Genomic DNA, 64,935 nt, shown 5'->3' with positions numbered 1-64,935 from the left:
AGGTCGTATCAAAGGACAGCGTGCATGGTGCTGTGGACTGAGGGACAGCCCCCGTGCCCTCTGCTAGTTGGAACAGTGGCTGGGAGGCCAGCGGTGTGTTAACACACGGTGTCACACTACTCTCTGTAGCTCAGTGTCACCCTGTCATCTCTCTAGCCACCAGAGCAGAACACACGCACACACGCACCGGACACACACACACACACACACACACACACACACACACACACACACACACACACACACACACACACACACATGCACGCACGTGAACACACACACATACACACACACACACACACCCATACATGCACACTTTCACATATTGATGCATACACACACACACACACACACACAGACACACACACACACACACACACACACACACACACACACACACACTTGAGGAGAGCGAAAAAGCCCATAGAACCTCCAAGATAACCCAAGATGTGTCACCACAGCAGGGACAGAACAAAAATTGTGGAATCAGTTGGACATCTTTGACTTTCAACATTTGATCCATGCACTTTCTGTATTATGTCGTTTCCGATCAGTTCGGACACAGCAAGCATTAGGCTCCTGCGACAGCCGAGCAGCATGTGACTCAACGCGTCCTAGAGGCCTGTATCAAATCCTTCCTCGTCTGCAACACCTCCCTGTCACTCAACCAGCGTGTTGTCAATCAAACGTAGCTGGAACAGCACAGCGGGAAGGGACGCTTCTCTATTGTGTTGTTTGTGTAGTGCTGTGTGTCTACAGAGGGAGTGTGCAGAGGCAAACCCTAGAATCAAACGTATTCACTGCTTATTATTGGTTACATAATGTTACTTGATTTACAGCGAAATCAGACATTTAACTTAACCTGGCATTTATCTTAATGTCATTTATCTTTTCTCAAAACTCACCTGTTCAGAGTTCACCTCGACTCTGCATAGCTACCATGCCCCTTCCGGCCACCATTGTCTGTTCCTACGTCCTGGCACATAATATACACACTTATTGTACACACTTATTCATAGTACTTAATTGTGTAGCATATTCCGTAGCTGCTATCACTGCTGTACACGGGGAATGGGTTAGCCTAGCGAGTGTTAGTACTTGCACTTGGTTCTATGAACATCTTTACTGTACTGACAGCGATATATTGTTTCCCTTCTTATGACAAATGTACTTATTGTAAGTTGCTTTGGATAAAAGCGTCTGCTAAATGCCCTAAATGTAAATGTAATGCGTTGCTATAACCATCAAATTGATTCATGATAGCTTCGCAAATGGCAGTTATGTTGTTCAGGATACACCAAAACTAATAATCTCCTACTATACCCTTTCCGTGCCTTTAAGGATAGCACATTCAAAATTGTACACAGTCCTCATTAGTGTTGGGATGCACTCCAGCTTTTACCAACACATTTCATAAAGATGCAGCAGTCAACATACCGAGCAACAGTAGGGGGCCCGACACTTCGATTGGCAAGTCGCCTTGGGAGAGAACAGCATTTTGGCGGAAAGTTATACGGTTGAAAGTGTTCCCTTTGGACTCACATTATTTAAAATACAGAGAGAGGTTTTGATCTCTTGAAATGGTGGCGACATTTCCATTGTCGTGCCTGAGTTACCACACTTTCACGACAAAGATGAAATCAATAATTCCCTCCACTCTACACTCACGCTCACGCTCACACTCAGACTCAACAGGGAATGAATGCCATGATTCATCAGAATAAATCACTGCCGAAAGCCTGAGTGAGAGCATTGGTTTGTCAAATGCGCCGATTGTTCGAGTGTCCTCCCAGTTCGTTGTTAACCCCCTTGACAACCAGTCATCACGACGTGACGTGACACTAGCTCGGCATTTATGTCAAGCTGAACCGCAGCGCTTTGACTGACTCCTTGGCTGTTGGCATTTGGCCTTTTGAAAAAACCCTTAGGAGAAGGGGGCATCTATCTGTCATCTATGTCATTCTTTATGTTGCCATTTTATCTAAAAGATATTGTAATATATGCTTTTTTCAATCAAAGGTGCTGTACTTAAGATATAAGAGCTATCATTTGAGTGTAGTGTGTGGAATTTGCATCACGATCTCCAATCTGCCATTAGCAGTGAGTGAAATGTGCTGTGAAAAATATCTGTCTCTAGTTCCCTGCCCCTGTCTACAAGAACATTTAGATTTGATACCATTCCTGTCTCATTTCCGACCAATCAGGGCATCGCTTCCCTGATTGATTTGCGCCGGGGAATCCAGCTTTACAACTCTGGAGTCCTTCATAGTATTAATAATATATGTGATCTAAATGTAAAGCATCTGAATGGATTTTTAGTTTGAAAGGCGCTATAGGATTTGGTTAGAGGGGCTAGGAGGCTGTAATCACAGCCTCAAACGTCCTCAACTGTCCACTGTAGCCATTATTGTGCGAGTGCCCTATACCTACTGCTTGACCTGTATCTGTCAGTCACTGTGTGTCGGTTTCAACTTGGAAAAAAACGGTCTCAATAACTAAATAGTAAATATAAATGAGCTTTTCTTATTATGATCATGACTATCATTATGATGATGATGATGATGAGGATGATGATGATGATGATGATGATGATGATGATGATGATGATGATGATGATGATGATGATGATGCTGCTTCTGCTGCTGCTGATGATTATTATCATCAATATTATTATTATCTTGGGCTGCAGATCAGACAGAAGGCCAGTGGTCATGCAGTGGCCGTGTGTGTGTGTGTGTGTGTGTGTGTGTGTGTGTGTGTGTGTGTGTGTGTGTGTGTGTGTGTGTGTGTGTGTGTGTGTGTGTGTGTGTGTGTGTGTGTGTGTGTGTGTGTGTGGGTGGGTGGGTGGGTGTGTGTGTGTTGGGTGTGTGTGTGTGTGTGTGTGTGTGTGTGTGGTGTGTGTTGGTGTGTGTGTGTGTGTGTGTGTGTGTGTGTGTGTGTGTGTGTGTGTGTGTGTGTGTGTGTGTGTCAGAGCCAGGGGGTGTAAAGCGGTGGATAATTCTCTGTAAGCATCCCCTGGCACCGGCCTCTCTGCGGGACCGGCCCAAACTAATCCCTTTGGCATGGGCACGGGTCACACATGCTGATGTCACCGTATGTGTGTGTGTGTGTGTGTGTGTGTGTGTGTGTGTGTGTGGATGTGTGTTTGTGTGTGTGTGTGTGTGTGTGTGTGTGAGGGGCTGAGTGTGTGTGTGAGGGACGCAGTGTGTGTACGTGTGTGCAGGATGTGTGAATAGGTCCTTAACACAGAGACGACGCTTCCAGAACCCAAGCAGAGATGAGATGAAGGTCTGGATTTAGAACCGTCCACCCAACACACACTCACACAGGCACACACACACAGACACATGGACACACACAAATGTAAACTGGCAAACACACACACACACACATACATAGAGGCACACGCAAACACACACATAGACACACACAGTGTCGCACGCAAACATACACACACACATAAACGCACCCACAGGCACGCACAGGCGTGCATGCAAACACGCACAAACATACACACGCAAACACACACACGCAAACATACACAAACGAGACACACACAGACACCACCCCCCTGACTTATCACACAAGGCCTTTCTGTGACGCTGCGCTGACAGGTCCCCGTCAGGTCAGATGCTTCCGGTGGGTTGATGGAACGCAGCCTCTCTCCGCTCCCACTGAGACTCACAGCCCGTCTCATGGGGCTGTGCTTCGCTTTGCTCTCTTCCTCACTCGCAGGAGACGGTGGTCAGACTGCGACGGACTGACGTTCCGACGACCGTGCTGACATGATGACGACTACATCTTGCTGTGCGGTTGTGGTTTTCCGGTGTTTGTGGGGGTTTTGTCTCCTCTCCCCCTGCTTGGTGTAAGCGGTGGAGCCCAGAGTCCTGGTGTTGGGAGAGCTTTCTGTATGCCGGGGTCACCCTGCTGCCTTGCATTGGGGCGTGGCTGATGTAGATGATACTGCCCGGCTGCCCTCCCTTATCCTGAAGGTTGAGGTGAGCGTTCTGGTGGGGGGGGACCAACGTATCCCCTCAGTATTTAGTGTCCCTGTGCCGCTTTCAGAGCCTATAGCGTATAGGTCAAACACACAGGGCTGTTTGCCACACGGGTCAGCCCTCATTATGTTCCTGCGCCCTTTGTTTTTCATGCCATCAGCACATATCGCTAATGCTCATCCAATGTGTTCTGGCTAAATCGATGGAAATGAGATTTGCTCTTTTCATAACCAAGCGTGCAGTGTTGAGCATATACCGTCAAAAGGTTATTTTAAATGATATGTGGGCTAGAACACGTACAAAAATAAACAGTGCTAAAAATGTACTGCTTTGTGACATCATATGAAATACAAAGTTATGATACTTGCATGTTCTTCACCTAAATTTACTGTTTTAACATATTAATGACACAGGTAGAAAAGTATGTTTAAGTTATTAGTGTCAAATTATTTGGATACCTCAGTTGTCATCTTCAGATGTCAGTTATTCAGCAAAGTTCCCATCGGTTAGATGAAGAGCGTGGACAATTGGTTAGCATAAGAAAGTGACAAATGATATACATAATTTCAATTCACTGTGTCATTTGATCTTTCCCATCACCAAGCAAACAGAAGACTCACACATTTCACCTATAGGAGTTATTGACTTATTTTCATTTTGCCTCACCAGATATCCATGAAGTTTTGTCCACCTTAATTTGAACGCAATGTACAGCAATTTTGTTGGGGATCAAAAGTAATTTTCTCCAAAGGTGTTGGATCAAGGAGTGATGGCCTAGCCAATAATGGCTCAGAGAATTCATGGTCAGAAGATAGTGGTTTTGGTGCCTGAGAGCTGCCAGCTCTCGACGTTTGACCTAAATTATTCACAGTTATAAAGATTGAGGTTAACAGGTGAATGAAAGATCTGGAGAAATATTGTTATCTGCTTTCATAACATATGAGTGGTAGGCTATTGGGTGTTATTGTTGGTCTGGCTGAAGTGCATATAGGTGCAACACATGGCTTCTGTTCTTCTTTGCACAAACCAAGCCTATCGACTGTCATTTCAAGCCTTCGCAAGTCATGAGAACGATTGATTAAAGACGACAGCTTAGATTTAGATGGCAGCATTCGTTAGGTGTTATTATTAGTATCGCTCTGGCTGTGCCTGCTTACTTAAAAAAAAAAAAAAAAGGAATCATCCAGCGCGAAAATGCGACAATCTGGATTGACAAAAGGAAAAGTTGTAGCAGAAGGTAGTAGGTATGCCTACCCAGCGATGCGTTTAATCGTATGAAGTGCACGCTGCAGGACAGCAGCTGGACCGAGCGAGCGAGAGAGAAAGAGAGCAAGAGAGAGAGAGAGTGTGTGTGTGTGTGTGTGTGTGTGTGTGTGTGTGTGTGTGTGTGTGTGTGTGTGTGTGTGTGTGTGTGTGTGTGTGTGTGTGTGTGTGTGTGTGTGTGTGTGTGTGTGTGTGTGTGTGTGTGTGTGTGTGCGTACGTGCGTGCGTGCGTGTGTGTTGAGGGTCCTCTCGTGAGCACGCAGCATCTCCGCGAGGAATTCGGTTCAGGGGGGGAGGCGCCAACCACGGCGCGTGGCATGACTTTGTCTGAATTGAACAATTAACCTTGATGAGCAGCGAGCGTTCCGGCCCTAATAGGCTCCTGAGTGGTGGCGCAGGTGCTTGGCATGTGTGGCGACCGTGTCCCAATCCAACCCATTAGTGTTCAGTACTGAAGTCAACGCGTCGTAAGCCGTATCGAATTCAAGTCAAACCTAGGATAGGAGAAGACGCATTTTTTTCCCCTCGCTTCATGTGTTTGGAGCATTTATTTTATATTTCGTCCTCGCATAACGACACGAGTAGGCTACAGCAGTCCGTTCATGGGTAACGGACATATCGTGGGAATCAGAGCAAAGCTGCATTGATTGGAGACCATTTTTTTTGCCCGCCCTGTGAATTGCCAGTGGTGGCACGGAGTCGTCCACGCGCTCTGCTCCTCTGTCGGACCAGCAGCAGCTGAAGCAGCGGTGTAGTCAATCTGGGCGCCCGGTGAAGACCCTGCCGTCCGCTCCACGCCTCACCTCCTCCGGCAGCACCAACGATACCACCACCACAACACCACCAGCCAGCCCGGACACTTGAGATGAGGACCGCGTCCCGAGCCTGTTCCGCGTGAAGAGGCTGAACAAGGAGGAGGAGGGGGGTGGGGGCAGTTTTCTTCGGCGTCTTGCGGTCCCGCATTGAGGAGGCTAAGGACGAGGAGGGGTGGGGGGGACGGAGACGGAAAGTAGCCGCTGGTGCCGAGGAGCTGCGATCATGGAGCAGGAGCAGGACCAGGACCCGGGAGAGCGGGAGAACATGAACGCCTCGAAGAAGAAGACAGTGTTTGCCAAGATGTTCAAAGTTCGCAAGAGGAGGGAGATGCTTTTTGTGCAAGTGTCGTTCGTGTGCAGCATCCTGTTCGTGGCGTGGAGCATGTCCACTCTGCTGACAAAGACAGGTGAGTGGGCTGGCAGAGGAGGGAGAGACGCTGAGGTGCGCGGGGCATGAAGGACGGCAGAAGATTCTGCAGTGTAATAATCCTTCAGCCTCGCAATGAGGATGACAACTGCTCATTCAAATGTCGGACACAAAGTAGGCTCTCACACCGCTGTTGGGCATTCATTATGGGGGGTGGGGAGGAGGATGTTCGGCAGTGTCGTTTGCAGTGTGCAGACCATGTGTATTGGGCATTGGATGTGGGCCCGTTTGGACAGTGCGGGTCTGTTACTATCCAACATGCGTATGCCGGATGTCTTCAGGGTGCGAAGGGTCTGCAAGTGCATGGGTCTGCGGTGTTGTATACTGATCTCATGCAGGCATGCGTCCATCCCACTTTGACTTTCAAAAGTGAGATGTAGCGGTGATATTGCATGCCTGTATCGGCGATATAGGTCACAGGATGGTTTCTCTGTTTCCCCGCATGTCGGGGTCTGCGCCTGTTGGTCCGTCTGCCGCAGTGTGCGCGCTGCTGTCAGACGGCACGTTTTTAAACTGCAAAGCGAGACCGCGGTGTCCCGTTATCGCGGCTGTTATGCACCCCATCAGACCGCACAAACAGAACCGATGTCGGGATTTATTAAATGTTTTTACGGCGTGACGTGTCATTCTGTCAAACCTTCTTGTTCGTGCCAGACGCGGCAGAACGGGCAGGCGCGCGGCGCATAGTGCTCGTCGCTAACGTTGGCGTCGCCGCGTTTCGACCGCGGCGCCGCGTTACACACACACACACACACACACACACACACACACACACACACACACACACACACACACACACACACACACACACACACACACACACACACACACACACACACACACCGGCATCACACGCTCCGGCGCCACATGCGTTAAGGCGCCACATGCGGCTCGGGAGGGATGCGATTACGCAGAGGCCACGCATAAACATTTGAGGGGAAATAAGCATGGGGTGGGGGGCTCCAGCTGAACGTTGGCCCAATGCGTTATTCACCGAACCGAGCGATACACCGTGTAATAAACCTTCCGCGGTTCAGATGGCTGATAATCACGCATGATTGTGTGCAGCGTTTTGTGCATTAAGCGTTTCCCGCTATAAGCGCACCGCGATCGCGTTGGCAAGCGCGCGCACAACACTCGCCATCCGTGGTGGTGGTGGTGGAGGTGCGGTTGGATCCACTCGAACCGCATGCACGTGCTAAACGCTCTCTCGCCGTGGGGGGACGGCGTCCCGCGCATGTTGTTATGTAATCAACGGAGGCAATTAACCTTGACGTGTCGCCGCCTTGGGGAGAGCGATCTGACCGCTCATCGAGAGCCGACACCTCTCTCCAGCCTCGTCTCCCCGCCGAATAGTGTGGTGGTCCGGAACTTAAACATGTATGCGATATTACAGATGTTATGGCTTTAGTTTCAGTTCATTTGGCCAGGGGAGATGTTTAACCACCGCGTGACAAGTGCGCTGGTCGTGCAGGGATGCACGAGTGCTCCCTCACTCTATCCATTCCGCCCTCAAAGTGCTTTTTAACCCCTGACCCCACAACTCCCGGACCCCGATGGATGGACAGCCCGGTCCATCTGCGACCGCTGTTGCTGCTGCTGCTGCTCAGTCGAGGCTCGGACGCACGCGAAAACGATACGAAGCCCACAATGGCGGATTTGTGTAGGCCTGTATCAGACTTGGTTGTAACCGAGATGTTTCTATTAATTACATTAAGTCCAACAAGAGGCTTAACAGATTATTCCGTGATGATATCCTGAATAACAGGCCACACACTAACAAATCTCTCATCTCCTAACTGCTCACTATGGGAGCCAAAAAAAGCCAACACCCCCCCCCCCACACACACACACCCCTACCCTGGGACAGCCGATGGGGTGGAAACCTGCCTCTTCTGGACCCACACATGTCTGTGCCCTTCTACACAGTGACGGCACTCCCTTGGCTTTCTGACAAATTTTTTACATAAATGTTAGTGACATCTGAACTCATTGTATGTCCTGTCCTAACCCCCTTCCCCCAGCCTCCTCCTGATTGAGTGCTGTCATGGTCTGAGACATGGGTTGGGGTTAGGGTTTTGAGACATTAGAGCAGGACATCCAGCGTGTCTGTCGAGAGGCCGGCGTGCTGTCTGACACCTATCTGATGGTGGTGTGCGTGTGCGCAGCCAGCAGACTGGCCAGATGGATGGACTCTTGACGCGTGGCTCTCGCCCGACCACGGCCGTCGTAAAGGGGCCGGGCTGGGACACTTTGTGTCACACTGACTTCAGGGTGGTTAGAGATGTCTGCGCAACGGCCGGCCGGAAACGGCGGTACTTGGAGCAGGCAAGGGCAATATATATCTCTGCAGTGGCATGCACTGCACTTGGAAGTGACAGGAAGTGATTGTCGCCCTTGCTTCCTTCGCCGCCTGACCCGGTCGGAGGGTGACATTACCGAAGCCTTCTTCCTGTCTCCCGCCGTAGATCCCGCTCCAATCTCTCACCTCCCTGCGGTTGATTTGTTTTCCCATTTTTTTTTTTTTTTGTCAGTCTTCTTCCGTCTCCGAAGCGGTCAAATCGCTTTTTAGTCTTCCTCTGGTCGATGCTCAGTCACCCGCCGAAGCATTGTGGTTGTAATGAGTTCCCCCCCCCCCCTGCAGATCTCTTCTGCTCCCAACCGCATCTGTATGCAGCCGCAGAGCGGTCTGACTCCAATGTGTTGACCATGAACACTCTGTCACTATGGCCGCGCTGTGGACAACAGTTCACAATTACTGCTCAATTGCACCATTTATTCTCTGATTAATGTTGATGTTTCTTGAGAAGGGTTGATTTGCTTTACACTGATTAACCGTGGAGATGTATAGCATATTTTCTTTGTTTTAGTTGGATCATTGGTTTCTTTATAACGGCCTCCATGCCACTTCACTCTCAGATTGTATCTCGTTTCTGATGGGCTGCTGAGATCTGCCCACTACTGCAGCCCGGAAGAGGGCAAACGCATTCAAAATAAAAAGTGAGATGGACCAAGTGTTACTTCAGTGCTGGGACATTAATGGCCAGTTTTAACTGCTTTTTATTCGGGCGATCATTTCCCCAACACTAAACATGATGGGAATACCCAAAGCTTGGGCCCCAACACCCGCGTTTAGAATGCTGGCCAACACCGATTCAGCATGTTGGCCAAAAAGAAACCTGATCCCACAACAGCCAACAACCACCACTGGGTATGGGTCACTGGCCCCATGTTGGTGTTTTGTTGGCACCTTATTTTGATACGCATTTTGTATTACTAAGCTATCAAAATGTAGATTCTTTTTTTGGTAGATGCGTATTTATTTGGTGTGCGCTACATTGGACAGTGCATGGCTGCATTGAGGTAAATTTCTAAACTGTTGTTTGAAATGAAAACTACAACTTTTAACATTACTATGAACTTAAACTGCAACATTAAAGACTACTGTTGCAGTGCAGGCCAGCTGATTACTAGCAGAGAGGCAGAGGAACTACAAATGGTAGTGGATCCCCAGAGGGAGTCCTTCTCTGAATCATTGCGTCTTGAAGTAGGCCCAAGTCCAAATGGTAATGTTGGCCCCATGGACGTTGTGCTAGGAGAATAGAAGCTCCCCTTGGAGTCATGATTGAAGTGTGAGTGAGGGCCACATACAGTATATATCAACATGATTGGGCTTTAGAAGTTGTAGTCTTGCTATTCCAGAGCCTAGAATGGTCAAGTTGCATGGTGTAACATGTCATTTGATTTCATTCATGCGCCATCATGCAGAGGAAAACTCATTGACATTGTGGATGTTCTTTGGACACAAGTGGTGTAACATGAAACTTTACCTAACTTTACAGAAACCACAAGAACCAACTTGATCATTAATACCACTGGATTCACACAAGCTTTTCTCTTTTCCATTATTTTTCTCAAAAGGGATGAACAATGATGGATTGGTCAGTGCGACCGCTGGCAGATATGAGTGATGGTGCATTTCTGTAAGGTTTGTGTGAGGTGAACTCCTCTGTGTAGTGTAACGTGACTCTCGTAGGCCTGCTTCTGTTTTTTAACTGAATTTGGCAGTTGGAGCGGTTTGTTTGAGGGCAGTAGTGAGTGAGTGAATGAAGCAAGCGCCGTGTTCTCAAAATCAGTCATCAGAGAATGGATCGTTCAAGTTTGGACAGTGCTTGAATATGGGGGAACGGTGTCTTTTTTATTTTACTTTTTTAGTTTAAGTTTCAGTGTAGAAGGTGCCGTGCGCAGAATTAAGCAGTGGAACGGACTTGGCAGAATTGGAATGTAATATTCATGAATTTTTTAATTGGTGTATAATCCCATGAAGTATGAATCATTGTGTTTTCTTTGTTACCTTTTTGAATAAGCCTTTTATATCTACATAGCGAGCTGTTCCTCTACCCCGGAGCCCACCATGTTTCAGCGTAGCACAGTCTCCCAGAACGGAGAGAGGCCACGCTTTTAATTAACAGACGTCGCTATCTTACTTCTAGTTGTACAGACTAAATAACGAGCATACAATTTACATACATGCATACATATCCATCAAGGAATTTCATCACTTTACGCTTTGACTTTGCTGCTCGATGTGGTCGTAGACGAGTCATTTTGGAAGTGCCTACTGGGCTTTTACAGGACGGTAGAGCCCGCAGCATGTTCTCCTACATTGTGAGCAAGGGAGGGCTCCACATTTGGTTAAAATCTACAACCTCGCCACTAGAGGCCGCTAAATCCTACACGATTCACCTTTAACTTTTGCCAGATACCCCCAAAAAGGCAAAATTATAAAGAAGCAATATAAGCTTCTCTTTCAATCTAACATTCTGTTCTAGATGTAGTTGAAAAATCATGTATCTTTTATTTTTTGGGATGGGATGGAAACACTCGCTCACAAATGACAAAACAACTTGTATATATTCATGATGAAGGCTTGCAGATGTTGACTCATGGACTCTCTCCCTCTCTCTCTCTCCCTCACACCCCCTCCTTCCCCTACAGGTCATGGCATGCAGGTGCATGGCCACGCGGACCACGAGCACTGGGGCCGGCGCCTCATGTCCTCGCCTACCGACGGCAACCAGACTGAGTCCAAGAACTGCACGGAACCCTGTAAGCATATCGCCAGAGACCACTCCCCCCTCTTCCTCCTCCTCTTGCACGCCTTCTCAGGCATCTGAGCCAACCAAGGAAACATTGTTTCATCAAAGTGTGATCCCGACGGTAACCAGGAGCGTTTCCATGATTGCACACTACAACTTCAGATCTGTACGTAGTAACGAGGTACTTCAAGGGGAAAACGCAGCCCGCGCGCCATGTCGAGACACGACAACAAAGGGAATTAAACATTCCTTAAAATGAGCTGAGGAGGAGTGGGAAGCGGCGTGTTGCAGAGCTACGTTTAGCGTGGGAGAGCTAATGTAGACCTGGAGCGAGGCTGTTAAAGTTTAGAGTAGTTTTTATTTATATATATTTATATATTTTTACTTTTTGTTTGCAATATCGGATTAGTTTTTTCTTGTTTTGAAAAGGAGATTGCTATTTTCGTTAATGTAGTGTTTTCTGAAAAAGCTTGGGTTTAGTTTCAATGTAGTTTGATCCTTGGTGCTAACATGGGAAATTTCACAGGGCGCGATTCAAAAATGCATTTATTATGCTTGGATCAAACCTGCCACAGCTAAAAAATGCAAGATGGATGGGGAAAACGTGATTTGATTTAAGAGAAAATGGAGCGAATAAGTATTTACAAATTATTCTCCACAGCCAGTTTTCGATCACGATTTTAACCGTGAACTTTTAAGTCTTTAAATCATGTGAATGATGATAAGCACTGGCAGGTCATACAATGGCATTGATTATTTCACTGCATTCTGGCTGCACTTAAAGGAGGCAAAGAGGCAAAATCAAGGATGTTGTCTCTGTCCCTGGCTACAATAATGAGTATTAGTTTGTCGCCTTTTTACTTACAGGCATGTGATTTAATTTGTTAGTGTGGACTCTGTTGGTCATCGTCTTGTTCTCTCCAGTCTTGTCCTTCGTGTCATGCTAACAGCAGTCGGCACCGTGCACATAGACGCCACCTGCAGTTCTAAGATCGTTACGGAGAAAGCCTCCATCCCCTATGTTATTCTTGCACCGATTATAATTATCCAATGTTTGTATCCCCTAATGGGATCTTCTCCTTCTGTGCTTGCAGAAATGAAGATGGCGAGACTGCTGGAGCTGCAAAGATTGATAATTTGTGTCTTGTATTTATTCAAATATTTCTCACTTATTTTATTCATTCATTTCCTCAGTAGTCTCGTTGCAAATTTTCCTCCCAATACAAGAGGCATCAATCAGCACACACAGCAGCCGTATCTGGCAGTGATCTGATTTGAATACGCACACTGCGTGAGCCCGACTCAAAGGAACGCTGCTCAGCCACCCGCTGGCCTCTGTAGTGGAGATAAGCCCCGCTGTAGGCTTTCTAAGAATTGATTATGCTTATTTCTATGGCATTGTGGGGTTTGCATGTGGTTGGAGAGCCTCGTATGATGCAAATCCCCTTCGATGAGGCTAGAATGCACTTCATGCGATGGAAATACATGAGACGGCAAGATGCCATGCAGGCCCTAGCCCTGTGCTCTTAGTACACATACAAACACGCAAATTCAGTCTGCACACACACACACAAACACGCACAACTGAAGTCTGCACTTCGACTTATAAATGCTGGTCAAGATGTTTGGGCTGTATCATTATATCACTATAGTTCATGCTCAGAGATGGTTTCGTCTTGGAGTGCTGGCGGTGTGTTCAGCACTCATCCAAAGGTTTCGATTAAGGCCAACGTGCTGATCGATCAGCCCCCCTGCCGGCACTGTCATTAGTCAGTTTCTAATGGATGGAAACGTGCAAATGAATGGTTTCACCAAGCAATCCCTTCAACGCGCGTGGTTTTCAATTTTAACATTGAAGTTCAGCGTGAAGGAGCAAATGGGTCGTCTTTTTTTCTCTTTAAAACGAGATGAGTTTGCTGCATCAAGATTCGATGTTCCGTTTTATTTTCCTTTTCAGCGTCGGCGGGGCTTTCCGTAGATTTCACTTTTAGCTCCGGAAGGAGCCTGGAAAATAACAACCCTGCATAATAACAAATCTTTTGATCACATGAAAGTCCTCCGGCCCAGGCTATGACAAATGACGACGCATTTAGATTTCTGCTGTCGTGACGCTAGCGGTCACCCTGTGAACTATGGCTCTGAAATTCCTTAATCGTGTGAGAAAGGGATTAGGGCCTATTGCCCTTTTTTTTTTTTTTTTTTTCAATTTTAATGGGTCGGCCAGATTATGTTGTTGCAAAAACCGCAAGTGCTTGTAATTTATTTTGCCTTTAATCTACATTAAAGTCATACAGACTGAGAAAGTGCACAGTGAGCCGGACCGAACACGCACTCTGACTCTACCACGTAACAGGGGGGGATGCAAGGTGTTGTTGCTCTGCATTAGGAAGGTTGCACTGAAATACAACATAGTCAGCGCATTCGCGCGCGCCGGGGAACCCACTGGGTGACGACGAGGGGAACAAATTGTTTGGAAGGCAATCTCATGTGCTATATTTAGGTGTTTTTTTGTGGCCAAGCGGGGAAGAGCTAGCCTTCTTTCATTACTGCTCACAGCAGGGCGAGATCCCCTCGTGTTAATATATATTTTTCTTTTATACGCCCAGTTGAAAGAGATGCCATGGTCTGAACAATCAAACGCAGATGGACTATTATTATTATTTTTCCGTGTTAACTTAATGAGCAGGATTCAAGTTTATTTCGCCCCCCCTTTGCCAGCACCATCATTAGTTTAATGTCTTGCTGTGATCCGGTCATGTGATCGCCCCGCTATTGGACTGTTCTTCTGAACGTCTTGCAAAGTACGGACATGCATGTGCTTCCTCCACCTCCCCAGTGTTTTGCTTGCTGGAGATGGTGATTTATGTGATCTACTACTGTCATCTAAAAAGTGTAGATGAGTCGTAGGAATGTATGAATCTGCAAAAATGTTGACTGCTAATCCCCACCGAGTTTTACTTGGGTAAAAAATGTATTTTAGATGGCTTTTCCCTCAGCGGTGCAGCGTCACCTTCTTTAACCTCTATCCAGTTCCCAGCCACATTAGTTTTCCCATTCAGTTTTATAGTCTGCTTCTAACCTAGCTTTGGCACTGGGGACATGTTTGACTGGAGGTCTATGTATATTTGGACTGCAGTGGTTTCTTTGAACTGTGGCGAAGCCCAAAGAACATCAAAAAGGTTTTAAAATATACAGAAAATGGGTCATGTGTAGGTGGTGTACATGCATGTATTTGCATTTGCCTGGAATTGTAAAAGGTAGACCAAACGTGACGACGGATGACGAGAACCATGTAACGACTCTCGCTTTCAACACAGACGCCCTCAATCATGTCATAATATTGCAAGTATATCGCATGTGTGCAACCCCATTGTTGCATCGGTGAGTTGCCCATGCAAGGTTGAAAACAACCTGCAGTGGAGTTCACCACTCTCCCCGTAAATGAACTGCAGTGCTCAGACATCTGGAGCTGCAGGGACCCTGAAGAGCTCGAGGACTTGTGTTTATTGCGTATTTGGTCATTCTGACATTTTGTTTCTTAAAAAGGGGACAAGAAGAAACATGAGCGAGGACTCGGCCGTGGCGTCCTTATTAGTATTTTCAAAGCTATGATTCACACTTTCCATGCCTTCAGGTGCCAGCCCCCCCCCCCCCCCCCCCCCCCCCCCCACTCCCTAAAGATTGAGGAAGCAAGGGCCGAGCGGAACTGCTGTAGTACCACTAATGGAATGTCGCCTCTTGCCTTCTGTGCGGTCAAAGCATGGACTTGTGAGGCTTCTGGAGGTGGCAACTGGGAGTGGAGCTTCAGAAATGAACTCTTTCTGACCCTGCACTTTTCTTCCTTCTGAGGAATTGAGTTGGGAGTGCAGCTTTCCCTCTCCATCTCCCCCTCAGCACTGCCTCTACCTAGGGACATCTTGTAATTTGTGGTAATTGGCCATTTGTGAGTGATTTTTAGTCCTATGCAAATCTGCCCCGTCTGTAATTTGTCAAGTGAGTATTCCCTCACACAGGGGTGCTGTGCTAAATCTCGGGTAATTCCGATCTGTCATTTAATCCCCCCCCCCCCCCCCCCCCCTCACGCAAGGCCTTCATTTATAACTGCATTATTTATTAACCGTAGAGTCCTAGGTCGTCGTACAGACGTGATCATTAATCACAGAAAAGCATCTGTGCGATACACATTCATTATTTGCGCTCACATTAACAACCTTACGCATACATCATGTCAAAGCTTTGATCGGGGTTCTTCTCCGTGGCTCTGAGGAGGCAGATTGCGTCCTCCCTCGCGTGCCCGCGCCGCCGCGCCCACGGCCGTGTTCCAACATGACCGCAGGACCATACGGCGGAGGTGCCCCCACGGGAGGAGGGGCTCGGCTATTAATAGGAAACGACGTGGCGCATCAGCCCCACGCCGCGACGGATGTGTTCCTGTTCCTGCCCGCACCCTCTGGAGTTCCCCCCCCGCTGATTGTGTAACGTTTCTTCCTTGTCGTCGTCGTTGTCGTCGGTCGGGTCCCCCCCACTCTGGCATTGGCGTTGGGCCCGCATGTTGGGGGCGAAGCCGTAGCTCGCCGTCACAAGCTGGTGTTATAAGTGTTTTCTTTTTACATTTTTGGTTTGTGCTGAGTACTGCATCTAAGGCGGTGCTTAATCAGGCCGCAGTCCTGTGGGATGCATAGATTAATCTGAGCTCACTCCCTTTTTAAAATCAGTCGTTTTTTTAATTTTTTATTCCCTCCTTATCCTCGTCTCATTTGCTTGATCCCAGCGAGGGAGTGTTCTGTTTTATCTCTGGTGGTGCTACGGCTAATGTTGTTTGTGCCCGCCTTGAGATTCACTAGAGAGCGATTAGGCTTTTTTTTTTTTTTTGCTTTATATAATATTTGTCTTCTTTCGGGCTCTTTGTCAAAAGAGATGTGGCGCAGTGTCCAAGAAGGCCGTATGCGCACTGCTGCTTCATTACCGGGACTTGTTCAGTAAATGTGTGGGGATCATGTTGTGTGGTTCTACAGTAAGCTAATGCTGGTGCTGCATGGCTGTTAAAGGAGAAAAGTCTGCCGCCAACCCCCTGTGACTTTAAACGTCATTGATAGAATGCACATGGGACTGGTGTATCACTTTAGATGTCAGATTATTTCCCCACCTCCCCACATTAGCGGATGCCACTTCCTTCTTCAGTGAACCACATTAAGCCAATTGCCCCCTTTTTTTCTTTTCTTTTTTTTTGTAGCGACAAGCTTTTGAGTCATCAAGGAGGCTCAGAAGCGACGGTTCCCCGCTGCGTCGTGCCAGCGTCTTTAACAGTTACCGGCACCGCTCGGAGGAGGAGCAGTCCCGACTTGGAGCCAAAAACTGATTAGTTTACAGGGGGACACAGAATATTAAACGATGCACACTTCAGTGTTATTCCGGCGCCACAATTGTTCTCCTGCTCTTGGGTTGGTGTGACGAAGTCAACCGTGCGTGTGCATGCGTGTGTATTTGTGTCCCCCGCCTAAACCCCAGGCAAGCGAGCTAATATGGCGTGGGGCAGTGGGGGCTGGCTTCCTGGCGGGCAATCTGAGAAGAACAGGACAGTGGAACTGAACAACAAGGCAAAGGGGGGTTTATAGTGTGGCTGGGTTTGTACTATGGTATAATCCGTTTGGATTTGATTATCGTGGTTTCAGATACGCTATCAAACTAATCTGCTCATGGGGCAGAGGGGCGTGCAGGTTTAAAAAAAGAAAAGAAAAAAAAAGAGCAATGATATATTTGTTTTAGCATTGTAAGCACAAATGGTGTGAAAGGTAGGTGTGGTTGGGGTGTGTGTGTGTGTGTGTGTGTGTGTGTGTGTGTGTGTGTGTGTGTGTGTGTGTGTGTGTGTGTGTGTGTGTTGATCCGTGGCCAGAAGCTGCTGTTAACGCTGTGCCAGGTATGACCGGTATGATCTTGAAGTTTGTTTACGATGTTCTTTCCGACGGCAGTGCCAAAATATGTTATCTTTAGTCCCTTCATCGCCGGTGGTTTCATAGTTTCAGAATGGACATATCCGTGTTCTGGTCACGTTCGAGGAAATTGCTGCATCTGCAGCACCATCCGATTCATGAGATGAATTTCTTACCCCCCAACCCCCATATCACAGACTTGATGACTTGCGTATTATTAATGCCCAGTGTAAACTCTCCCCGGGGCCACGGTATGGTGACCTTACTGTCACTACATGTCACTTTTGATGGCACAGGGTGATAGTGGTCCAGCAAGGACTGCTGTGCGTTCTGGAAGTGGACGTTATATTTTATCTTATTTTTCTACTTGATATGTGACTCGATTTGTCCCCAGCCTGGCTTGAACCTTCAATCTTGGTGGTGCAGCCCCACTACATCAAAATATATATCGGGGGGGGCCTTCCGTAAAGTCTGTCGGCTGTTCTACACCGTACTGCTGTGGACTGATTTTTGGGAGCATACTTTCCTCTTTGAATATGGTCTGTTGACCCAAGTGATCTGCAAGACCGCTTAACTAGAAGGGGTCCCTAACTGAATACATCGGACACCCACATACTCCTCTGTGGGTACCTGACCATAGTCACTGAGTTCTGTAGTCACATTTGTTAGTCATTTTATTTGAATTCTTCAATTATAATTTTTTACTAAACTTGAATGGGGAGTTATGGAGTCGTGCAGCAAGTAAAGGACGCCTACTGCAGACCCTCGGGGACTTGTGACCTCCCTTACATGGTGCAACAAGGAGGTTTACGCATAACGGCACATTTAGAAACAGAAAAACCATGCGTTTATGGCAAATTTTGAAGGTCTTTCAAAGGATAATTGAACTTTATCTCCATGGAGGCTTGGATGCGGTGTGAAATGGGCTCAGTCTACACGGGCAAGGGTGCTATATATCGTGTGATTGTTCAGGCCACCACCCCCAGGGACTAATGGTGACCAGCTCCACCCTCGCCTCTGCAGGCCGGTCACTTCATCAAGCCCTCGCTTCTTACCAGGTCTGCGATGGATCATAATGTACACCCCAATTTTAACTACAGAGTTCAACGTTGCTAAGCAGCGCACGCCGTCCATTTTTGAATAACCTGTCTCTTTACGCTCTCACATCCCGTTCACTGGCTGTTGCCAAAACACGACCATCCAGTCAGTGTCACTCCTGTTCCTCTAGCATGGCAAGCTGTAAATGGCGCCTGTCGGTTGCGACCCGGCGCTCATTGTTGTGGGGCCCCACGCGCGCTAACCGTGGCTAAATGTTCACACTCGTCGCTCCTCTCCATCACAGCCGACCGCATGCGCGCTCTGCAGCAGTGTCCCCTTTAGGTTACTCAGCCAGCAGCCTGCTGGTCCAGCGAGCAAGTCTGCCTCGTTCAGCATTTCTCTCTGCCCGCTGATGCCGTGCGTGCGTACGTGCGTGCGTGTTTGTCTTTTTGCGGTGGCGTTTTTTTTTTTCTTCGTTATGTTCACCTGAACTAAGCGGTGGTTATGCTCGGGGGCGACCCGCTTGTCAACCGGTCCCGCATGGCCAGACGGGTGGACAGTGACGCCCCGTCCCTCTGTCCTTGCTTTGTTACGTGAGGGTGCTGGAGCACATCCTGCTCCTTCCCTCGGTGGTAGCTGGTCCTGCCAGAGGCTCCCTCCTGAGCTAATTGGCTACTTATAGCCAGGTAGCGAAGATCTGCCTTCCAACAATACACTTGTGTCATGGGTCGACTGGGTGCAGCGCTGGGAAGCTGAGGCTCAATTTGTTGCGCATCATGACGGTATCGTGGTTATCCATCATGCGTCAACCGTACATGCCCTCTGGGGAAACGACAACTTCAGTAAACAAAGACTTGGCTCAACCTGGGTTTGCTGGGGCAGGCCGGATGTAGAGGATTATCATATATAATATTCAATATGTAAATGTTTTCTTAGACCCTGTAACTTTTTGGCTGCATCCATCATTTTGACTCAACTTTTCTTCAAGCGAAGAAATGTATTCACTTTCTTCACTTGATTGAGTTGTGGGTGGATGGCTTTTATTATTCTGTATAAATAATAAACAAAAGTGATGACTGCGGGGGAAAAAAGTTAAGAGTGAAGGTTCATAGAAGTTAATATACTGATGTTTTTGCTAGGTTTTGATTCGCTCGGATTCCTCCTCAAGCCAAAACCTTTCCTGCTCTTTGAGAACTGGTAGGCTCCACTTTCCTAAACTGACGAACACATGTGCTCTCTAGCTTTGGCCGTATACTCCTCACTGCACATCATTGGAGAAATAATGGCCTACTTTATCAATTTGGCAACAACATCAGAGGTAGTCAGGCTTCTGCCTGTACTCTGGCCATTACCAGGCTCATCCACACATACCCCCTTTCCACCAACGCAACTCCGGTGCTGGTGCTTGTGCTTGTTCAGTGTTTGTTCTACACGCCAACTCCCAAAGAACCAGCTTGATTTTCCACAGACTATAGGGCTAGAGTAGAGCCACGTCAATGTGTCAGAGCAATGTGTCGTAGAAACGCTTCAGGACGTTTAAATAAACGAAAAAAATGAACCGTTAAAAATACGCTAACCCAGTACTAGTAGTCCTTGGTTCTTGTTTCTGGACCGGCGTAGGGTTGGTGCTGAGTTGGAATCTGTTTGTCTGGCCCAAACCAACACTGGAACTGCGTTGGTGGAAAAGGGGTAATAGACCAGTGATCCTCACCCGGTGTGGTGCGACCCACTGGGCATTGTGAGTGGCTGGCAGAGCATATGCCAAACCTTAATCTATACAAAGAAGTCCAGGGATTGACTAATGTTAATGTTTCTATTACATTGAGTTTTGCCCCAATTGTTACAGATTTTTGCCCACAAAATGTTTGATATTACATGCAGGAATTGTTGCTAACTGCGATAATTGTCAATTTCCTAAACTTTTTGGTGTGGCGGGCGGGGTTGTGACTTGAAGACTAATGGCACATGTGGGTGCTGAGGCTAGACCAGTTTTGAACCACTGCCAAATACAGTCCTGTTGCGCAACAGCTGATGACGCTGATGCATCTTAAAGAGGAACAGATTAAGAATTAATGGTGTGAACTGACCAAATGGCTTGCCTTGATGGCATTTGATTCACCGTAGTCCAAACACATTTGGCTTTAGGTTTCAAAAGTGATCGACAACAGAATTCCGTCATTAACTTATGTTGAGGGTTATCAATGTGTGCATGAAGCCAATTATGTTAAATAAATTCCACTGCAAACTTGAGGGTTCTCAGTCAATCGATTCCTTACTATTCTTTGAGGCCCATTTGATTGGAGTCTATTTTCCCTCCTGCCATTGACCAATTAACATGCATTCACATTGCCAAGGAGGTGACCGAACACATACAACCACAGTGCAGTGTCCATTGGATACGTCCCTCTGTGATCCTAGTTGCTTTACGATTTTAGATCCTGTTCAACACTTTAACTATCCTTTTTTTAATCTGAACCGATGCCTACTGGCTGAGCGAATCCCTGACAACATGGTCATACCCCCTCCAGCCCCACAATACGTTTTCTTTCTCTCCTTTTTTTTTTTTTAAAGAAAAATAATACAGCAGGGATTTCAATCCCGGCTCCATTACTACAATCTGATCACTTGGCTATACATAGTGGCGTCTTTACTGAACTTCAACCGTCGAGCTCAATACATCCCAACCCACAGCGATTTACCTTCAGCGATCTCTGCGTGTGTCTCTCGCACACACAAGCTTTTTTTTATTTTTTTTGTTCTCCCTCTCTCAGATGAGGCTATTCTTGGTGCCTGCTTTGGACTCATCATTTATTCAGAGGCTACTTGATGTTTCTGCTGTTCGCCGGTCTGTATTCACCGAGCGCCGTCCGCGCCATGCAGATACCGGCCGTCGAAGCTGGGTCATATCCGGACCGACCTCTGGGGGAGCTCAGTCCAGAGCGAGGGGGAGGGAGACACGCTTCACTCCACCCGTCAGTCATCCAACACCCTGCGAGCAGCCTGTGTGATGGCCATTTTGAACGGCTGTGGTCATCCGCCGTGGTGGCGGCGGCGGCGGTAGCATTCAATTATTGATTTGGCGCCACCGACTTCCCACGCGGGCGACCTTGAGCACAGAGCTCAGCCCTGAGGTGAACGGTTGTCTCGGCGTCACAGTGGGCAGGCATGCGGGGTATATGCCGCCCAGTGGGGTCCTTCACTCCCCGTCAAGACCACCGCCTGCGCAAAACGTTTCGCCTGTATTCATGTCCATAAGAAACGTTCTATTGTAGCAGTTGGTCTTAACCCACCCCCCTCACTTCATCCCACCCACCTTCCCTCACACACAGCAGAACCTGCCTTGATCACACGCTTGCACACAGACAGACAGCACCTTCCATGAGCCTGTCAATATCTGATCACAGCAGCAGCAACCGATCAGTTGAGGGGGGCTCTGACTTAACCCTGGAAGGTTTTGCACCTGTGGCAATGCCTCACTTGCAGGGGGCATTGATTTTGCAGATGATATCTGTTGTTCAATTATTGCCACATACCGCTGTCGGCATTGAGCTAAATCAAGGGTGTGCGTGTGTTTTATTCAGCAAAATGGCGCAAACTTTTTTGCATCATGGGCCTATTTTCCTTAACTTTCAATAATTTCAGACATCAACTGCAAGATTGACAGTTTAGACGGGCTAATCAATCCTCAAGTGACCTTGTGACCGTCAATGAGATATAAACATATGGCCATGTTTATATCGTATTTTTCTTCCATAGCTTGATATTTAACTTTTTAAAGTCTGAGGGAATGTGAAAGTGACACATCGCAGCAGAGGGAGAGCAGTCAGAACACATCAAATGGCTTCAGAATGGCAAATGCCGGAGGCGGCTTTGAAACCCTTTTGGATCCAAATCAAGGCCACGGTGTGAAATATCCATTCCATAGCCCTGGCCACTGGCCTGTTTTTCATTTTTTTGCATAATGGACATTTCTTCCACAGCTGCAATGCCATAATGCTAGAAACTCATGTGTGTGTGCGTGTGTGTCTGCTTTTCGACCGGTTGGGTCCAGGGCCCGAGCCTGGGTAATGGGTATTCGAAATCGGCGTGCCTGTGTGTGCAAAGGTGTGCCAAATCAGTCATGCACGCATCCCCCGCCACTAGGGCTGAGCTTGGGACAGGTGCAATCACCAGTCTCAGGTGAGAGCTGTTCCAATTCCCCCCCCACATCCATATGGGCCCAGGTGTGTGTGTGTGTGTGTGTGTGTGTGTGTGTGTGTGTTCATTGTCACGGGTTGTTTTTTTTCTTTATACATTATAAATGTTTTACCCTTCAAAGTAGGGCGGTGTGCGTGCGAGAGCGCTCTCATTTGAATACCGCTCCCCGCCTGGCCCTCAGACTTGCGGAGCGCGGCGGCGCTCGTTAATCAGCGGCGTGACGTGGCTCCGCGGTGGCGTCTGCCCGCGGCCGTGCGCACGGTGATCCGTTAGCGCCGTGGCGTGCCGTCACCGTGACCTTGGCCATGTGTTTTCCCAGGAAGCGGTAAGATGCTGGGGGGAAGAGGGGGGCGGAGGGGACACGGGTAGAGGGAGGGTTGACTCGTCCTCCTCCTGACTATGGGAAGACGGAGGCGGGCGGGGGCCAGCCAGGTCACACACACACACACACACACACACACACACACACACACACACACACACACACACACACACACACACACACACACACACACACACACACACACACACACACACCATGGCGGTAAAGGCGGACCCAGAGATCTGAAGCGTCTGCTGGGATCGCTCTCCCACTGTGTAAGCTGGGGGGCCAACTGCAGTAGCCAACTGTGCGCCTCTCTGCCCACCCGCTTGGACACAGTGGATCTCAACATAGCTAGTATTTTTTTAAACATAGATATTCTTCGGGGGGGGGGGGGGTCCTTTTTGATTCAGTTCAGTTCCTCCCCATCCTGGCATGTGAAGCTGTATGCAGGCACTGGGTATCCCTGGGAGCAGGGGATTGCGGTGACGCAGGCTACCGTCTTGCATTTTTAAAATAATTTTGTGTGTGTCCAATGGGAGAGCTCTGTCTAGACGGGAGTACTTCACCCAGACAGAACCATCCCAGCCTCCCAAGCCAGCAGTGGCATGCGTGCGCACACACGCAGCCTTGTGCGTGCACAAGCACACACACACACGCACGCACACACACAGTGCCGCACACATGTCTTGTGCACCGAGGGCCCATAGGTGCAGCTGGCGTGTGTTCTGACGGTAACATGTTCTCTCCTCCTCAGCGGTCCACGAGTTTCCGGAGGACCTCTTCTCCTTTGAGGAGCTGAGGAGCGGTGCCGTTGTGCTCCATATCATCGCGGTAAGCTGTGTACTCTACCCTCGTGTTTTTTATTTTTGGCTGAGTTTCTTGGCTGCAGCCGCAGCAACTGTCAAAACACTCCCAGAGGATCGGTTAAACTGTAACCTAATGCTTTTTGTTCCCTTATTTTTTTTTACAGCGATCAAAATCGTGTTTTACAATGTACCGTTTAGCGCGTTCGTAATGCCGCGGTGGCTTTTCAAAGTAATCAGTTTTTCCGACGCCGTGCATCGGGGTCTGGGGAAGGGAACACGCCGCAGGCTAGGCGTTGGGAGTGCGGAACAGGGCAGATTAAGCCCAGATTAATTTCCACCGCAGTCTACTGAGGTGTTCGCCGCCGCGGATCAATCGGCTTTGGGTCGCAGTTTCATCGAGACGTATAAACCATGTAAATATATGTACATGATGATGTGCTTTTCATTATACTGTGAACTTGCACAGAAAGGGAATGTTCACATTGAACCACAACAGAAAACGTTGCATTATCTTCTAGTTTAGGGGGGGAAACATCTAATTTGCAATGGGCCGGCTAATCAAAAATACATTGTATAAAATGTTGTAATTCTATAAAGACAAATCTAGTGATTTGCTCCTTGGCAACTTGGTTAGTTATTCTCTCTAACCATCCCCCCCACCACCCCCTGGGTCTGCTGATGTAACTCAAAGCCCGGAGCCACCTGCGGATTTCATCAGTGAACCACTGTGAAAGCAGAGATATTTCATACCTCCAATCACAACCCTTGTGTCCGTGCCCTGGCCGTTACGGCCCTGTGTGGTGAGCGGAGAGAGGCTGGGGGGCGGGGGGGGGGGGGGGGGGGGGGAGGGAGGTAGGCAGGCGGTGTACCACTGTTTGCAGCCATCTGATTGATGGTGCGGGGCGTAGCGTCGTAAATTTCCTCCCGAGATAGGGGTCGAGAGGTAACAACCCGTCGATACTCCGAACAGCGGCCGCAACAATGGGAGAACGCAGACACTCGCGCCTAGTCTTAACCAAAGGCGGCGGAATGACCTCCTCTACCCTCTGCGGGGCCCCAGTGGATAATAATTCACACGCACGCACACACATTAATGTTACATCGTTCAGGGAAAGTGGTGTAATCATAGCCCTGGCTGGCAGCGTGCAAACACAATGCGATGTCTACATGCAGCCCTGGCAGTGGCTAATGCACGAGAAGCCCTCCGCGAAAGATAAACCATGATGGAGGACATGCAGATTTGCCCTGCGAGGCGATGATCAGCGTGAACGGCTCCCATCCATCCGGGGCGGGTTCCTGTCTCTCAAACTCTGAGCTCCGTCGGCGAACGCAAGAACGAAATCCCTTCTGACTGATCCGTCAATGACACCACAAAGCAAAGTTTGTGCATTCTCGAAAATGGTCCACGCACGCTCACTATGGTGCTTGCTATGCACCCTGTGGCGATTGAGCCACGACTTTTTAATAGACTGATCTGGCTGCAATATCAGAACAGAAACGCCTGCAGGGTTCTGCTGGTGACTGCAGTCTTGCACTGCCCCCTGTGGACAGCATAGGGAACGGCAGCCATGCGCTGAGACGCTTAATGATGTCGCAACCAATCTATAATTAATATAACTCACAAAGTGGAAGAATTTAACTTTTTGGCTGTTATGCGTTTCCCACACCATCACCCGACTTAATTGTCGTTTCGTTGTTCAGCATCTTTTTTGCACGCAGGTACATGCACCCTTCCCTCCCCCTCAAATGTTGCTCATGTGCTTGTGTCTTCCCAGGCTCTCTACATGTTCTTGGCCCTGGCTATAATATGCGACGACTACTTTGTGACGTCGCTGGAGAAGATCTGCGAGGTACCGATGCGTCTTGTTATTTATTAATTTATTGTATCCTTCACTCTTTCAGTGTTGCGTTGGTCGGCATGAGAAACTGTGAGAAGCCTGCCTCCCAAAAAAAAACATTTTGACACATTCACACACACCAGAAGGACTGCGCACTAGAACTGCATTTTATAGTCTGTGGGAAGAGCAACTGAATTCTATTGCATTTTTGTTTAGTGAACTGAACATGCAGGTTCCCTGTGTGTGTGTGTGTGTGTGTGTGTGTGTGTGTGTGTGTGTGTGTGTGTGTGTGTGTGTGTGTGTGTGTGTGTGTGTGTGTGTGTGTGTGTGTGTGTGTGTGTGTGTGTGTGTGTGTGTGTGGTGGGGGTGTGTGTGGGGGGGGGGGGGTGTGTGTGCGCAAGGCTTCTTGCCGGTATACCCTCAAGTTTGCCTTTAATGTTTTATTTGCTTCGCTGGAGAAAATGCTTTGTGGTCAACAGTTTCTAAAAGAATCCCCGAACATTTTCTCCAGTGAAGCAAATAAACCATTAAAGTTTTGGGGGCTTCAACTTGAATGGCTCACAGGAGGGCATTTCCTCCTCCTTTATTTTGGTGCTTTTTGTTTCTTCCTCAAGAAACTGGACCTGAGTGAGGACGTGGCCGGGGCCACCTTCATGGCAGCTGGCAGCTCCGCACCAGAGCTGTTTGCCTCCGTCATCGGTAGGAAACACACAAACATACACAGAAACACACACAGAGGGAGAGATACAGATGTTCCTGTACAGTTCATGTTTGCTCTTTCTGATTGGCCGCCCCTCCGCCTTGCACCATTTTGTAGGTGTCTTCATCACCCACGGCGATGTGGGGGTGGGGACCATCGTGGGCTCAGCTGTCTTCAACATCCTGTGCATCATTGGCGTCTGTGGGATCTTCGCTGGACAGGTGTGTGTGTGTGTGGGACGGGGGACGGGGGGGGGGTGCGAAGTATTGTTTTGACTGCATTGCTCATTAATATACAGAATAGAGAGCTGGCCCATTTGCAGCAGGTTTTTGGGGGATATTTGTTTTGTGTAGTTTCACAGATTTTGTTTTGGCTGGAGGGGAAGCCATCTGCTCCGGTCGGTTTTACTCAGACGCTCCAACCTCTTCTGCAGTTTCCTTTTGCTCCATTCGTGAGAGCGGGACGCAGTGCCTGCGTTTGAATGAGCAAATATCTCCCGAGTGTGCATTCCCGGCCTCCGCCAGAAGTTTACTTTAAATCATGACAATCTTTGCCCTCTGGATGAGGCTCTTATCTGGTCCTCAAAATGCACTTTTACAGTCCTTTATTATTTTGGTTATGCAATCAACACAATTGGTTCATGGTTCGGTTGGGAACTTAAATTAGCTGCAGGGCAAAAGCAACAGAAGTCGAGTCACAAAACCTTAAAAAAAGGGATAGAAATGCAAGAAAACCTGTAAAACAAACATAATCCCTACAATAACCCTCTCCTTTGAAAACGACATATCCCTAAAGCACACTTTTTTTTTTATAATGTTTGAAAGGGAAGTACACAAAATTCGCTTCAAAAATGTAACCGCAATTTAAAATGTATTTTTTTTATTTCAACAAATGATAATCACAACGTAAATCAAATGGCAGTGGCGTAGCTGGGAAACGGATATAATAACACCCTCCATAGTAACTGACAAGATGATAGTAAACCAACCCTCCAAACAGCCATGCCCCCACGACCAGGAACGGAGGAACACGGGGCCGGCGGCACACAGGGGGACGGGGTGGGCGGCTGGTCGCTGAGGGTTGGGGGAGCAAAGTGTCACTTGGCTCGCTTCCCCTGCTGAAAATGTCCCCCCCCCACACCCCCCCCCCACACCCGGATAATGATTCAGGTGGTGATGCTGACCCGCTGGTCGGTCTTCAGGGACTCCTTCTACTACACCCTGTCCGTGGTGGCGCTGATCGCAGTGAGTGGGAGCCGTCGATGGGGCTGTAGTATTGTCAGACGCAAACGATGCACATTTGTAATCCTGTTTCTTTGCTCTTCTTTTCCCCCGTGCAGTTCATCTACGATGAGAAGATTGTGTGGTGAGTGGGCCAAATGCTTTACCTTTCTCCAGGTTGTTGCTGTTTGATGTTGGAAACACAAGTGTAATGCCATTGATTTGTCGATGCATTTGATTGACTGCCAACACCTCCAGTAGAAACGTTCAAAAGCAACAGCCTTTCTTTTATTTCTTTTTTCTACCTGAAAGCATAATATTTAACAGTCCTCCCTTACAATTCATTTTTAAGTCTTTTGAAGTCCCTTAGGTGTCCCTTAAATGATTGAGGAGAGGCAGGGCACGGGAATAAATTCATACTTTATTTAGTTTCCAATGGAAACTAAATTTAACTGAATTAATAGTGCTGATTTTAATGAATGTATTGTTTTTGCCAAGAAGGTTCAACCAAAGTCGCCATTAATATTGTCAAAATATACAGACTTGAACGAAGGTCATAACGACATTAGCATACATATGAAGATTGGGTGTTTATTGGAAGAAATTGCTGGAGTGCACAGTCTCTAGAGAGTAATGGAGATGCAACGTGATTTGCTCTCTCTCTCTCTCCCCGTCTCTCTCCCTCAGGTGGGAGAGTCTGGTGCTGGTGCTTATGTACGTCGGCTACATTGTCGTCATGAAGTGAGTTATTTATGTAAATGCCTTCTCCTCCATAAATGTGACCCCATTCAAAAACGCAGGCAGGCTGACTAAGAATGATGTGCTGCATGCACAACGCATACCAAGACACACACACGAACACACACACACACACAGTCAGGAACCTCCCCATGTTGCAGATTCAGTCGGTTACACTGAGACCACTGGGGGGGGGGGGGGGGGGGCGGTGGTGGGGTCAGTTGACCCGGCCGGTAATCTGTGGTGCACACTGCGGCAGCCTGCTCTCTCCTCACGCCAAGAGTTTTAATCTCTCTCGCTCTTTCTCTCTCTCGCTCTGTCGCTCAGTCCGCAGTGGCAAAGAGCACACTTCCCCCTCCTAACATTTGGCGAGGAGGAAGTAATTCCAGTAAAGACAATAGGCCTACCTCCACCATTACAAAACAATACAACACTAAGACGGCTCCAGGAAGTGATATTTCAGCTGTAAATCTCCACTCCCCTACGGTGGAATCCTGTCGCGTGTTTTTCCCAGAGCCCTGTGCTGTGGGGTCTGCTGTGAGAATTTGTTAAATGTCCGTTGTTAATGTGAGCTTGCACATTATGACTATGAATATGCATGGTATGCCTGCGTTGCGTGTTCCGGCTGCACCACTGGAGCACACAACGTGTGATCGGAGGATTGCCCAAAGACGTCAACGGGAGCCGGTGTCCCCTGAGCAGCGGCGCGGCAGGGCTTATATAGAGCGCCGCCGCAGGGTCTGCACGTGTGCAGCTCATTCAGTAGGCCTAGTTCGTCATGCATTGAACCGCTTGTAGTCGTGTGGTGTTGGGTCCGTCGGTACTGGTCGGGTTGGTCCCTAAAATTTGGTCTGAATACAAATGTGTTCATGTGTCAATCAATCGATGATTGACAACGGTTGAACTTGGGTTTGACCGTTTGAAGACAGACTCTGATAGAACAGTGATTCTCAAAGGAGGGGTGTATTTTAGACGGGGGCTTCGCAAGCAGTCAGGTGGTGTGAGCTGGGTGGAAAGAAACCTAGCTCCTGGACCTACACTCACAGCCTCAACCAGCCTTTTGTCCCGAGATCAAAATGTCTTCTTGTCCTACCAGTTTTTTATCGGTTTAATCCCAGGTTCAACTCGAGCATGCAGAAGTTCTTCACCGGCAAGCCCGGGAAGACCGTGGCCAACGGTAACGCGGCGGCCAGCAGTGAGATGGAGGACGGTAATGCTAGTTACAATGTTTGTAGTGACGACTCGTCATGGCCCTTGCTGTCCGCAGGTAAGGTTAACCAGACAGGCGGGAAATCCCCAAGCCCCCCCCCCCCCCCCCCCCCCCACTGCTCACCCGTTCTCTCTCGCCCGCCCACTTCCTCACCCCTGATAAACCGGTCATTCTGGGAAATGAAAATATGTCTTGAGTGGAAAACTACGCTAGGTAAGGTTTAGTCACCAATGCACATGGCTCTGTTATTATCAGCTCATAATAAATATTGTTATCAGCAACATGGTTACAAAAGAAAACGACAAGAAAAGTAAACTTCAGGAAGTTCGATGACTTATCTTAGGCCAGCTGAAGACTTTCCTGTCAGCCATATTTATTTTGACCTTGCAAATTTCCTTAGCTCTCTAACCTGTGGGCAAAAGGGCTTTCTGCAAAGCTTTATTAAAAATCTTCTGTGGCTATTGGTCGCTTCTAGCGTTTTCCCCTTTCTTTATACTTTCGGTGCGCCTGTCTGCTTAGCCTTACTAAACCTGCTTACATGCCTTTTCCTCCATGTGTTGAAGTGTTTTAACGTGTCACTGCTACCTCTCCTCAGCCCGGACCCGCTGAGGACCTGAGCAGTGTTCTTCATTATATTCATCAGTAGAAAGTTTGCTTATGGGGGGCTATTTATGGAACATTGTTTAATTGTGTAATTTGCATGTGTAATGAGTCCAATAATCATTTTTAAGGACTTTTATTGCTGCACGTAAGCCTGTTTGGACCTTAATGGGCAGCTAATGTTTATATGGTCAACATTTGCAAATCAGCAATCATTCTAAAATTTTACTCCTCCAGAGTATTACATTTTTTTGAGACTATTGAGAAAAAATTCTCAATAGTCCTTCATTTTGCGGTATGTAATGTCTATTAAAATGTCTAAGGCTTGCCTAGTAGCAGTTACACATTTTTACTGTTCAGTGCTTTTAGGTTCCAAGATACCAATTAAATACTTAAACAGGCACTATGATAATTTTCAATTGCAGCTATTTACTCAAGCATAAAATGTTGTAGTCCAGCAAATCCTTTAATTCTCCCGTGAAGCTTCCTCGCTTAAGTTTCAAATTTGTGGTTAAGGCCAGCCATTGGTCCATTGAGCTGTGCGTTCCACCCTTCAACCAGTGTCAAGACCTTATCACAAGTCAAGCTCCACCCCTGACTTGTGATTGGCCTGCCTAAAATGTTGGTCATTCTCCAGGCTCCCTGGTAACGAACCTGCCACAAAAGAGACTGGAGATGGAGACCACCGTAACTGTAGCTACAACTTCAGCCACTAGAGGCTGCTCATGTGAAAATTTGCTTAGTGCAAATGAAATGGTGTATCTGGCAACTGATATGCTCTCCAAATATATGCTACAAGCTCATCTTGTTTGCCCTTTGCTTCTCTAGTCAAACCTAGCCAAGCCTCGCAATTCAGTCGTGGTTCAGTGGTCATGGTGGACGAGATCATCAACGCCAACCCACCCAAGTATCGTTTCCCAGAGGCCGGCCTCCGCATCATGGTCACCAGCCATTTTGGACCCAAGACCCGGCTACGCATGGCCAGTCGCCTGATAATCACAGAGGTACAAATGGGTTTTCTTTAGTAACCGGTGAACTGTTAATATCATAATATCCCCCTTTTGAAGTGAGTACTTGTAATGCTTCATCCCATTCATATAAAAGTTGAATCATGTTGATGTGCATTGAAATCTAGCGTGTGTATTGTTGCGTCATCCTTTCGTTACCTTTATTGCGTCACGCTAAAGCTTGCTTTGCAGTTAGGCTAGCAGCTGTGATATTGGCTTGAGTTTGTTTGACTGAGTTTATGCTTTTATGCTTGTAAGCGCCAGAAGTTGGTCCAAGCTGCCAACGGCGTCGAGACGCAGGTCATTGACGGAAAGGTCAACGACATTGAGAACGGAAACGTCCCCGAGGACAAGCCCAGTGAGGAGAAGGAAAACGAGACCATCTCCCCCTTCCATATTCCAGGTATCATTTATTTATTGATCTGATCCATGCTCTTTTTGGTTACGGAAATTGTCAAAAGGTGTGGCATGAGGGAGAAATGTGAAGTTATCATGCCAATTCACTGATTCATTAGTCTACAGAATGTGTTCTGATCAAAACGCACCATTTCATCAGCCTCAAGTGTGGACTTCAACTTCAATTCTCTGGGGGGCCTTCTGGAAATGAGTTGATGGCCTCGTATCGTGACTCGAGTGATCATTCTCCTTGGCTGCTCAAAAAGACTCAAACAGACCTTGAACTGTATGTCCGTTGCAGCCGGCATTGGCAGCAAGACTAAATGGCTGATTTCCTGGCCACTGCTCCTCATCCTCTTCTTCACCATCCCAAACTGCGCCAAACCTCGTTGGGAGAAGTTCTTCATGCTGTCCTTCATCCTCTCCACCGTCTGGATCGCCATCTTCTCCTACCTGATGGTCTGGATGGTGAGTGTATACGAGTAGTTGGGGAAACTGCTGAATCACTCCAATTGGCCATTTGCCTAATTGGGACGTCTAAACCGCATCACTTCCTGTGTGAGTGTCACTTCCTGCCGATGGACAATCAAATTATATACGGTATATTTTTTCTTGCATCCGATTACAATTTATATTTTGATTGGTTAAAGACGAGTCTACTACAAATTGAAATTGAAAGTTACGACAAAGTCGTTCTTCTCTTGGCAGTCGGTGGAAGGTCAAGTTTATTGATAACTTAAATTGTAACTCCTTTTGACAACACTGACTGCTCCATCCCATAATGTGTAGGTCACCATCATCGGCTTCACCCTGGGCATCCCCGACGTCATCATGGGCATCACCTTCCTGGCCGCCGGCACCAGCGTTCCCGACTGCATTGCCAGTCTCATCGTGGCGCGTCAAGGTTGGCACTAGTAGTATAATAGTGGTGTATTAAAGTGCTGTATGGTCATCAGTGAAGCGCTCAACACATGAGGATGTAGCCAGCCAACAGACAGGTGTGCTGCGTGTTTTACTCTTAACTCTTTTATTAAGAAAGCTGTTGGGTTTAAATGTTGTTTCTTTTACGTTGGAAAAAGCTAGCATCTGATTGGCCGCACTTCAAGAGGTCAGCGTTAACCCGGGTCAAAGCTGAAAAATGTTTGACCTTGAAGCACAGCTTCACATCGGAAATCTGAGCGTAGTGCTGCACCTAGGAAAGGCTCGGTGCTAGATTTGTCTTCAACACTTACATTGGTTACAAGCTTGGAACGGTGGTCTCATCCGTCTGCTCCAGGACTGGGTGACATGGCAGTGTCCAACACCATCGGCAGCAACGTGTTTGACATCCTGGTGGGTCTTGGAGTGCCCTGGGCCCTCCAGACCATGTGCGTGGACTATGGCTCTGAGGTAAGTGGGTGGGGGTCTGATGTCACTTGCCAAACAGTGACGCATAAACAGTGGAAAATGTGACTTCCAAGCATGCCGTTACTCTTAAAATATCTATGACTGTGATCTAGGTGCTCTTTAGTTTGTTAGTTATTTCTATAAACATTTTGTAAAATGGCAAACATTGTGGGACACAACAGTAGAAACAAAGAAAACTGAGTCGTGCTGAACCAGTGCCAATACTCTAGGGGCCAGAACACTCCACTCTGAAGTGCAACCAAGCATTAGATTAATCGTAAAACATCTGTGACTGACGTTTAAATTATTTTTTCAATTGCATATTTTTTTCCGTTCTTAAATGAGGCCAGGCTAATTGCCGATTGGTTTATATGTGTCTTCCTCTGCTTGCTGATTGGTGTGCTGCTTCCTGTGTGCTAGGTGATGATCAACAGCCGGGGGCTGGTGTACTCTGTGGTGCTCCTGCTGGGCTCCGTCGGTCTCACAGTGAGTGGAATTGACAAAGTTGCCTAAATAAAACGTATATATTTTTAATAGCCAAAAAGGTTTAAGACTGGCAACAATGAACTAAGTGCATCCCTCGTATCTAGGTGCACCACAATACATTCGGCAGGTTTGTCACCAGAGACACTGCGCAGTACTGAGCTGTCTTAGGTTGTAGCGTGACTGATGTGAGCTCCTCACCCAGGTGCTGGGCATCCACCTGAACAACTGGAGGCTGACCCCCAAGCTGGGCTTCACCGTGCTGGTGCTGTACGCCATCTTCCTCTGCTTCTCCATCATGATAGAGTACAACGTCTTCACCTTCGTCAACCTGCCCATGTGCTTGGAGTAGAAGAGCAGAGGGGGAAGGGCGTGGGAAACGTCCTCAACCCTTTTCTTGATTTCCGAGACCCCCCCCCCCCCCCCCCCCTCAACACCAAAACACAGACACACACACACATACACTCGTCCTATTACATGTTACACACACGGCGCACTTCTGTGCCGAAACCCAAAGTGATACTGGATCTCATTCTGTCCGCAGACTTCTAGATGTGTCCCCTCCCCTCTCTATCTCATCCTCACCCCGACCCAACCACACCACTCCTTACTCTAACCGCATAACCTTGCCTGCGAAAAAAAATAATCTAACGTTTTGTCTCTTCTATGACCTACAACTTGTTTACCCCAAGTTTGTTTGCAAAAAAAAAAGAAACAAAAAAGAAGTTGCCCCCCTTCGTCTGATTGGCCGCTCCTTCGACTCAGCGCTGGCCCTTTTTACGCCCTTATTCGGGCATTCAGCCTCCCCACTCCCCAACCGCCCTCTCTGCCCTGTTAAGTCTGTGTGCTCTTGCTGCACCCCCGCCCCCCCCCCCCCTGTCGTCAAGCATGGCTTTATATAGATGTCAGGGCACCTGCTGTCTCAGGGGCCCTTCTTTCTGACTTGTAGGTGTTTCACCCACTGTCTCCCGCTGTAGATTTACACACATATACACACATACACACATACACACGCCACCACAAACATCATGAGACTCTGGGGCTAGGGGCCTGAATCCCGCTTTAATACGGACCCCCCCCCCCCCCCAACCTCCGGGAGAGACCCACACTCTGTCCACGTTCTGACATCTCTATAGGTTGACCCATGTCACCCCTACCCCCACCCCTCCAACCGACGCTATACACAGACCACACACATGAACACGCACACACGCACACGTCTCTGTGGCAGCTCGCCTCTCAAGGTGTGGCTCTGGAAGACATCAAGGACCCAGGGGGGAGATGTGGTGTGTGTGTTGTCACACCTCGGGGCCCCCCCACCACCTACCCCACGCCTCATCCTCTACCTTCCCCCTCATCTAGATTAAATCTGCGTTTTGTGTTGTCCAATCTCTCCCTCTCTCCATATTTCCAGAGGGCATTCCTTTGAAGTGTGCTAGGTGTCTGGTCCCCGGCCGAAGGAGACCGCAGGGACCGTCTGTACGAGCAGCACTCTGCACAACCATGTAACATTATTTTGTCTGTTTTATCTTCAAAACCAAGTTTTGAAATTGGTGTGAAACACGAGATGCTGAGGCAGTCTGAAAGGACAAGTTATTTATTTTGTTTGTCACTAATTGCACATGGAAATGTTCTTTCGCCCTTGTGCGGCAAGGATGAATTTGTTTTTTCTCCTCACCATTGAGGTGGGGATGGTCAGCTGGTGGTGCTTTACTCCATAGCTCAGATATATATATATATATTTATTTTTCATTCTAAAGTGTTTGGTCCAATCCACCCTGTCCCTGCCTCATGGACACTAAACGGTTGGAGGATAGACGGTATGGGAAACGTTAAATTCCCACTCTCGGATGGCTAAGTAGTGCGTCAGTCGTGTGTGGGTTTCTACCAGGTTGATTTAAGCCCACATTTTGAGGCAGCTCGATGACGAGTGCTGTATAAAGTATATATTAAATAACGTGACTGTCTTCTATAATACCGTCTCGCCACCAGAGGGCAGAGTACCTCAATACTCCCTCCGACAACACCACCACCACAACCGTGCATGGCAGGGGTTTCAACCACACCGATGTGGGTTATCAGGGAAAACTGAGCTGGACAGCACCTGGAGGTGGCGCCGGGGATGGCGTTCTCTTGATTTATTTATTTTTCTGGACTACATGTAGATATTGCACTTTAAAAAAACATCTAACATAAACAAGTCGTCCTCTCATTCTGAATCAACTAGTGCTTCCTTCTGTGAGTGCATATTTTCGGTGTACGTTTTCAGTGTCGGTGCGCGGGACTGCATGTATGGGCAAAATTAGCAATCTGAGTGTGTGTGAGCGAGCGTGTGTGAGTGTATGTATGTGTTGTGTACAAGCACGCTCAAAACTGGCCCCACAGTGTTTCTTTCTCACACTGGCCCACCCTACCCCTCTCCCCATCCCCCCCGTCCCCCCCCGTCCTACACACAGACCTTCGCCTCCCGCCTCCCCACAGATCACTGGGACGTCCTGACACACTGAGCACACCCTCCTCTGTCTGCAGTGCATGCTGGGACGCCAAACGCAGCTTATGTGGGACATGGCCCAGGCCACGTCGCACACATGGGTGGGAGGTGGTGAAACAGACAAACGAAAAAAACACAAAACATTGGCAGCTACGAGGCTACACTGCAATCAAGACAAAATGCAAAATTGCCTGTTGTGGAGTCCAGTCCGGTCTGGGCTGCGTGGGGGGGTGTTGAGGGCAAACGATGAACATTGTCTTTTCCTCTGCCACTGCGATGGCGGGTGGTTCTTGTATATGCAAACTCAATGTAAAGATTCTCTATGATGGTGTGCACATGGTGTCCACCACCGGGAACCCCCGTCCCCCCTCTCCTCCCCCCTCCCCCCTCCCCTTTTGTGAGGCTGCCATATTCTGAGGGGATTCTGTGGAGGCGTGACGTCTAGTATTTATTTATTTGTGAGCTCACAGGTGCATACACAGGGGTGGGGTGGATGGCCACGAACAGAAGCGCCAGGGGAAGAGTTTATTTATTGATTTTTTTTTTGGGGGCCGCTGAAATGTTGCTTAGGTGGGGTGAGGTCAAAACTCCCTCCCTCCCCACCAACTTTAGGCTATTGTTAGCTGGGGGGGTAGGGGAGGTGATTTGGGATCTGCTTTCATTCTGCTGCCCCCTGTGGCGGGAGGCCCGGTGCATACCGAATCACGAAAATGGTGGCAGCCATTTCCTTTTCTGACAGGCTGAGGCGAGACCTTCAGCGGTGGTGTGTGTGGAGTTCTCTCTCTTGTGTCTGTGGCACACTGAGCTGCTACACTTTCTGGGATTTTTCAAATTGCTCAGATTTTTGCTCTTTGTAAGGATACAATCACGCGGGGTTCCTGCCGACACGCACACAGACACGCACACACAGACACAGATACACACACAGATGGACACACACACACACATGCACAAAGATGGAAACACACACACAGATGGACACACAGATGCAGACGCACAAAGACAGACTTTCATAGACAGACACACACATTGACACGCACAGACTCTCACAGACACTTGCATAGACTGACGTAGACAGACAGATACACACATTCTGAGTGCCATTCTTTATCGTTTAGTAACTGCTCCAAGGGCAGTATATTCAGCACCGCGTTCTGTGTACATCCATTATATATTTGATATGCGATGGAAATTTTGTTTATTCTCTTGGCAGGGTACCCTGCCCCAAGATGGCGACACGGTATGTTGAGTTTTGGGGGGGGGGGGCGGGCATCTTGGTTTATTTATTTGTCTTGGGTTTTTTAGCGAGTCAGGTGTCGATGCAGGGTTCTGAGCAGCTAATGAGGGTGGCATGGGATCTGTGTTCCCCTGTGCGGTCATGACCCCCTCCCTCTTGTGGCGTTAGACGTGTGTGGTTACATGACAACAGGTAACATGGCTCCTCATTGGACCTCCCTACTCGTCCCGCCCCCCCCCTCCATCCCCCTCCCCAAATCTCCCGTGTACCATCGTGACGGCGAACTATGGGTGGGTATAGGGACCTTTTACTACTTATACTGCTACTACTAGTACTACTAAAGTCACTTTTTTTGGTTTTTGTTTTTCTTAAAAACAAACACGCAAAACAAGACAAAAAAAATAGAACGACAACCGTAGAATTCAGATGCCATAAGTTGTAACTGTACATAAATGCGAGATTTGTACGGTGAACCGTGTGTGTACACGCACACGAAAAGAACAAAAGCGCACACGTTAAATGGCACACGCGTACAAGTTATGACTACTGAACACTGAGAGGAACGGTATGTATTTTCTCGAATGAATGCGACCTGTTGCACTGTGAGCTCAATGTGACGTGAGAGTTGTTTGTCAATATTATTAAATGATGAAAAAAGATATATATATATATAATATTTAATGTAAAGTTAGTTACTATGAAACATTACTGAGAACATCTGTATAACTTATATGAATGTATTGTCTTGCTATACTGGACATATCCAAATGATGCATTTTATTGTAAAGCAATAATGTGGGGGAAAAAATAAAATGGCAAAAAATAATTCCTGTACATCCGTCTCATAAATTCTTGGACCATCACATGTGAAACGCCTAAATTAAAGAAGCCATTTGTACATGTAACTCTTGGACTTGCAGTTCTTTATTTCATTAAATAATCCACAATGCACCCGTAGTGGCCCCAAAAAGACATTTCAACATGTGTAAAGTTTGCAAACATTGACGCTCCATTAAGCAGGACTTACATTCTCAGAAATAGTCCGAAATGCCTCTGGGGGACAGGGTCAAGGATGTGAGAGCTGGGCTAAGATGTGTGAGCATGGCTGGTGTGATTGTGTGTGTGAATGAGGGTAAGCTGTGTGTGTGGGGGGGGGGGGTTCAAGCAGGAAAGGTGTGTCTGTATAAGCAGTGCTTGGGTTAGGTGTGTGTGTGCGTGTATATGTGGGCAGGGCTGGGGTAAACTGCGTGTGTTTGATCAGAGCTAGGGAGAGGTGTGTTTGGGTGTGTGAGAGAGAAGGGGCTGGGGTAAGGTCTAAGCAAGGCTTGGGTAAAGTAGGTGTGTGTGTGTGTGTGTGTGTGTGTGTGTGTGTGTGCAGTTTTCATTGGAATCCAAAAGCACCACAGAAATCGATGTGAAATATTGATTTTACATCGTGTAAAGTTGCATTTATAATCGACTTTTGCACAATGTCTCACATGTATTCAATTGTTAATCTTAATCTTCTACAGCATCCTTGGAAGTCAAATTAAATAAAATGCTTTTTTTGCATGAGTAATCTTTTGCATGAGTTTCCTTGTTACTTTAACTTATACGACGCTTGTTGCGTCGGTCTATCCATCCACAAATCCTTATTAATCAGTAGTATCTCTACACTACCACTAGGGGGCACTGTTGTAGTAGAGTTTTTACAAGCGCTTACTAGCCAACCCTTGAAGCCCAGAACCACAGACTCTAGAGTACAAGGCTGGGAACGTCCATGGTAGGTACTCCAGGATTACAAATCGTTGGTGAGCTTTTGTGCCACGCTTGCACGGTTGTACAAATTGGCATACGACTGCGCATTCCAACAATATCTAACCAGCTTGCAAAAAATTTGCATGTGCAAGTCCTAAACTGGAAGCAGGCTATAATGCACAGTAATATACGCTGTGATTATCATGTTTAGTACACCCCCGCAACCTCGTGTTTTATTCACCGCAACTATATCTCCTAGTGATGAATGTCTCCGTTTTACCGTGACTATGCTGGCAGGCTTGGCAGCCATCTGGATTTAACCAGCATGGCCCAACAGTAGCTGATGGGTGTTTTTCCTTAACGAGCCGCCCTTGCGGCGACCCATGGCCGTTAACAAGCATTTGTGGCAGACGCGATCTCGTGCACTGATGAGTTCCCCTCCCTAGCAAGCACGACTACATACGACACGACACGATAACACGATGTTAGCATAGCCAGGATAGCAATCCCCCCGCCAACCAGTAGCTTCTCCGAAGATACTTTAGAGGAGATTGGCCTACACTCTCTTGTTAAAAAGGTAGGCCTACTGCATTGTTGTTAAAGGTATGTTATTGTTGAGAAGTCACTCCTCTGTTTACTAGGGGTGTAACGGTACACTGAAGTCAGGGTTCGGTTCATACCTCGGTTCAGACATCACGGTTCTGTACGAGTTCGGTACAATGAAGGGAAAAGAAGAAAAAAAATTCAGAAGGAAATTCTTTTTTATTGTCGCAGGTTGTACCACCTAGTATCATCGTGGGTCGCAGTATTCGGTGTAACACCGGCACCCTTTTACTGCGGTCAAGTGAGCCGCTATTCGTTCATCCGCGGTTAAGCCAGCCGTCACACAAAATCTTCGTGCGCCTTTACTCTAAACATCCTTTGGTTGGTATCTCGCAACGTTTTCAAAATAAAACCCTTCAATTTAAAATTTTCTGATTTTCTGATGTGTAGTTTCAAATTAAAAGCCCACTTGAAATATGAGACATATTAGACATGATTTTGGATTACATTTAAAAGGAAACGCCCTGTTATTCGTGAACTATAACCCTGAAGTGAAATGAGCCTGGAATAACAGGGCATTTTCTTTTAAATCGAATCCAAAATCAAATGTAATATGTCTCATATTTGGTGGGCTTTTATTTTGAAACTACGCATCAGAATGTCCTGAAACTTATTGGGTGACCCTGTGGGGTCTTGAACTATCGCCCTGCAGTGAAATGAGCCTGGGAATGTTTGGTGGGCTTTTATTTTGAAAGTAAATACCACAACGGCCGTCAGTTTCCTTTGATAGTATTTGCTTTTATTGACTGTCTTTTTGTATGTACCTGACGAATGCTTTTATTTGAAACTAGTTCTGAGACGCTATTACCGTAATGGCTAGTATATACAGGTACGGCAAAAAACTGAGTCGGCTGGCTTGACCGCCGATCTTGATGAGTCGGCTGGCTTGACCGCAGTGTAAGACTGCTAGTGTTCTATATATCTACGCATGTAGGTGAAGGGTTTTATTTTGAAAACGTTGCGAGATACCAACCAAAGGATGTTTAGAGTAAAGGCGCACGAAGATTTTGTGTGACGGCTGGCTTAACCGCGAATGAACGAATAGCGGCTCACTTGACCGCAGTACCCTTTCAGGCGTCTCAGTTGTCCCTGAAGATCACGCATCTAACATTAATTCGGCATTACATTAACTAATTCGCACGCCAGTTTTATTTAATTGTATACGTGTATTCTCCGTGTAAATCCATGCACCGAACCGTGACGTCCGTACCGCTCCGGTTCAATACGAATACATGCATCTTTACACCCCTACTGTTTACCCTGCCACCCATGGAACGAACAGTTTGAGGACATTGTGTTCTTTGTTGCTTCCTTGTCACTGTGTTTTTTAGGACATGGTGGACCCCACTGATTTTATGTATGGTTGATGGTTGTTTTGAAGTGATGGATGCAAAAAAACCTCTGTTGCTGATCCGTGTTATTTGTTCTCCAGGATCCCTGTTCTGAATGTAGACTTCCTTCCAACAGATGGATTGACCCAGTGCTCATAAATATTGGTTTGACCTTGCTTGAAGACGGGATGTTGTGGAAAAAAAGCAATTTCTCTTGTGCTGTCAGTCCAATTGCTCTGTATAGGATTTACACCAAAGCACATTTTGACCCATCGGATATTTAAGCAGCGATTACCATTTGACATTTTCCCTGGTATTTAAACTTTGTCTATAAACTTTATAATTAAAGAGAACAAAGATATTCTAATGAATACATTTTGAACAATTTCTTCGTTGGTCATTCAAACATTACCATCTCCTCTGAAAAACATTGGCACTACTATTCAGAACTTCAAATTAACTTTTTAAGAAATATATTGCGGGACCGCTTACATGTCAAAGACACGTGAAAGACACATAGTCAGGCAAGGTTGAAAGACTGTTATGGCAATTGTGTGTGGTTAACACATTTTACCAAAGTTAAAATAACATAACTAACAATGTAGCCTACTTTGTGATACCCTATATTCATTGGATGAAGACGTCTTTGGTTAATTAAAGCTGCACAAACAACCCAGAACTAACTTTGGTCAACTAACTTGACACTCGGGATACACTGATCAGGTTTTTTTAGGCCGATACACATCATCAATCTTTTTTAATGTGTGATCAGACGATCCGATACCAGTCACCATCTTTTTAAATAGTGAAATATATGTTAATAGGATGTTTCTTATGAAAATCATTGTGTGCCAATTATAAGTGTTCTTAGTTAGTTAACGTAATGTGAGAGTTATTGTTAGTTAGTCTTTTTGACCACACACAGACAAAAATCTATGGCTCACCAGATCCCACCGGGGGTGCAGCTGACAGCGCTGTTATGAAGTCTAGGCCTTTGCCTCACATTGTCGGAGCTATGTTGACATCAAAGAACTATGGCTGCCATCGATTTGGCTACATGTGACGCTTCGGTTACACCGTTTAGAGACGTTGGAAGTCCCTCTCAGCTTCCTTGAAAGCGGTGCAACTTCAAGTTAAAGTAGAGGGAATTAGCAGCGATCTTGTCCTACCAGGTTATAAATACTAAAGTAGTTTCTACTAAAATGGGGATGCTACATAAATAAACAGACACAAAAAATACGGGGAGACTATTGAGATGCTGGCTGGTTAATGCATCCTGTAACCGGGTTCAACCTAAAGCTATTTATATGGTTAAGTGAAGCAGTAATTGTGAGTCTACCTTCCTTATGAATTATGTTAAACCATAATAGCAAATGTATTAGTGAATTAACTAATGACGGCCGTTCTTGTGCCCAACAACTTTTAAATCAGTGATCAGCTCCTGCAATTGGCAAATTTCAAGTTGATCGGCCGTGTACCGATCACGTGCTTACGACGCACATCGGCCGATAACCATCGGTGGCCGAACAATCGGTGCATCACACCTAGAAACCAACCGCTACCACCGTTCCGAAGACTTGTCTTATTGAGTGACCAAGTCTCCTGCTGTCACTGAAGGTGTAACATTTCTATGATGGCAGCATGGAGAGCCATTTCCATATAGACCACCGGTGCACAGTGGGGTAGCGCGTCCTAGGGGAAGGGTACGCATCATGAGGGTGTGAGCGTGGACCCTTTAATAGGTCTGTGGTCTGCGGCGCCACCGCTGAAACAATCAAACGGCCATATATCATTCGAGAGCGTGTCCACGCCCCCTGCAGCCCTGGACTCAACATACAAGGGACTCCTCGGCCCAGTTAGTTTCGGGATTCATTTGACTGATATTAAATGTTCCCGGAAGTTATGGCTGTCAAATAAATCACAAGCACTGTGGACGAGATCAGCACTTTCGTGGCCTTATTACATATGGAGAGGAGCGCAATTAAATCCCAGACGCAGACGCCGGCTGATTTATGAACACGTCTCTCGCTGAGAGGGTCTTAGAAAGGTGATCGGTTGAAGGCGTGCCCTCAGGTAATTTATTAGATTCCCAAGTTGGCCATTTTCCTTTGTCCCCCTTAGAACCACTTGTGCTGACAAGATTTATTCATATAATCCCGACATTATGCTGTGGGCCTAGCAATGAGGCTCAAATCACACTGAGCCGATGCACGTCCCATCTCAGTGGTGCGCTGTGAGTCAAAGGAAAGCATTCTTATTGGAACTAATCTGTAATACTGTACCTCCTTATTACGTTTATGTATTTTTTATGTTTTATCTAGTCAACTTTGAAACTTTCTGTGTCTAAAATACTACAACTTAACAAAGTGAGATACATCCTCAGTTGAGCAAGCAATCTTCACAGAACGCTCTATAATTCAACTGAAAGTGCGAGCACATGGTCGAAACTTTGTGTCCAGATTTCACAAGCATATGGTACGGCGGCATCTCTAAAGCTGCACAATTTCAAACTAACTTGAATAGCTTGAAGGCTGCTGTGCCTGCCAGTAAAGTAGGTCTCCAGCCGACACAGGGGCATCACAAGCGGATGGCTTAATGGCTGCGCTTTAGCCACGCTCAGGTGGAGAATCGGGGCGTTCTTATGCACCATATCACTAGGGTACACATCATCTGAGTGCCACTTGATGGTTGTGCATGACAACCTGGCAACTCTTATTTATTCCTGAGGCTATTATAGCCTGTTATGTATAATAACCATGACGGGGTGTTCCTTTAATGGAAAATATGCTCCACCACGGTACAAAGTTCTGTTTAATAACAGGACGCCCCAGAGTGGTTTATTTTGCTTATACCACAGTTACCAACAATGATTGCATTTTAGTTACTTTCATAGATAATATTCTTAGGTTCCATCGACTTAATCCACTGAAAAGAAAGGTATCCTTCTGCTGCACTTTAACCGTGTTGTTAATGCGTTGTCAAGGAAACACACGGTCTGAGTTCTATTTTATAGTCATGGATAATGTTGGATGGATTTGCAATTGTTAAAAGGCAGAGGTGATTGAAAGATAATGCACACCCCTGAAAAATCATTGACCAACCAGATGCAGGTATTCAACACTTCTGTGATATAATGCATAACAACATAACATAATATTGAAGATATAGGAAAATAATTGTATTTTTCTTTTTAGATTTTTCTTTTACCATTATTTTTTATTTTTCTGTTGTATTTAGCTGCCTCTTATTATTTATATTTTATTTTCTAATGTGTAATGTTTCGAATTTTCCTTCTGGGGTTAATTAAAAACCCCTCACCACTATCAAAAGAGGAATAACATTTTATTTTTGTGGAGGAGGTGGGGTAAGGTCCCTTGTGAACATATATCAGCTGGATACTGTTCTCCAACAGACTAAGGGGGGTCTCATAAATTAATCTCTTAATTCGACAGATGTTTCTTCTAGCACTTTTGGAAAACATTGCACACAGTGCTGTAATTGGACTGTCTGGAACATGATGACAAATATATGTAATATTATTGTGTGGAGTGAGGAAAGGAAATTGCCATTTTTATTATTTTCATTTGATTCCAATACATTGCTTTCTTTGAACTATGTATATAAGGTATATATAATATTTTCAGGGTAATTTTCCCCCAAATAGTTCAAAGCAAGCAATGTATATTGGAATCAAATTTATAAAAATGCTAATTATTTGTCATAATATATTCTAACAGCAATGCTAATTCTGTTGAATATATATATATATATATATATATATATATATATGCAGGGCTCTCAAGTTTTGAACTGAGTTCAGAGTGAGAGGGGGGGGGGGGGGGGGGTATTAACATGTGACTGCACACAAATGTGTCCACAGACATGGTGAGTAATGTATGATAGTAAGCATTATTGGCCCTTAACACTAATATTCAGAAACAACACTGCCTCAAAAGGCTATTGGCTTAAGCAACACCAGTAGAGGCACATACTTTTCCCTGAACTTTTGCATGTTGCAAACGTGTGAAAAGAAACATAATTATATATTTATGTGGCATTCAGTCCAATGCTTAAAATATATCTGTGGCATTCAGTAGGTCAATGCCGTGGTAAAGTGTGTAAAGTATAACCAAGTGTTTCTTTCTGTTCAATAGATTATCAATCCCCTGTAGGAGAAATGTGTTAATGTTTGTCCCAATAAAACAATAATGGTAAAAAAAAAAAATACAAAACATGACGGTAACTAAGTAAGTCAAACCGTCCAATCTGAAGGCTCTACTTAACCACTCCCCCTACTCACTTCAATCAATCATGGACATATTATAGCCACCAATGCAAAGCTAACAGAACTCAGTAGGGGAGGGCGTAGCCTAACTAGTTTGTGAACGACCCAGAGAAACGCAACGCAAATTCAATGTGAACATGTATGAGGCTTTAATAAAATCACGGACGATTTTGAAATTCCGCCACACATTTTGTAAAAAGTGTCTCAAAAAGAGGGCATGTCCGGGCAAAAGAGGACGGGAAATCCATTTCATTCCTACCTGTTCCACTCTTAAATAGTGGCCCAAATCGGTGGGCGCTATCCTGGTAATTTCTCTGCGTGAGAAATACGAAGTGTGGCGTGTGAGCGTGTGCATGGGTTTAATTGCGTGTGTCTCACGCCGAATGCGTGAGACTTGAGAGCCCTGTGTATATATATATATATATATATATATATATATATATACATGTGTGTGAGTCTGTGTGTGCTTGTTGTATTCTATATTACATGACAGTGCTGCAATCCGCCAAATTTCTGTGACCACATTTCTGTGAATTAAATGCTATAATTTGTTCCATCCCTCTTCCAGCCTCTTGTAACAAGCAGTATTTTACATTCATGCCTTTTTAAATATTCTGAAGATCTAATGAAATGGCAGCCATTTGAAGAAGTCCTTAAATGAGCGTACTTCCTCCAAAAGTCCTGCATTTGCCCATTCTCTTTGAAGGGAACTCCTTTGTGAGCATCCCTTAATGCTCTGTCACTTCTCCCTTTTAGAGTTGCAGTTAATAAAATGCCACTTACTGCCACCTGTATTAAGGCCAGCGGTTAGCCTTTAATGTTTTAGATCAAAAAGGAAAAGTGACTTCCATCTTGAGGCTGACCTTTCTTGCTCAACATAAAAATGGGGTTAGACGTCTCCATGGAAACGCAAGACATGGCTTCGGCTTTCAGACGTTAAACGTGTGATAGACGAAGCAAGGTCGGGGTCGTTCTCAACTTCTGTTAATAGTATAAAAAGGACAGCAGCAGCGATTATGAGTACCTGCGAAAATGGGAGGACAATTTGCAGGAGCTTTATATATTTTATCTCATTGCAGAGATAAAGACGTTGCCAGCGATCATAAAAGCGCTCGCCTGCGGCTAGGATGGGAACTAAAGTCTTTGGCAGAAGCACATCCGCAGGTCCAAGCTGTCGCACACACACTAAATATTAATGCACTCTCACGCTCCTTCTCCTTTCATCTGAACGCAGAAGGGCAATGAAGTTGATTTGTATTATTATTTAGAAGAGCTGTATTGGACTGACACTCCAAAATCAGGGACCCCATTCTGCTTGGGGGAGGGGGTGGGGGGTCTCCTCAGATCTCTCCTCTGGCTTTCTTTCTGATAGCAAGATGGAACAAAAAACGTTTGATCTTTTCACTTTTTATTTTCTTGATGCTTTTAATTCACATCACGGTCCTCAAACAAGTAAATAACGACATAATAGTAATAATAATAATAACAACAATCATAATAATATTCAACAGAATCACACCCGACCAAAAAACTATTCCCCGTCCATAGGTTATTGTGTTTATTTAGTTTAGTTTTTTTGTCATAATTTTTAGCAATCTCTCTACTTTTGAACTCACGCATTCTTCAAACGTCAAGGTTCAGGATACAGAGGTACAGTAAATGGTGAACAGAAAATAATACCACAGTAGTACCCTTTTCTGAATACGTTGTCCTTCCTCACTTCAGTTTCATGTTTTGTTTCATTTGCAATTTTACCACATACATCTGTCATACATCTTGTCAAAAAAATATCTTGACATGACCACTTTTTTTTGATGTATTTTTTGACACAGAGACACACGCACGCCCACACTCAAGGTCACAAAGAGCAGAAAGGGGAGATGTTATAGTGCTGACCTACCCTGCTTTTAGGAGACATTTGGTCGTAAAGTGCCACACTGACACAGGCAGCCTGCTCCAGATATTTCCCATCTGAGCAGCACTAAATTCAGGATGAACTGCATTCTTCTGCGCCCCAGTTTCAACTTACTGATAGCCAGTCAGCATCCAACCACACACACACACACACACACACACACATACACACACACAGGCTCACACGTTCACACCCACGCATACAGAGACACATGCACACACACTAGCACACACACGCACACAGACACAAACACACCCATGCAAACACTCACACACCCAGACACAGCCACCCACACACACACTTTTCAGACCCCTCTTATCGCTCCTTGTACATCGTCCTCCCGCTTCCTCTCCACCTTTAGTGCTACATGCCAAGTGGGATGTCCGTACAGGAGGGACTTCAGAGAAAATGCCACAGCCACACATCCAATGTCAAAAAGGTGACCTTTTAAAAAATACATCATATTCTACAGGGGCAATTGAATGTCCGGTTCACACAACAAAAATGTCACCCAGCTGCACTATATCGAGATTGTCTCTTAATATATATATCGTTTTTTTTTGTATAATATTTAAAACAGTTGAAACATTTAAAAACACAGTACCACAATAAAAAAAAAAGTTTTTGTTTTATTTTTTCGCTTTTTCTTTTCTCAAATGTCCCATCCTCTGTGTCAGATCGAAGGTTAGGCTCGCGGTCGAACAGGCAGGGGCTGAAAATCTCCCGGACACTTTAACAACATCAGTTCACGTGGCTCTGGCAAGAGTCGACTATCATCCTGTCACGCGGCTGATTTCTTTGTTTGCCCTCCGGTGGCCTTCCCTCACCTGCTCCAAACACAAGCCGTCCGCCCCCTGTGAAACCTCATGAACCGCATGTCTTTTGGAGCCGCCTCCAAAGGGCCAATTGGGTGGCGGTGCCCGGTCATGTGTCGATGACCTCCTGTGCCGGCGGCGAGGGCTCGTGCGGCAGGCTGGTGGCGTTGGGCAGTGGCTGCGGGTGGCCCACCGAGTTCTGCTGCAGCTCCAGCGCCATGGCGTTCTGCGGGTGCGGGAACTCCTTCACCTGCTTGCGGTACTCCAGGAAGGTGGAGGCCTTGGTGGCGATGGCCACCACGTTCTTGCCCACGAAGATGGTGGACACGCGGCTGTCCTGGAAGAGCACCATGTTGACGCCGCGGATGAGGATGGTCACCACGTTGATGGTGACCAGGCTGAGCACCGGGTACAGCATCATCTTCTGGGGCGACACGTGCTCCCCCTGCATGCTGATCTCGCTGAGCGACACGCACGGCAGGATGAGCAGCAGGATGTAGCAGTAGAAGAACATCAGGCCCTCGGCCCAGATGGGCAGGCCCGTCCGCTGGGGCTCCCACAGGTTGGCCTGGATGTCCAGCAGGTCCAGCAGGTCCAGCGCCACCCAGAACAGGCGGCCGCGCATGTCCTCCTTCTTGCGGAAAGTCCTGACGTACTCCATGCTGTCCAGGGCCACCAGCACCAGGTAGAGCCCCGGCACGCACACCGACAGCAGCAACGTCAGAGCCTTGCGGGCCACCGTCTCCAGACTTTTGCGGTCGGCCTTGCAATTCTGGAAGACAAAGTAGAGCTTGATCTCCAGCACGAAGATGTAGAGGAACCAGAGGATCATGGCGTAGCCGCGGCGGGCCGTGCGCACCTCGGCGCCCACCCACACGGCCACGTAGCGCAGCACGATGAGGAAGCACACGTCCCCCACCAGCACGATGATGCACACGCCGATCTTGCGCGGGCCCTGGTTCTGCTCCACCAGGTAGGCGTCCATGAAGGCCATGCTGGTCATGATGACGATGGTGGTCAGGCACACGTGGCGTTTGTCCGGGGGCGGCAACACCATGGCGCCCGCTTGCCTCCTGCTCTCAGTTTGCGGCTTTTCTGAATAAAAAACCCAAAGAAACTGAGGAAAAGACAGTTGATCCGGAATAGAGCCCGGACCTTTTTTTTTTAAGGCCTGGGGGGGGGGGGGGGGGAAGCAGACGTCTCCTAGCGACGCTCCGTTGTTAGCACCACTGCACTAATATAACCATACCCTTTCGTTTTTTGTACAAAGCAGCTTTGCACCGTGGCAGACAAGTCTGCAGAGCAGGGTATTTAAAGCCCAGAAGAAGGCCAGAACTGGGGTGTGTTTGCGTCTGTGTGTGTCTGTGTGTGTGTGTGTGTGTGTGGATCTGGAAAGGAGGAGATCGCTGCTGGCTGCCGATGCCTCTCTGGGGGAGAGGAAAGCGGGAACGTCACCTCGTTACTCAGCGCACTTCCATCGATCCAAGCGGATCCCTGAGCAGCAGCAGCAGCTCGCGGCTGACATGGCTACAGCAGACGCCTCATGGCTGGCGCTCGGCCGCCGTCCACGCGCTCCAGGAGAGACGGGCAGGTCGCGGTGCACTGGGCCGTCGAAGGTGCGACTCATTGGAGTTTGGTTGACGGCGTCTCGGTGTAGTGTAGAGCAGCGTGTGTCTCCCGAGTGCACAGGAATCAATCCGTGCTGGATACAGTGACGCAGTATGTGTGGATGCGGTGGATGTGAACGGGGGGTTTGAGAGAGGAGGTGGAGGAGTCTGCGCAGGCCGGTTGCCCCAGCGCCCCATAAATCACAGAGACAGCGGGGTCAACGGCCCATGAGGCCTTGCGTCCGGCGTCGGCTTCGCCGGGGAGAGGCTCTCACTCTGGGCTGAAGATCCATCCTCTCCCCCCTCCTCCTCTTCCTGGTCCTTGCCACGTGCCGGCCACTCAGCGGCCTGGGAGGGGAGAAATTATGAAGAGAGGGACGGAGGGGGTAATGGGGGGGGGGGGGGGGTAGAGAAACGGAACTGTCAGCACTACTGAGCTATATAACACAGGTTTCATGACCAGTAGACCTCAGGGGAACACAGCCCCTTGTGTTAGAGTGTGTGTGTGTGTGTGTGTGTGTGTGTGTGTGTGTGTGTGTGTGTGTGTGTGTGTGTGTGTGTGTGTGTGTGTGGTGAGTGCCTTGTTTCGCTGCCAATAAAATAGGAAATGATTCTGTTTCTGTCATACACAATGGTTTCAGTTTTGCATGCTTAATTGATCAAGCACTTCCTTGAGGTTTAAGATAAATAGACTGAATTATCATCCTGAATGTGCTTAATTATCTGTTTTATAAGTATTTAAAGCTACAGTAGGCAATTCTAAGAAAGGGTTTGATATTGATTTCGAAAGTGTCAAACTGAAAGAAATCTGCACTTTTACACTTTTAAAACAATATAATAATAATCACAATACAATAATAATTAAAAAAAAACAATTATAACAAAACACATGACTAGCTCGCTGGCTTTACCAACAGCTCTGAGTCCTAGCCTTGTGGTACACTCCGCTCATGTGCAACGAGCGCATGAGCGAACTGTGTGCAGGTAGACGGGCAGGTAGGCTGATAGACAGGCCATCCAATCATTTCATTCAGGCCAAATTAAATGATTGGACAGGCTTAGTAAAGGCCTGCAAAGGCTGCAGACGGCAGAGTGTTTTCTTCTTTTTTCTTATTATTTGATTTACTGATTGCTTCTTTTTAGACGCTTTCGTTCAGTGTTTTCCCCTAGGAGCGTCTTAAGCGTAGAAATACTTGAAGATACACCAAACATAATTTTGGCAAAATGTTGCACTTTAGTTTCAAACGCCATGTCATTTGTTCAGGTCAAAACAGATGGCTGAATTCATAGCGCCATTTAAACGTGTGCACCAAGATATTTAACCTTCCATTAAATAAACTGTCTGTTTAAGGAGTGCCCAATTACAAACAAATTAACCTGAAGAAGCGGCACCGTCTCAAACTTTGCACATTGCAATCGCCCGTTCTGATTGGCTCCCTGGAACCGTGGCAGGTGATGTCACTTGCCAGATAATTACATGGCGGGAGACCCCGGTGGGGTGCTGGTGTTTTCTGCACTTCAAGAGTTGAGCGATGCTTCAAGGAGTTTTGACCTAGTTAGTATTCCTGGAGGCGTCCGCCTGTGAGCCTCCGGTGCCGGTGTAGAGGGAGGTACGTGCATGTGTGTGCACCGTAATGCGCTGGGGTTCATCCCCAGTCAGCTCCCCGCATTTACAGCACTCGGTATCGCCAGCAGGGGGCCCACCATTGTACAGTACAGTCTCATCAATAAGTAACACTCATCGTCCAAATGTTAGCATCTGGCGGCGGCAGCGGCGGCGGGATCCGCTAATGGAACAGAAAACGCTTCCTTTAACCGTAGCCCGCAGTGCTGAGACTTTGTGCTGAAATCTCTCTCTCTCTCTCTCTTTCTCTCTCTCTCTGTGCATGTGTCCCTTGACAGCCCCTGCCACTTTCGCCGGCGTGTCCCCCATATTGTTTCGTCTTGTATAATGCACCGTTGCTTTACACTGTTTGCCCCTGTCATGTCCTGGGCTGCTGTTTTGCTCCGCTTCACCGGGCTCGTTCGTGCGGCGCTGAGATAGTGACAGTTGCGCTGCAGATCAGTAAAACCAATTGCACATCTAGAGCACGGCAGAGCTTCGCCAGCTGAACACGGCTTTTTTCTTAATTGAGATAGGAACGTTGACCGGCCGATAGAGCGACATCGGTCACATGGAGGCACATAGGCACATACTACATTCCATCAAGATTTTTTAACGACCCTGTTCGCAATTATGTAGCGCTGGAAGGCAGAGGGGGAGTTCAGATATGCTGGAATGTACCCAGAACCTGTGCCACACACACACACACACACACACACACACACACACACACACACACACACACACACACACACACACACACACACACACACCATTACATTGCTGCCAGAGCATCTCAACATTGCTTCTTAGAATTCATGTGGGTAATATTGGTTTTTGGCGTATTATTTACTCAAAGGCACGAGCAGATGACAACAAAAGCTTTTCTCTGAGCACGCCGTGGGAAGGCTGAGCCCACCCATGCACAGCAGCTCTCCGTGGGCTTGGGCTTTGTAAATACTCTGCCCTCTTCTTCATCTTCATCATTCCTACTCCCCTAACAAAATGTTTTTTAAAGTAAAGCCCTGTGAGTGGTGGCAAAATGTGATCCATTTCCTTTCAAAAAGACATTTCATGTTATTTAATGGCAAGAGGACAGAGTTATGTAAACGGTTATGTAATGTAGCCAACCAGATGTTAAAGCGACCGTTTCACACTCCCGGATGACCGCCTTGATGAAGCATACTCTGATTGATTATAATACGTGGACTCGGAAGATATGAGACATTTCTAAATAAATATACGCAGTGTAGTTCACACGCTGTTCCTAGGATCGGTAATCCTATTTATTTGACACAAAACAGAGCCCACGTTGTGATTTCGGTCCCCGAAGATGTGACTTGAATGCATGATAGGTTGCATATTATGTCATACGCACATTAGTCATTACAATAACAATAATTTAATTAATTTAAATGCAAAGTAAAATGTATAAATTAATGTCTAGCAAGCATATAAAGGGCACGTTGAATCCCCTGTTGCCAGGAGGGACTGTGAGTGTGTGGTTCTATTGAATGCGTCCAATCTTATACAACACATGAAGAACTTAGAAGATAGGACCAAAAGGGCACTCCCCACTCAATGGCTGCCTGTCACACCCGAATCCTCTTTTTCTCTCTCTTTTGTGAAAAACGAACTATTGGCGCGGGGCTCGTTTGTAATCCCATGGCGAGGATTTGAATGTTTAAAAGCTATTATGCAGAACAGGGCCTAAGTAAGAGATTAAATTCATAAGATGGTGATTAATTGACTGATTAACAGGAATGACGTGGATCATTAACGAGCGGAAAGCAAGAGCAGGCCCATGTCTACATCACATTGTCGTTAAAGCGCCAGGCATTAGCAGAGAAAGAATATCATGTCCCCCCCTCTCCAGTCCATATGATGGCTGTCTTTCATTTGGCTCACCTGTTCCCTCATTCCTTATTCCCTACATAGTGGACACTATGCATAACACTATTTAGTTAGGGAATAAGAACATTGGGAATTGGGACACTAATTAAGTGCTGGAAAATCGATCGGCGTGACAACCTCTTTTGGTGGCGTAAACAAGTCCAAACTTGTTACATGTCACCCTGTGACAGCTCATTTTCTGAAAGTAACTGAACCTGCGGGTACGGACCATCTCTTTTGGATGAAAAATATTAATAAAACAAGCTAGGAGATTTAATGAGGAGATAAGTGTGAATCAGTCGTACACTTCTTTTATTGTGCATCATGGGTATGGCCGCAGACAAAAAAGCGAGGCAAATTGGTTTACTCACATTTCTGACAGCATTGGAAAATGGCGACACCCCAATTAGTGCACTATATGGGACCATAAGTGGGCCGATTTCAAGCCTGACAATGTCCTCCACTGCACTGCGTAAGTTCCCACAATGCCTTGGCGAACCTGACTCAAACAATGTGAAGCCGGATCTGCTGAACTGGTGAACTTTGACGGTGAAATGAGATATCATTCCTCACCCTAATCAGCTCTGTCACGTTCTTTGTTTGAAAATTGTTCTTGTCTGCATAATCAAGCCCAGACCAACGCACAAAAGTCTATTTTCCATATCACTAGTATTTAGCATTTTTAATGTATGACCCCAGGCTGTATAGATTAGCTCTGGGTCTCGCCATTGAATCACGAAGAAGCTGGGAAGATATGTGGGCCGGAATGCTCTTTTATGTCGGAAAGACACAGTCAATGGATTCTGTCCTCCCTCTGCGTCTGTGTTCTCTGTGTTCGGCACTCTTTGTAATATCCTTTTTTAATTGCACGACACCAATCCATGGGGGAGCAACCGGTTCTGGGGTAAACACTTTCAAACAAAGTCAGGGAACCTTCCAGAAAATTAGACCCGAATGGACAGAAATCCGTCTCTTTCTGCAATCTCTAAACGCATATGTTTCGGGGGGGGAAATAGGATGTTTAAATTGATCTTTTTGATCGCTTTTATGTTCAGAGCAACAAGATGGCTTGGCGCTTTGGCTAATATCTTTTTAAACAACAATTGCTAGTTTATGTGGCAGCTGCCAGATACTTCTGAGAAGAAATCTCTGCCGACTTATGGCTTCATGAGGATGTTGGAGGTAAGAACATCAAAAACCTGGATTTTATGCTTGCTTTATTCTTAAGGTCGTTACTTGGCAGCAGTATCCATGGTGTGTCACTAGCCCTAAGGCCATTTCTTTATTTAGGAGGCAGAAGGTGTCAGTGATTTAGTGACATGTTCTTTTGTCATCTTCCATTACACATCAAATAAAGATGAGATGATATTGAAGAGGGAGGAAGCTCGAATAATGAAATCTTCTCACACTTCCTCACTTTCTCTAATGTCTTCACATCAAGACCTGTTTAGTTACGTGTACATTTCATTATTAACTTATTTAATGGTTACTGCCGGTCTAGAATGGACTGTGGAACAACCCTCACTCATCGATTAAGTCAGGCAGTAAAGACAAACATGTGTCCTAGGGGCTGACGTGTGGTTACTGCTGGCGTGGCTGTTCTGCGTCTCTCTCTAGTGATCTCATCACTGTGTGGAGAATAGGATTTGGAAAGGCATCAGTGGTGGTTGAAACACATCTTTTTTGGTTATGCCAACTGCAGGGAGTTTAGATGTTTATCGAAAAACATTCTTTTGGACCAGCGTGCTCTTTACATCACTATTTTCCTCCAAATGCAAAAAAAACAAAAACAGAGAAATAAAATAGCGACTCCTGTGATAATCTTATGTCGGCTACAGTTACAGGCAAAGGACTGAAGCTGACAAACCCACCAAAGTGCTACTGGTTTAAGACCGAAGGTCATTATCGAGCACATTAACCATTTAATAAATGTGTATGATTAACAAAGGAGACCCACATGATAAATTGTGTATGGTTGTTTTATATTTCAGTCTTTTTTATTCAGACTCAAGATCTAAAAGATATATATAAATAGGCTGCGCATTTCACCCTCTATCCAATACGAAGGCAAGTGTGAGCAGGTAAACAAGCAAGGCGATAGCTCATAAAACTGAAAGAACTGATAGAATGGTGCTGCCTGAAACAATATACTGAAGAAGAAAAGGGGTTATAGACGGAATAACATGCTTATGCATGGGTCACTGAAACATTGGCCCTCTGCCAGGGACTCCCTTCAAAGAAATTAATAAAATGGGGTACGTTTCTCTGAATGATTCTCCTCCCGTTATCACCCTTGTAGTAGCCAGCTGGATGTTTTGAAGGAACTCAGACAACCCCACTTTGAGGTCGAGGACAAAATGCGAGGCGGCTTTTGAGCCGAATTCTTTTCATTTTCATTTGATTTTTGAAGTTCAACCGCAGCGTGTTTCAAAGCGATGTGTTCCGTCACAGAGCTGCCAGACAGACCATGTTTACTGAGGCGGCATTCGGAAGAAACTCATCACAGCTATGCTGTGTTATCCACTGAGCTTTCACACAGTCGGCCCAAGAAGTTCAGCTTATAGGCGGAGGGGGATGTGAGGGAGGCTACAGAGGGGAGATGACGGTGGTTAAAAATAGTGCTTAGCATTGTATAGCGTCTTATCCTAGCTATCTTTTTCGTATACGGGGAATGGGTTAACCTAGCTATTGTAATTTCTTGGCAAATGTTAGTGCTTCATGGCACTTGTTTCTCTGAACATCCTTACTGTACCGACAATAATTCATTGTTTCTCTTTCTTCTGACAAAGGTACTTATTGTAAGTCGCTTTGGACAAAAGCCTCTGCTCAATCACATACATTTAAATGTAATGGTGTCTCAAAGTGTGTGTGTGTGTGTGTGTGTGTGTGTGTGTGTGGGGGGTAATAGTATGATAGTGGAGGAGGGTAAGGGAAGAGGGGTGTTATGGGGGTAAGGCCGGCAGTGGATACAGGAGGGGTTTGGATTAGAGTGGTGGTTACGGTAGTGGTGGGGGTGGGGGGGGGGGGGGGGGGGGGGCGTCTGGTCTGAGACGGCGGGGCGAAGTGTTCCGGGGGTGATTGAGATGATAGCGGTAACGAGGTGCGGTGGGAGATTGGGCTGACGGTGGGGGAGGGGTCTTATCTCGCGTCCAACAGAGACATTCTTCCGCTCCATTGTAGCAGCTGCCTGGCCCAGGCCACCGAGCGGGCCGCTGCGTTTTTACGATTATTATTTTTCATTATATTAGTGGATGGTTTCCGTCCGTGTTCCCGCGGACGGCCCGCGGGGGTCCGGCTGGGCCGTGGCCTCCTCTCCGTCAGAGCGCTGCACGCCAGGTGGTCTCGATTAGAGGCAGAATGGAGAGCTTATGGTGAGTTGGCGGCCGGCCATCACCATCATCCCAGCAGGTGTTCCCCCTGACCACAATGTCCTTTGTGTCGTTGTGTTGTTGTTGTAGTACATTCCAGGCTGTTTTTTTTTTTTTCATCAGGGCAAGTGCATCCAATCCAGTCCATCCTAGTGCAGATAGGGACCTTCATGTAGAAGACCTATGATCTCTCTCTCTCTCTCTCTCTCTCTCTCTCTCTCTCTCTCTCTCTCTCTCGCTCTCTCGCTCTTTCTCTCGCTGGCATGTGATTCCCAACCCCTCTTATAAGCCAGCCAACGGTGGGGTCGTGGTGACAAGGATTGGCAATACTCGCTGCTGTTGTCTCCATCGCCGTCATCCATCACAGACTGTTTAGTTGACAAGTCACCAACCACCACCCACTGCACGTTATTCTCCTGGGGGGGGGGGGGGGACCCTGGGTTTATGAGCTGTGGGCGGACAGGTTGTATTCTCTAGACACACTTAGAATGAAATAAAAATTTTACGGAAAGGTGAAGGCTGCTTTGAACAAGCAGACCGACATTTGTAAAGATGTACATCGATGTGATGTCTGCCAATGTTCTTTTTACCTCCATTGATTATGTAGTAGTGTGTGCGTGTGTGTGTGTGTGTGTGTGTGTGGGCCTGCCACCTGTGGGGTTCGGAGGGGGGGAGGTTCCGGTTAACCGATTCCCATGCTATTCCAAGCCACTTCAAACGCACACAAAAAGCTCAAATGCACAGAGAGCTAAGTGTTCGCTGTTCCTGCAGGTCCCGTTCTCCTCCTCCGCTCTTAAATCATTGCAGGCGTTATCTCTGCATAATTTGCTCGTAATTGCTCATGAAGCCGTGGCAGGTTCGGAATACTGAACAGGGGGTTTGAAGACTAAAGAAGGGAGAAACCAACGGTGTGAAGGAGGGGTTCTTTGCAGGGAGTGTGGCAGTGCTCATTTTATCCTTCATTATGGTTGATTAAGGCTCATCCATTTCAAGTCGACTCCATCCCCGTCGACACCTCAGCCTCCCGTGTGATTAGCAAGCGGAGCTATCTCTCCGCGCGGCCTGACCTGCATGACCCTGATCCGCCCCCCCCCCCCCCCCCTCCCCACCTTCCCCTGCGGCTGAGGGTGGGCGTTGATCAAACGGTTGCTCTGAAACAATCACATGCACAGGAGGGTAAGGGGTTGAAGAACGTGCAGCCACGCGCTTCCAGAGAGGTGAAGGGTGGGGGGGGGGGGGGGGGGGGCTTATGCTGTGAGTTCTGCCCTCAGGGGCCACACTGGCAGCTTCAGCCCCCGAGGCTGACGGAGGAGGGAGCGCTTCCCCATGATTGACAGATATCTATCTTATTCCCCACCACCAGCCCCCCCTCCCTCCGTCCCCTTTCCCTCTCTCTGGTGCCGACCGTCAGACCAGGCTCTAGCAGCGGCGCGTCAATCACAGAGGATCTGTAGCTAACGCACGCGCCGCCGGGGATGGGATGAGAGAGGTGCCGCGCCACACTGAGTCTTCATCAGGTGGACGACGAAGAGCAGCAGCTCCATTCACCAACACCCCCCTCTGAGATCACCTGCACCCAGCAGCATCCACTTACCATCCTGGGGTGGTGGAGGGGTGGTGTGTGTGTGTGTGTGTGTCTAGGGGGGGGATAAATATAGACGCAGTTGTTTTGTACTCCCTGCTGCATTAGATTGTGCAGTGTTTGTTTTCCACTAGATATCTCGGAAGAGGCTCCGCCACCTCGCGATAAGCAGACTGAATAAAGTGTGATGAATGGTGGAGTTTAGGTCGGCCATGATTTAGTGTTTTTGCTTTATTTTTCCGAAGCAAAAAAAACTCCACAAGCTATTATTACATCTGACATTTTAATGCTCCCTAATGTCAAATTGTTCAATATCAAGCGTTTCGGTAGAGCCTTTTAGTCTCTGAGTCTCTCTGCAAGAAGCGCTTTGTTTCCGAGCAGGGGCCCCCCAGCGGTGAAAGGGCCCCTTCACACCTGTTGGGGCCGTTGCCTTGGCTTCATCCAGGAGGTGGAACATGACCTCTGTGTGTGGAACATGACCTCTGAGTGTGGAACATGACCTCTGTGTGTGGAACATGACCTCTGAGTGTGGAACATGACCTCTGTGTGTGGAACATGACCTCTGTGTGTGGAACATGACCTCTGTGTGTGGAACATGACCTCTGTGTGTGGAACATGACCTCTGTGTGTGGAACATGGCCGCTGTGTGTGGAACATGGCCGCTGTGTGTGGAACATGACCTCTGTGTGTGGAACATGACCTCTGTGTGTGGAACATGACCTCTGTGTGTGGAACATGACCTCTGTGTGTGGAACATGGCCGCTGTGTGTGGAACATGGCCGCTGTGTGTGGAACATGACCTCTGTGTGTGGAACATGACCTCTGTGTGTGGAACATGACCTCTGTGTGTGGAACATGACCTCTGTGTGTGGAACATGACCTCTGTGTGTGGAACATGACCTCTGTGTGTGGAACATGGCCGCTGTGTGCTGTTTCTCTCTGTTCCACTCTCAATTATTGTATGCAATAGTGGCAACAGTTTCACTCCGAGAAAGTTCTTACGTTTTAAGCCTTGTGCAAGGATAAACAGGCTCTAACACTGTCTGTGAGCAGAAACAAAGAACATATGCCGAGCGCCGGAAAACATAAACCGGCATAAAACAACATTTGTTAAGATTTAAGAGACGGGGGAATTGGGAACGCTAGCGCTAGTATATGCTTAAGTACAGACGGTGGTTACGCAGCCACTTTACACCAGCCCTCGCTCCTACACGGTTTCCTATTGCCCTTGGCGTCCCCCAAAAGAAAAAGAAAAAAAGGGAGAGGGAACAACTTGTGCGTGCAGTGTTTAACCTTGTATTACCCCGGTTTGCGCATGGGTAATCCAACGAATGAACCGGAAAAAATATTTTGCAGCATTCTTTTTATTTCTGAACCTGGAGAGAGAGCCCCGGCCTCCAGAGGGCTGGCCTGTGCACATTGTCCACTAAACTTCCCCATCTTCTCCAATTTGCTGCCAGCAGAGTAGTCCCACATTGAATCCCCAAAGCCATCCTTTTTAATCTGGTTCACAGCTTTACAGGGGGATTGGTAGAGGTTTTTTAACCCATTTCCCAGGGACTGTCCAGCAACGACGCAACACTACCGCAACTCCTGCAGGAGCGCAGAACGTGAAACACCTTTTCAAGCACTGGTGCCTTGCATAATTAATTTGGCCCCGGGACTCTCTTGGCCCTTATGTCGAATCATTATGAGAAATCCCTTTAATTCTTCAATTGGAAGGCCATTAAATACCACACACACACACACACACACACACACACACACACACACACACACACACACACACACACACACACGCACACGCCAGCGGTGCAAGCACGCATACACATAGAAACACACACATACAGTCTCACACACACCCACATATACAGTCTCACATCCACACACACCCACCAATGCCCGCACACACTCCTCTACACTAACACATCTGTAGGTCGGTATTGTAATCCATAGTATCGATTTGCTCTTGGTCAGGATGGCATACTTATGGTACAGTTTAACGTCGTCTGTGAGTCGATACACCCCCTCTGCCCCACCTCGGCTTACCCTACTACCCGCCCTTCCTTAGGCACGTTTGTCTCTGGAGGCGTACAAAGCCAGCCACATGCCCCTCGGAGGAACCCAACCCCTACCCCCCTGTTGTTACTCCACCCCCTCTCTCCGGCCCACATCCCCTTCTCTTTCATTTCTTCTTCTTCTTTGAGGGATTAGATGACTCGGCAGACTTCAAACCCCCTTAGATGTCTGCAGAGGCATCTCAGTTCGGTTCTTCTCCACTTTTTTTTCAGGTTGATGTTACTGCTGATGCTAAAGGTAAGAAGTTTAGCAACAGAAAAAGCCCTCTGTCTAGTGTTAGTGCGGAGATCTGGGAACGAGGTCTGGTCAACCCGACGGGCGCAATTATTCGTTTTTTACTCTTTTGGTTTAATTTCTTTACTTTCTGCTTATCAACACACACACACACACACACACACACACACACACACACACACACACACACACACACACACACACACACACACACACACACCATCATTTTTTTATCGCTTAGCAGCGGTGTGTGCATGACAGATGTGCTCACAGGACAGATGTGTGCACCGGCTGGACAGGGAAAGGGGGGGCTGGAGGGGGGATGTAAAGGGGGAGACTAGAGAACAAACCATCTTCATTCATTTGTCCACAGGGAGCGAGGGGAGGAGTCTGAGGGTGAAGGTTGAGCTGTGATTAGACCAAAGGCAAAGCGTAGTCGATTGAGAGAGGGTTCCCCAAAGGCCGCTAATGAGCTGTGAGCTAAAGTGCAACTGCTTCAATGCAGAGTGCGTAAGGCAGGCATAAAACAGCGGCATGAGTGTGTGGGACTGCTGACTCGTCCGAAAGGGCTTCTTTCAAACGCACCATGAAATATTTTAAAATAATTAAAGGGTGCTATCAACAGGGGGTTGACCTATGTTAACGAATATACCAGGATTTAATTTAAGATGTTTGGAGGTGACTTTCACCAGATTTCAGATTTCAAGGAGGGGAGGGGGGGATTTGTGACAACTCACACCCTATCCTTTGAGTGTGAGCGTCTCCTCAATGCTACAGGTGTGGTAATGAGGAGATGTTGCTGGTTTTCGGAATAGAATCTGAGGTTCTTATACAAAAGCTGCAGAACAATATTCATTTGGCTGCTGCCGAGGACACAGAGTCGGTGGGGAGATAAACTGAGCGGTGACAACAGCTACACAAACACAAACATGTGCATACACGCACGCATACACATGCGCACGCATGCATTCACGCACACACGCAGTCGGGTTGAGTTATGTAAAGTTTACACAATGGCAGCCGCATTGCGATGCACGGTTTTGAAACAAATGGTTGAAAATGATGTGACAGATATCTTGATCCAAGCAGAACAACTTTTACTAAGAATCATATCACAACTGAATACCGCAATACTGCCCAAATCCTCCTTCCCTCCCTTCCAAAAAAACACCTGTCAACACAGGCATTCAACTAATTGTTTCAATAATTCATAATTCTTTCAATCCAATTTGTCACTGAAATGCAAACAGACTTTATGAGTGCAAAGAACTTCACAGTTACAGTTGTGAAATGTATGATCATACCAGCAGGGAGGAGGGATGCAAACTATTTGGGTTATAAGTTTTAACCAAGTTCATGTCTGGAGTCTCGTTGCACAGTTATTTGTTAAAGACGCTAATCCAGGGAAGATGAAAAGGTCATGCTTGTCACGAAAGTTGACGTTATATACTTCCACAGCAGCCCTGACCTTTGTGCTGTTTGTATAATGGGCATATTCCAGAATAGTCTTAAGATTCATGACATTTCTGTAATTGGGCCGTTCACTGGATGGTTGTAACTTAATCAGATTATCTTTTTTTTAACTGCTGTGTTTTCACTGACACTTAATGAAAATGTTAGTATGAGAAGAGGTCTAGGGTAACATTTACTTTAAAATAGGAACTGTAAATCTTTAGTATCCTGCCTTCGGTTAATTTCCTGTGAATCAGTTTATGCAACAGACTAGGAAATGCAAGGAGATTCTGTCCTGATTAACAACCTACCAAACACTGTCCCACTTGGCACAGCTGCAACAAACCATAATGAACAAAATAGTCAATAAGACCATCAAAGTCTGGCTGATATTTTCCACAATCTTTGATTTTGCGGTTGATAATTCTGCAAAACAGTGTATGTTTGCAGACATCGCTTGCATAGTTGATGAGTCATCATGAGCACATCGCTCCAGTCCTTGCATCACTACATCGGCAGCCTGCCTACTTTAGAATCTAATTTTTAAATCCTGCTCTTTTATAGCCCTGCATGGTACTGCTCCAGCCTTTAGCTGGGACCTCCTCTCCCTTTACCTCCCCAGCAGCCCCCTTAGGTCCTCCTCAGGCCTACCAGACATCTAAAGCTCCTGCCTTAACACCACAGCGGGCAGGGGTTTCTCCGACGCTGCATCCACACTCTGGAACCATCTGCTAGCTGATATCCTACCCTGTTTCTGTTCCTGTTTTTATTGCGTCCCTTATTTTGACTGCATGTGAATTGCCTCTCTGTGCAGTTGTACTGCAACAAATCTGTACACCACTTTGGTACCAACTTTTTTTTAAGGCGCTTTAGAAATAAAGTCAACCAACCCATCAATTATGTGCGTGGCCTTTCGCAAAAAAAACACGATGTGGCCATCTTGTTCATATACTCAATCTACAAACTAGTAGGTTGGAGAAGTGTCATTGTTGATTTCAAGCTGATTGGTCGGTGAAATGCTTTAGCAGGGGCTTGATTTTAAAAAGATCATCTGCCATAGAAATTCCAGTTTTTGCACCCCTATCTATGCCTCTTCAACCAATCTTCTCCACCTTTGGTACACATCTTGTACACGGGAGCATGTATTGATACCTTTGAGTAACACAGCGGCCCTATTTGGGTAAAATCATATATATTTTGTGCATACACTTTATGGTACTTGCATCTAGCTCACCAAACACCAGCCAATAATAAAGCATTTTAGTTGTAGCCCCGCCCTCCAAGTCATTATAGCTGATCACACGCACCTGCACGGTTTCTCAACACAAACTCTCAATCACAACAAGCACATCCTGCAAGAACTACTCAGAGCTGTTGAAGAGTAAGGTAGGTCTAAATCACAAATTCATAAAATACTTAAGTGAAGTTTATAATGTTTTTTTGGACCAAGAATTATTATATTATAGGAAATGATAATATTCAACCAGTATAAACAGTCCTTTATTTTGTTCAGCTTTTTTGATTTTGTTTTTAGTTATGCTGTACTACCAAACTTAGGTTCTGCTTTATTTTTATAGGTCTTTTTTTTGCTGCCTTGATGTCAACCTCATTTTTGGAAACTCAAGAAATGCTCTCCTTGATGTGTGGTTCTGTTTGTGATGGTTTTTATCCAGTCAAGGTAATGGAAGTTTAAAAACGTTTATTTTTCATTACGTTCTCTCTTCCTGGCTCAGTGGTATATGAGTTTTGCTGATTCTTTGTTAAATATAGTGTGGAATAGGCGCCTACTTTTGCATTGAGCTGTGCATTGCTCAAAAGATAACAAAAATTACGATTCTTTTTTTCCTATTGGAGTCATTGAATGATGGTCTGTTGTGCAATTTAGAAAGAAATAAGGGGCCGCAAAAATGAATCACACAGGGGAAAAACGCCTCGTTAATAATATGATTATTTTCTACCCTTGTATTGAAGCTAGTTAGCTCGATCATTGTATATTTATTCAAATGTTAATCGCAGTTAAGTATGCTTCACTGTTTTCTGTTCACATTCGTTTGTACCAACATTACCAGTGCAACATTGTGTGCTTTGCAAATGCGAGATGCAAGATGTGATTTGGTGCTTACTTCCACGTTCTGACTTATGAAGACATTTGTGTGTAATGCTTTGTATCATTGAACTCATTATTGAATATGAAATCTCCCTCGCAAGTTTTGTTCCTGTAAAGGCAGTCAGAGTAGTGTGATGTGTTGCTACTGGGAATAGAGCAGATCATCTTCAAGGCCAGCTCCCCGAACCTTGGCCACGAACGGCAAAGACCAGCAAAACAACTTGTTCTGAATGTTCTAAAATAAGTTTGAAGTTTGTGCTCTATTTAATTGTAGCCTATTCGGAAGGTTATTCAGGCTTAGGTTTATCTAGCATAATCCTATCAGCTTGATGCTCAACCTGCATGCTCTTAAGCACAGACCACAGCTATATTATGTCCTGATCGCTTCCACCCTGCCATGACACTCAAGATTCAAGATTCAACATGGTTTATTGTCAAATGCACAACAATTACAGCAGCAGTCGCTAGCAATGAAGTTTGTGATTCTCAGACTCCTTCAACAATGCAATATGAAAAGAAAGTGTAAGAGAAACATAACCTGGACATGAAATTATTTTGATTAAAAAATTATATAATAATAGCTGTAAACGAAATAGAATACTGTGCATGAAATAATTAGAATAAAAAACGAATATAACTATAAATAATAATAATATCTACAATTGGTGCACAGCATCAACAGGTGTGAAATGTAAACAGAAATTTTTAAACAGATGTTGACTGTTATAAAGTGGCATCGTGGTGAGCTAAGTAGCTCACGATTGCAACAGTCCTATGGCCTCTGGGATGAAACTGTCCCTGAGTCTGGTGGTGCAGGACACTCCACTGTAATATCAGTTTCTTGTCTGTTAACGTCACGGTTTGATCCAGACCTTTGAGCTTGTTGCTGCAGCAATACTGCCCCCTTTCAGCACAACCATGGCGGAAACCAGCGACGTCAACGCCAACCAATGGTTTCTCTAGCCGGCCAAACCCGACATGCCAGCTAGCAACCGTCGACCTATCCATCATCAAGATCCAATGCCAAACCGGCCTCGTAAACACGCTCGTATACAGTAGATGCTTGGGATCTAGACGACAAGTGGGAGGAAAGCGTGCATATTCACATCGTTATTCAAGA

At 46.7% G+C, this 64,935-nt stretch overlaps 2 protein-coding genes and 1 long non-coding RNA gene across 3 annotated transcripts in view; 2 read left to right on the top strand and 1 right to left on the bottom strand.

The window, feature by feature from the left end:
- Positions 1-6,268: 6,268 nt before the first annotated feature.
- On the top strand, positions 6,269-34,281 carry slc24a4b (solute carrier family 24 member 4b). Its single transcript, XM_056582026.1, has 17 exons — positions 6,269-6,483; positions 11,502-11,612; positions 23,847-23,923; positions 25,674-25,748; positions 26,351-26,435; positions 26,554-26,657; positions 27,606-27,680; positions 27,776-27,801; positions 28,344-28,397; positions 29,513-29,604; positions 31,033-31,208; positions 31,470-31,614; positions 31,909-32,075; positions 32,397-32,511; positions 32,884-32,996; positions 33,414-33,479; positions 33,682-34,281. Exons 1-17 carry the CDS (start codon positions 6,300-6,302, stop codon positions 33,826-33,828), a joined length of 1,812 nt encoding a protein of 603 aa, XP_056438001.1. The 5' UTR covers positions 6,269-6,299; the 3' UTR covers positions 33,829-34,281.
- A 13,718-nt stretch (positions 34,282-47,999) lies between these two features.
- tmem121ab (transmembrane protein 121Ab) lies at positions 48,000-48,947 on the bottom strand. Its single transcript, XM_056581995.1, has one exon. It carries the CDS (start codon positions 48,945-48,947, stop codon positions 48,000-48,002), a length of 948 nt encoding a protein of 315 aa, XP_056437970.1.
- Positions 48,948-63,031: 14,084 nt separating this feature from the next.
- LOC130374713 (uncharacterized) overlaps positions 63,032-64,935 on the top strand; it is a 16,769-nt gene continuing 14,865 nt past the window's right edge. Inside the window, exons 1-2 of the long non-coding RNA XR_008893665.1 lie at positions 63,032-63,094; positions 63,286-63,386. This is a non-coding gene — a long non-coding RNA (uncharacterized LOC130374713). The remainder of the gene's footprint in view (positions 63,095-63,285; positions 63,387-64,935) is intronic.

This window comes from Gadus chalcogrammus, chromosome 21 (genome assembly GCF_026213295.1).
Source record: "Gadus chalcogrammus isolate NIFS_2021 chromosome 21, NIFS_Gcha_1.0, whole genome shotgun sequence".
Taxonomy (NCBI): domain Eukaryota; kingdom Metazoa; phylum Chordata; class Actinopteri; order Gadiformes; family Gadidae; genus Gadus; species Gadus chalcogrammus.
Note: the sequence above shows the minus strand (reverse complement) of the source record. Positions and strands in the feature narration are given on the sequence as shown.

Excerpts from the sequence above, each read along its gene's own strand:
- tmem121ab (XM_056581995.1), bottom strand. The coding sequence starts at position 48,947 with ATGGTGTTGCCGCCCCCGGACAAACGCCACGTGTGCCTGACCACCATC.
- slc24a4b (XM_056582026.1), top strand. The coding sequence starts at position 6,300 with ATGGAGCAGGAGCAGGACCAGGACCCGGGAGAGCGGGAGAACATGAAC. Across the intron at positions 11,613-23,846 it reads CAAGAACTGCACGGAACCCT|CGGTCCACGAGTTTCCGGAG; the intron begins GTAAGCATATCG and ends TCTCCTCCTCAG. Across the intron at positions 31,209-31,469 it reads GTCGCCTGATAATCACAGAG|CGCCAGAAGTTGGTCCAAGC; the intron begins GTACAAATGGGT and ends TATGCTTGTAAG.